We start from the raw sequence: 72,089 nt of genomic DNA on the forward strand, positions 1-72,089 counted from the left end.
ACAACTCATAGACTGAGTCTCGTTTGCAGATCTTCACCTCCTTTTTGACCCCAAACAACCAGAGACTTTTTGCTCAGCCAGATGGAACACTGAACAAAAGACAATAACAGTGTTTCTCTGCAAGATTCACAAACAGCGCTTGGAAACTTTCCTCACATCCAACACCGCCCACTATTCTGCATGTCAATGTAGGAGTTCCACTGATTGAATCAATGGTGAAACTCCACTGGAATTGCCACAGGGAGAACTAACTTGCATATACTGCAGAAGCTGAAGACTGGATACTCCATAGCAACTCAGTCCCAGAAAACAATGATTGCTTTGTTTATCTTCTTATCCAAGATGGCATGGTACACATTCCCTGCAGCTATCACAAGGTCTATACTCCTTGCTCGCAGCCAGAGACAGAAGCGCTCTTCAAAGAGTATTAGAAGAGCAGTGATCTGGACATAGAAAAGCACCAACAGAGTCACTGAACTTTTCCTGCCTGACAATGGGAAGAGTTAGTGGTGGGTCTTGACCCCACTCATTCCAGTCCGAAAGCCGGAGCACTGTCAACGGAAAGTAACAGCTAGTGCTGTCACCTCACACTTTCTCTGTAACTCGAAGATCAAAATGGACAAGCTGACTAGAGAGAAGGTTCAGAAAGAGCTCTGTCACAGGGCGCATCACTCTCCGTTGGGCTGGCGCCTTCTCTTGGTTACTTTGGGGATTAGCTCGAGGCCGGTGCCCCGTCTGTGGCTTTCACACTGTCACTGCATCTGCTGGCAGCCCCTCTTGCAGCCTCAGGAACTGCAGCATCCTCTTAGTGAGTCCATAGGGCTGAGTCACCATCTGCATTCCCTCCTTCCCCTTCCGGGAGTTAGTATCACAATCTAATAGTCCAGCCACTTCCCTGTGGTGAGTGACGGGGCGGGGGGTCCCTAGCCCATCCACTACTCCAGGTCCCAGCTCAGGGACCCTGTAGATGGCAGCCACGTGCTGCGTCCCCTCCAACTGCTCAGTACATTTCCCTGGGCCACTTCCCCATGGTCCCACCACCTTCTTCACTTTTACTTCAGGACCTCAGCTTGCCAGCCCTAGCTGCCAGCCAGCAGTTCCCTCTTGCTCCCTTCACCCCTGCTGGCAACTGCTCTGTCCATGGTGCCACAGGACTCAGCCTGCTAGAGACACAGTCCTGACTCCTTGAGCTCCCAGCAGCCACTGACCACCTCTGGCCCAGATGAACCCGCTGGGCCCCTGATTGGTTGTTTCCTGCAGCTCTTCCCTGATTGGCTGAGGTCAACAGAGCCTCTCTAGGCTGCTTGGAGGACTCACCTCCACTGCTCACACCTGGGATTAACCCTTTTTACACCTGTGTGGGATAGACACCCCATCACAAACTTGTTCTGAACAGCCAACAGAGCCATGCCACTTCATCACTATCATCTCCATGTGGTGTAGAAGATACACAAAAGGCCCTTATGGCCACTAGAAGCAGAAACATTGCTGGCAAGGATGACATTTATCCTGAATTCCTCAAATATATGGGCCAAAGAGATAGGTATGGTTGGCAGATCTCTTCACTGCTGTATATTCAATGGGGAACATCCCCAAAAGCTGGCATGAAGCAATAGTCACTGCCCTCCTCAAACATTGGAAACCACCAAATGATGCCCCCAGTATTTACCCAATATCACTGCTTCCACAATTCACAAGTTGTGGGAGAGGATCTTACTTGCCCATTTCACCCATATTGTTGAAGCCATCCTGCCAAAGGACCAGGCTGGTTTTAGACCAGGATGAAGCTGTTGCAACCAGGTTCTCACCATTTCTAGTCACCCTGAGGCTGGCTTCCAGTGGAACCTAAAAATTAGAAGAGCACTGATAGATTCATCTGCTGCCTGTAACACAGTATGGAGATATGGGCTATTGCTCAAGGCATCAAAGGTCATCAAATGCCATAGCACTGTGCAACTCCTGGCCACAGTGTTGAGCAACCAGAGATGCCATGTACATATGAATGGGAAGATCAGGAAAGCATGTGCCCTCAATGATGGTTTGCCACAAGGTTCTGTGTTGGCTCCTTCACTATTCATCATCCACTAGGTGACCTATGCAGTCCCTTCTAACCCTATAATTCTATGATTAGTAGCTCACCTGACACAATTTTGCATGTTTGTCTATGCTGATGACATTGCTGTTGTGGTACAAGGCAAAAATGCCCCCACCGTTGACGACACCCTCTGTACTAATAATGGTGCAATGGAAAATAATGGAAGCTCTGCCCCAACACCTCCGAAACCTTGTAATTAGCTTTTAACCTAAACAACAAAGCTGCCAAGGAACCACTCAATGTCACCTTTGGAAGTTGACAGGTGTGAAACAAGCCCTATCTGAAGGACTTGAGTGAAACCATGAACTGAAGCTTGACTTTTAAAGCTCATATGGAAAAGTCAGGCAAAAAGGCAAAAGCCAGGACTAGCCTCCTTCCAAAACTTGCGGGCCCAGCATGGGGGTGCCAATGCGCACACACACTTCGAACAGCAACTCTAATTGGTATGTTCGACATTGAATATTGCACACCAGTCTGGGCAGACAGCTCCCATGCCAAATTTCTGGACACACATCTTAGTGCTGTGATGAGAATCATAATTGGAACATTAAAATCAAGATTTGTTCAATGGTTGCCTGCTCTGGCACATGTACCTCCACTCACAATCCAGAGAGAGAGACACACACACAGCTCATGAGTACAATTGAACCATGGTCAGCTTGAACTTACCAGTTCTTGAGGACCTCTAGAGCCTTCTGAAGACATACATTAAATCTCACAGGCTTTTTGGGATCGGACTAAAGGTCTTAAGGCACCCTCATTCAGTCCTGAAGCACATTGGAAAAAATTCTGGGATAATGCTAATGTCCCAAACAAACACCTAATTGTTGACCCCACAAAAGAACTCACAGGTTTTAACCTACCCCAGAAACAATGATCCGCACTGAACCATTTCAGAACAGCATGGCCGACACTGTCATCTTTTACACCTTGGGAAGAGGAGAGACTTCACAATGTGCCTGTGGACACCAGCTGCAAACTATGGACCACATTCTAAATCGGTGCCTGCTTTAATCATTTGGCAGTGGCATCTCAGACTGACACCAAGCCACTTCTGAAGCTAATCACTGGCTCATTAATCTGGACTTGGTTATCTGAATGTTGCTAAGCACCTCTCTTGCCATACAAAAGAAGAAGAAGACTGTAAGGCAGGTTTTCTAATCCTGTCATGATTTTTGTGGCTCTTCTCTGAACCGTCTCCAATTTATCAACATCCTTCTTGAATTGTGGACATCAGAACTGGACACAGGATTCCAGCAGTGGTTGCACAAGCGCCAAATCCAGTAGTAACATAACCTCTTTACTCCTACTTGAGATTCCCGTTTGTACGCATCCCAGGATCACATTAGTCTTTTTGGCCACAGCTTCACACTGGAAGCTCATGTTCAGCTGATTATTCATCCTGATCCCTAAATCTTTTTCAGAGTCACTGCTTCCTAGGACAGAGTCCCCCATCCTGTAAGTACGGCCTGTATTCTTTGACCCTAGATGTATACATATACATTTAGCTATATTAAAATGCACCCAGTTTACCAAGTGACCAGTCCTCTTCATTATTTACCACTCCTCCAATTTTTGTGTCACCTACAAACTTTATCAGTGATGATTTTGTTTTCTTCCAGGTCACTGATAAAAATATGAAATAGCATAGGTCCAAGAACCGATGCCTGTGGATCCCATTAGAAACCCAGCTGCTCAATGATGATTCCCCATTTACAATATTTGAGACCTGTCAGTTAGCCAGTTTTTAATCTATTTAATGTGTGCAGTATTAATTATATATCTTTCTAATTTTTTAATCAAAATGTCCAGTGGGTATCAAGTCAGATGTGATGATCTTGTTGTTAATACCTTGCTGTAAGAACTTGCTCCTTGTAGGATCTAGATCGTCTCCTTCATCTGCCCTTGAGAACATTCCAGCTTCCTGATAGGTTCTTCTATGGTGATCATCACTATGATGTCTGGGCACCTCACGGATCTGAATTCATTTGCCTTCACAAGACTCCTGTGAGGTAGGAACCCAGTATTGTGCCTGTAATACAGAGGGGGAACTGAGGCACAGAGAGGCTTCGATCTGGGAAAGTGCTTAAGCATGTGCTTTCTTGAAGCAGGGCCAGGGAGATTAAGTGACTTGTCCATGGACATATAGGAATTGCTACCCTGGATCAGATCCAAAGTCCATCTAATCCAGGATCCTGTGTCCAACAGTGTCTAATACCAGATGCTTCAGAGGATGATGCAAACCCCTACAACCCTAAAACTTTGTAGTGGACAAGTATGGAACCAGCTGCCAACAAAGGAAGCTTCTTTCTAACTCCTGTTGATTAGTGTTTAGCAAATGCCCAAAGCATGTCCCTTTTTCATTTTAAAATACCTTCTGTCTCATTTATCTGTGGATTTTCTCATAACTCATATGGATGTGTAATCCTTTTCTGAATCATATTAATCTCTTGGCCTCAATGAGATCTAGTGGAAATGAGTTCCACAGGATAATGATGTGTTTTGTAAAGAAAATATTCCCTTACATATACGACAGCCAAGAACTGAAACCAGATCTCCTGGGTCTCCATCCAGTGACTCAACACAAGACCCTCCTTCCTTCCATTTAGTTTGCTTCATAAGCACCTGTTAGACACAGATAATAATTACAGACAGTTGTGACAAGTTCTAGAGCTGAGGGCAGAATTTGGCTCTTTAACTGCATTCCTCAGAGAATTACCTGTCAGGTCATCTATGAAGCAAGGAAAATTTTAAATAATGGGACAATGATTTAATATTCCAGAAAATCCTGTAGATTAAGCAAAAAAAATCAGCCAGTTTTCCTAGAGTTTTCTGCAAATGTCTCCCAGCCATTGGGTTACTATGTTGACATTGCTGGTTTCCTGGGGGGGCTCTCAGGGGCTGGGAGCAGTGATGCCAATTAGGGAAACCTTTGTGTGTGTGTGTATGTGTGTGTGTTTGTGTGTGTGTGTGTGTGTGACAAACATCCTCTTCCCCTAAGGTTTTTGCGTTTGCTCAAAGTTCGACAGGCCATGGAGTCATGGGGAGGGGAGGCAACAATGGCCCAGCCGCTTTTAAGCCGTAGTTTGGTACTAAACTGGTACGGCTGCTGCTGGACTGGTCTGGAGCATTGCTCTGGCTGTGTGGTCACAGTGCCACTCACATTTGAACCAGCCACTCCTCTATACAGCTGGAGGGCAGCTGGTCCAAATGGTGTTGGAACCTAGTGCCTGGGGAGTCTGCTGAGAACTTAACTCCTGGCTGCACCAGCTCATGCATTGTATAGGTAAGAGGGAGAGGTGACTCCCTGGCTGACAGAGACCTGGGTGCCCTGAGGGCAGAGTGGGTGGGGGGCGCATGAGTAGGGAATGGAATGGGGTCCTTGCCAGTGGTGGGCAGGAATTGGAATTTGTCCCCCCTAAGAAATAGCTGAATTGGTGCCAGTGGCTGGGAAGGGGGACCTGAAGCAGAGCTCCATGTGGCTCTAAAGCTTGTCTCTCTCACCAACAGAAGTTGGTCCAGTAAAAGATATGACCTCACCCTCACCGCTCTGATATCCTGGGACCAATATGGCTATACCACCACCGCAAACATTGATCTCTGTACTCAGTTAGGGGTAGGTAAGGGCCTTCTTTTTTTATAGGACTCCACTCCAGGTAACCTCAGGTTTCTCCTGCACAGTGCTGGAGCTACTTCCAGCCCAGCCCCAATTACACTAGGAAATTATGGGGATATACCTTAAAAGGAAACCCTAAACTATGTACAGTACTGAAGGACATTTATTCGGGACTGCTGGACTCAACCTTCCAGCGTGGCTGATGACTTACCAGTGACCAAACCTCTCTGGGCAAAATTCTTCACTGTTGTACATTGAGAGCAGAGCTGGGTGAATAAATGATTTGTTTTGGTTCACTGGCAGTTACAATAAATAAATAAAAATTCTGTTTGACCCAAACCAAATTTGAAAATTGCAAAAAATGGCAGCAAATTGAAAAAAAAATCCATTTCGGGTCCAACAAAACAGGTTGTATGACCTGAACCAAAACATTTCAGGCGTTTAAAAATTGCTAGATCCGCAAAAGAACCAAAATGAGTTGCCATTATGAATAACAATATGGACCATGCATTAAAAGAGTGAGAGCGGCTGTATACACTGCTGGTTAGAGGGCTCAGCTAGGAGATGGGAGACTCACGATCCATTCCCTGATCCAATGAGTATTTTTTAGAAAAAGTGGAGCAGCTTTAATAGGAGAGATTGAGAGAGCTCTCCTCCACATCCCCAATATTGCATAGCCTAGTGCCTAGGCCACTTTCCTGCAATGTGGAAGACCCAATTGCCTCCCTTCTCCTCATCAAGTAAAGGGGGAATGTAACCACATTGCAGGTCAGTGTCCCAACCACAGGACGAGGAGTTATAAGGAGTCCTCCTCCAGTGACTTTGTGAATGGCACTTCAGTACTGAAAAAAAAAGTGGCTGGAACTATTTGGCTAATTAGAGTCAAATTTTCAAATAGTTTTGGGTCGACCGAAACTGCACTTATTGGCAAACTAATTGGATTAGACCTGGCTGAAAAATTTCACACAGAGTAACTCCACTGAATTCACGGCAGTTCTTCCGGACTTATGCTATGTCACTGAGAGCAGAATTTGGCCCACAGTGTTGGGTGAAGATGAACTTTTGGCATGAGGGCCAGATTCCAATCTCAGTTATTCTGGGGAAAGTCCAAGGTAGTGTCACTGAAATAAGTGCAGTTACTGCTGATATACACTGGTGTAACTCTGATCAGAATCTGGCCCTCAGCCTAAAAACTGAATGCTGGTGACACATGAACAGCTCAACCTATGCCCTTCTGTACATTAGACTTCCAACTTTTTGTAGCTGCAGAGAAAGTATCCCGAGTCGTTTCCCACCCGAATAATAATAGAAGAGTTGACTTAATAGCAATTATGGGCCCCTGCTCAGTTCAGCAGGAGGATCCAGTGTGTTTGATCTATATCTGGTCTCCTGCTGGAAAGACCAAAATAATCTAAGCAAAACAGCATTAACAGGAAGCCTGCTTTTTTCAGCAAGAATAACTGAAAGAACATAGAATCTTAAATACAGTGGGCTCTAAATGCATTGGTTTTGCCATGAATTATGTCCATTGTTACATCAGCAGTGCACTGCATAATTCTGGGATTGCCCGTAGCTCCATAGTTCCACACACATATGAGTTTAGCCAACACAAATGGCACTCTCATACTTTTACTGGTGTAAATGAAATATTCAAGTATGAAACAAGGTAACTTCAAATAACCGGATCAACTTGATAGCAAAGGGGACAAGGCTTTGGACAGGAATTCCGCTAGACTTACTCACTTACTATCAATACGAAGGCCTAGGAAAGGCACTGTTGGGGAATACTACCTTAAAATGACTCCCATAGAGCTAGCTGACAATTTTTTAAATTATAAGACGTATGTATTTATTGTAAAAAAAAAAAAAGAGGGTTCATAAAAAAAAATTCATCTCCTCTAATAAGTCTTTCATTACATTTTTGTTTTTCTTTAAAGAGTTTTGTTGAAAGTGTTACTTTCTTTCTGAAAATAACACTTTCAACATTTTGTTTACTGTTTTCCAACTGACATTTTTTTGCAAGACAGTCAAAAAATGGGGAAAATAGGTTTTTTCTGCACTTCCTTAACTTTTCAGATTTTCCCAGAGGAAAATCATTATTTCTTGACAGGAAAGTTTGGAATGGGGAGTTTCCCTGCAAAAATTCCCCAGGGAGAACTCCCATTTTCTAGTCTCCCAGAGCTAGAAATGCACCCAATTTGGATCCCCAGATCCAACCTTTCCCCAAACTTTGCAGCTGTTTGGATTCGGATCTGACTCCAGATCTGAATTTGGACCTTGCACCAATCTTTTCTTGAAGCTTTTCCATGAGGCTAACTCTAGTGAGGTCAATAGCTGTTTTGAGCACAAAAGCACTAAGAAATCAGTCATTTGTATAATCTTCCATATTAATAGTTATCTATCTAGTCAATTTGTCCAAAAGATCATAATGAAGCTTAAATCAAGAAATAAAAAGTGGATCTTTCTTTTTAGCAAAGTGGAGAAACAGAAGAAGTGAAGCATTTTGCATTAAAATGAAAGGAAGCTAGATACTAATATTTTATGTATAGCTAATAATGAATAATATGCAGCTGATTTGTCTAACATATTACTGAGCTGATATATTAATTACAGCTTGTCACAAAACGGGTTTTTTCCTCAGAAAATTTTGACTTTTGATCAAAAAATAAACCTGAAAAACTAAAAGTTTTTGGTCTTCACAAACAAACAAACAAACAAACAAACCAACCATTTGAAAACATCCAAAACCCAAAAATATTCTTTGGCCAAAAACTGATGAAAACCAAAAAAATGTACAGTTGTCACCAAAAAATTTCAGGTTTTGGATTATTGGTTGTTGTTGGGTTTTTTGGTAAAAAAAAAATGAGGAAAGCAAACACTGCCCATGAAAATTTTCATTTAGTCAAAAGCCTAATTTTCCAATGAAAAAAAGTGTTAACAGAACATTTTCTACCAGTTCTAATGCCAATGTTGCGCTGCATTTATTTACAAACCCTTCTAGATGGAAATGGCAAAAAAAGAGAGTATTTTACTGGACTGTAGTTACTATAAACTAGAGATGGGCCAGACCCAGAACTCCAGATCCAAACACACCATACTCCAAGATGCAGGCTTGGAATATCATGGATCTAAGGCCTGATTTTTTTTCCTGTTTCTGCTATAAATCCTGTTTCTGAGCTGCCAAACCATCTAGAACCTCATATATAGTCTCCAGATTAATTTCTGAGACATCTACATCTCAGTCCTGTTCCCTTTGAGATATAGGATTTTTAATCACGATTAACACACAAAAAATGTCTTTCTTCCCAGCGCCATTATTTTTGTCCACGAGGAACACATCTCTCATTCTAATGCAGCATGCCACCATCATTTGTCTGTCTGAGCTGGATAATAATGGTTTTGCCTGTCTCTCTGTGTGATTGTTTTGATTACTGGAATGAACTCTTCCACTGCATGCGCATTTGTATGCCTTGACTTTGAAACGACACCCAGGTACAAAGGACAGCACTCCATCTAAAGACGTTCAGTGGATTTATTACAGCAAATCAGTGCCAACTCAGACAATCAGGTCTTCATGGCAACAGAAGCAACTCACAACCTCCTACTCCAAACAGCTACTACAATATTTAATTGTTTTATAATTCTCTGTCTATTCCTTCTTCTTCCTGCTACTTCTAGGGTATGGCACCATTCATGGCCATGGGATGAACTGATGTCCAGAACAGCCAGAGTTTTGTGACTGTTCATTCTCCCTTTTCTCTCCGGATGTTCTTTAATTCCACAGATTCGGACGTATCATCCTAACTAGCCCCTGGTGAGGATGATAGCAGTCAGTGGAAGCAGCCACCGTCCTTGCTAGGGGCCCTGCACCATCAGTGATTAAACAAGAAAGAGACAGACATCCTGTTCTCTCAAAGCTGTCTGTAGCCACAATTGCATGTGATCCCAATTCAGAGTCCTCTCTAGGAGGTATGTGGAGTCCCAGGCTATGGCAGGTGGGTGCTGGCTGCATTCCCATAAATAATTATGCTTCATAGAGGTGGCTTTATTAATATTGTTCTTGTGCTTAATTATTTCCTGGCATGTCCGTCAGGTCTATGAGCGGGTAGATACAGGAAATGTCTGTGCATTAGCACCGCCTGCAAATGGGTCCCTCTGGTCATTTTGCATGTTGGATCTATAATCCATTGGGGCCATATTCCAGGGTGGAATCTACAGTGGTATAAACTAGACCCCCTTACGCATGTCCCTACATCTAGTAACTCCTGCAGTTCCAATGTGGGAGGGAGTCTAAGTGGTTGTATATACACCAGCTGGAAAATAAAATCACAAAATCAGTCTTAATTCACCACTTTAGTTATTTCTATGCAATGGGGACACTATTTGGGGTTAAAAGGGTCCTATTTTGATTTAGCTCAAATCTATAGCATTTCCTCCCCCATTACTTAAAAATGGAGAAAGTACATTTTTTCCCTCTCCTCGTGCTCTACAAGTGACTGAACTGTTTTTGCTCAAACTTTCAAAAAAAATATTTTGGGACAGAGACGAAGCCTGGAAAATTTCAGCCCCCAAAGCAAGCACTTTGGAAAAGGAAGTGATTTTAAACAAGGGGTTAACAAAGAAACCCTTATGGGCTTATCTATAAAAGTAGCTAGCATCTCCCCCTTTATAATGCAGGAGCAGATCCTTCATCTAGGCATCCCTGGTAAAGGACAAGATCCTTTTGAAGGGGAATACTTTGATACAGTATGCTTTGCTTTCTGTTTAACAAGTTAGTAATGAAACTGCAGGCCTGATGCATTCTTATAAAGGACTTTTTCAAAGCACGCTACAATCCATAACGAACTGACCCCCACAAAGTAAATCAGTATTATTATCTCATTTTACAGATAAGAAAACCTGGACACGGGGCCAAATTCAGAGATGATGTACAAGGTGGTTCACCTATATAGTCTTTACCCTTTACATACTTACTGCTCTCATCAATGCACAGGAAAGTCTAACTGGTGTAAGGTCCAACAGGGTGAAGATACATTAATCGAGATCTTCTTACACTGTTAGTTGCTTTTCTTGTTCTGTTCCTCTCTTCCAGCCATTTGGTGTGAACTACACCAGCTTGGACTCTCCTTCACCTCGGTAAGGGGGTATACGTGAATATCAGAGATTTTACTCATCACTTCGGGATTTGACCCAAATTCAGAGGTGATATGTCAGTGTGAAGTTATAAAAGGTATAAGTTACATCAACAGAGACTCCTGTCTGATTTTGGCCCAGAGGAGTCCAGTGACCTGCCTAGGGTTACAAGCCAAGTCTGTGGGAGAGGTAAGATTTGCACTCAGGAACCTCTGCTTTCCTGTCATCTATTTGGCCTCTTCAAAGTATCTCCTAGAGGATGAATATAGATTTCATTCCAAGCGCCAGAGCTTGGAATGTGCCTCCTGAATTACCTTTGTGTGCCTTGCCCTAAGAGAGTCCAAGGAGGTGGAAATGAATGCGGGGACCCTTTATTAGCATTCTTTACACAGCAGTTTCATATCGTGCTGAAAGATCCAGTGACATGCCGTAGACAGAAGGAAAGTGGCATTTAATAGTGTAAAAAGCTGTGCATTATTGGCTGGAAATGTTTTGGCTCCATTGGATTTTAAACTTGTCTGAGTGCTTGAAAAATGTTCAGATTTAATATAATTTGATTCAAAATTCCAAGCGAGGCTCTGTGTAAAATCCTCTTATGGGATAAGTGTCTTGGTTTACAGCAGATTAAGACTCTTTCTGAAACACCCTCAAGCTCAAAAACCAATTTAAGGTGCTGGTTTCTACGGAGATCAGATTGCTGCTGGAGTCAAAATTACAAATCAGTGTCAAGTCTAATGGATAAATATTATCCACAGATTTCTGCTGGGAATTATTTGTTTCAAACTTGCTTGAACAAGCCTTCATTTTAAGAAAGGAAGGACATTTTGTTTCATTCAGAGAAGTACGGCAGCTGCAAAACAGGAAATAAAAAGGGAAATGGAGGAACTGGGAACTGGGTCCTTCTATAAATGTTTTTTTGGATTATCTCTCATAGAGTCAGAGATTTTAACATCAGACAGGACCATCAGATTATCTAATCTGACCCTCCTGCATAACATAGGCCAGAGAATCTCACCCAGAAATTTGTGAAGTGCCCCAATAATGCCTGGTTGAATATGTTCCCGGTTGCATCTGTTTCTCCATTTCCTGTTAGGGCAAACTCTCCACTCAGAGCCCTGTGATGGATCTTGACTCTAATGTTCTGCTTTCCGGTGGCATGATTTTGCTCTCTTTGCCTCATCATCACATGAGCAGAGCTCCCATTGGGCCAGATTCTGCTCTTATTTACACCAGGGTAAATCAAGTCACCTCATTGGAACCAATAGTTATTCCAGGTTTAACTGAGATCAGAATTTGCCCTGATGAAACAGCTCGAGTTAGAAGATTAGACCCTCAATGGCCTTGTAGGTGTGATCACATCTCTCTCTCGTAGCTGGTCCCAGTGACTACAATTGTGTGAAAATGACATCTAAAGGGGCTCTCCTATAGTTCATATAGATGCCTGCATGTGTAGTGTGGGAGGTCCTGGGTGCTATCTCCCGCTCACAGCTGGAAAATCACAGGGCATTACATAGGCATGCTGTGAGTGCAGAGAATATCAGAGTCAAGATCCACCTCAGAATGGAATTTTTCATCAAGAATTGTTGAAGATGACATCAAGTGGCCCCTGGATTTCAGTTCAAGCAGGAGGCACCATACATGGAAAAGCACCCAGCCATAAAAATGTTATTTTTTCTTAAGAAACATTTAATATGTGTGTGTGTGTGTGTGTGTGTGTGTGTGTGTGGTGGGGGGGGGAGGGGACAGGAGGGGTTAATCATGTCATTGGTTACTAAAGAAAACATTTTCTTTTTTGGGCCATACAATGTATTTTTAATTGGCAACTCTTAGAGATGAGAGTGCAACACAGGGTGAAGCAAACAATCCTCAACAGTCCACCAGGGGAACAACAGCTCATTACCACGGGCAAAGCTAGAGTTCAGGCTTGCTTATTTTTGGCTTCAAGTCCCTCCATTGTGGGAAAAGAGCTTTTTTAACTTTTAATAAAATCTGCACATTGTTGTTCGCCTCACTCCGATGAGGGTCTGGATTGATGTTATTATATGATCTTTGCCAGATTTGTAACTTTCTCTTTTTTTCTTCTTCTTCCTACAAGGGTAAAAGATCTTATTCCGAAACCCCACAGACTTTGCCAGCATGTGGAGATGAATAAATACTGGAAATGTCCAGAACTGCTGCCAGGTTTTGAAATGAACCAAAAATGTTTGTGTGTGAGAAATATATGTAGAGAAAGAAGGAAAAATACGCTATGGATGCTCTTGGGGTCAGGAGAGATCTCTAATAAGAAACACATTTGGAGGCAGAAATAGGATTAGTTTTACTGTGCACATTTACAAGTCCGTGAGCAGTGAGTTTGCTGTGCAGCTATTTTTATGGCTAATCGTTCATAACACACAAACCCACAGACCTCGCTCTGGCAACACTCCCGTTGACTTCAGTGGGAATTTTGCATACTGCAGGACTGGGTGCAGGATAAAATATTGCCTCTGAAGAATTGCCTGGAATTCCTTCAATGGGCACTTGGCTTAGGTATCTCGAGGATGAGATTTGAGTCAAGGTGTAGGCTGCATAAGGTTTAGCCTCATGAGACTTTTTGCCTCTATCATCATCCTATGGAATTTCTTTGCTATGACTTGCAAATGGACTTTTCACATGACTGTCAATTAATCTATACTAATAATTAACAAATGGCTTGGCTCTCTTACATACCTTTTGTCACAAAGCACTTTGCAAACTGATATGCAGGAATTGCATCACCTCTGAGGACATGCAGATTTCACACCACTACTGGGGTACGTTACAGGAGCCATGTGGATCACGTCAGAATTGCCCCATTGACATGAAGCCTCCACTGGCATAGAGGTCAAAAGCCGCATAGCATGAATCACCTCTGAGGCAGCAGTGGGAAGGGGCTTTTTGGCTAAGCACACTACGGCAAACCCCCACTCTTCCAATAACTCCCACAGGACCTTTAATGTCAACCAGAGCAGATGGGACCTGAGTTTTAAAATCATTATTGGAAAAGCCCCCAGAGAGAATGCTCCACGGAACTCAGTTATGGCCCAGTTTTTATAACACTCCCCCCCTCCTGGTGTATTGATTCTTTATTGCCATCCGATGGCTGACCGTCCCATTCAGAGCTGCGGCTGGCTTGGGGACACCAGTTGGCCAATGGACAGTAGGAAGGAGTAGATCTCTCTTATGAGCTGTTTAACCCTTTACTCTGAGATCTTTGCTACTGCATGCAAAATAGGCCCCACCTTTGGCTCATAGGGGTTAAGTAGTTAATATTCTCTGGGGCTTGACCATTTTTAAATTCACTGCCCATGGAAGGAACAAGATTGTGTTACTGAAGGTTGGCACTGGTTGGGAGTGCACAGATTTTGGAAGGGCAGCACAAAGAGCTTGGACTGGAGTAACCAGTCATCAGAGGCATCCAGTCAACTGTGGCTCCAGTGAGAAGGGGCAGGCAGCAAGTGGGGGGAGGTTCAGGTGTTGCACCTGGAGTCAGATGAGGAAGCACCTGGCTCCATGCGGGAGGTGGAATTGGTGATGGTGAGAACCCGGTGTTCTTATCAGACAGGGGCAGTGCGGAGGTGTTGCAGAGAGCTGGGTCTGTGTACGTGGTAACAGAAGGCAGGCATTGCTGCTGGGGCACCTGGAATCCTAATGGGAGGGAAGCAGTGGTTAGGCATGGAGGGGACAGCTGGTTAAACTGATTCCCTGTGTAGCTGAACCAACGGCATTTCCCATGTGTATGGTCTGGAAAATCAGCTTCTTGGCAATATATCTGCACTGTCGGCATCCAGTGTGAGTGGGGTGGTTCTACAGTGGCCCTTCTGAGAAACCTGCCCATATGTACATCATTGCTTCCGGGAATAATGCCTGTGCAAACTTCCTCTGCTCAGTGAATCAGCTTATCTAAACCACTGCCACGGTGCAGCTCACCTTCCTAAACTAGGCATGCCATTTGCTGAACCAGATTGCTCTCCTATAGTAGCAGCTTTGCACAGGTATGAGAGATCCAAACATTTTTACTGTGCTGTAAACAGTACCGGGTGTCCAACTTTGTCAGGCTGCAGGGAGACAATGCACAGGACTCACACTGTAATGGGGTTTACACTCATTTGCAAATGATTTGTTCTTGCTTCCAAGGTAACAGAGAGCTTTTCAGTGGTCTTCGGTGTATCGTAACCTTCCTTCTCAGATCTCAACTACTGGTCTGTGGCCACGTGACACAGTGCACTGTGGATTGTATCCCAGACTGCAGAGTGGATGGCTATTTTGTATATACACTAGGGGAAACACTGGGTCATGAGAATTGAGGTTAGGACAGAAACATTGCATTAGTCCAATGTGGGAAGCCAAACACTGAGTCCTGAGGCCTTCTGCTTGGTAACTGTACCACTATTTGGTGGACAAGGCCTTCTTCATGGGAGGAGAGTCTTACTCGATGACAGTGTATTAGCTCCACTTTTATGGCATCTATCTCAGAAAGTCTAAGCACCATGCAATGACATGAAAACAGAGAACAGGAAGGGAAGATCAGCTCAGGAAACAGGGAGATGGAACATCAAGGCAAACTGCTCTCCAAACAAAAAAGGGGGGTGAGGGGGCAATTCCGAGCTGGTGCCCAAAGATGGGGGAAAGGGGAAGTGGGAGCACAAAGCAGCCAACGTTGGCCCTGCTGAGCCAAACTGGACACACAGCCTTTCCAAAAAGCAGCCAGCAAGAGACACCCTCCCCACAACCATTCAGCCAAGAGCCGTCAGACTGACCTGCTTCTAGACTGAGAGGAGATCTACTCCAGCTGACCATAACTGCAGGGAAGAACCAATGCCCAGCCACTCAAAGGTATTTAGGCACCTAACTTCTATTGATTTCAATGGGAATTAGTTGCCTAAGTACCCTTGAGGATCTGGCCCTAGGGATCAAGTGTTTAGGGCCTGTAGATTAGGAAGGGGTTTATATACTAACTCTGATCTTGCATGGCATCCTGTAATAACACAGAGTGTGAGCATGAGTAGTCAGTCTGCAGGGTTCATTCTCCCACTCCTGTTCCACCAGCTGCATCTCAAAAGTGGCATGCCCCTTTAATCCTTCAGAGACCTTGCAAAGGGGCCATTTTGTTACTCTGTGCTCCTCAGTGCTTAGATCTAAGACAGCTCCTCCCAGGCCCCTCCTGAGCTATGATGATCCCAGACCCTGCATGACTCCCACTCCAGTTCTGGGCCTGAATGTTGGCCTTCACTTTCCTAGCTGATTTGCATAAAAATGTTCAATTTTTGAAAGCCAAAACTACATAAAACATGTTCTGAAAACTGAAAAATTTTACAGATTTTATAATAACCCCCGCCCCGAACATTTCAAGAAAAATGGCAATTATCCATGAACTTTGTTTTGTAGGAAAGCGTTCACTGAAAAAAATATTTTAACAAAATTTCAAGCCAGCTCTTCTGATCAAGGAAGTTCCAGACTTATTTCAGCACCAGGAAAGAGAATCGAGAACAATGTTAAAGATAAATGTTGGGTGAATCGTAATTCAACATTTCCTGCAAACATTGGTTCCTATTTTTAAATGAATTTGCTGCAGCCAGGTTCTTTCCTGTGCATGTTCCATGGGCATTTGCTAGGTCAGGTTCCTGGCAGGACTTTGTGAAAAGCACCAGCATGCCTGAACCTGAAGTTTATACTTCCACAGGAGAGTAATGACATCGGAAATACGTATGCACTCAGTGATGGAGTATAAAAGAATGCCATGTGACTTCTCTGACCAATCACAACTAATCAACCCAGTTTGTTCTCATAGCGAATACTGAATACTTAGCAATCAATTGTTAGAATTGATGGATCCCAACATTCTTTGAGTAATGTTGAATGATGAATAAGTTCAGGGAAACCACAACTTGCTTGGTGACAGACTTGGAACAAGGCATTAATTTTTCTTTATTTTCTTTTCTGCTCACAAGTATGTGCTCAGCTTTGGTTATAAAGCACCCTGGTGAGTATGATGTGAAAAGAGAAAACAAGTCCAGCTTTTGTAAGTGCCAAATTATGTTCATCAGCCCGTTTTGTAGAAACTGCAACAGAGCACAGAAAGGGCTACTAATTACAGTCAAAATATGCAAGGCTGTGGAATGTGGCGCTCTGGTTGTCTTTAGGGAACAGTAATCTTAATTGGAAGGAAGGTTGCAGCTGGGGGAAGCAGGGGCTTTTCTAAACACAAACTCTGCCAGATCATAAAGAAATGGGAAGGAATCCTGATTAAAGGGGGACTCTAAAAGAGGGGGAGTTGTGACCCTTGTGTACATGCAGCAAGCAGCCTGCTGACCCCTCCAGTACATGGGTCTAGAGTGGGTGCTCTCTAGAAGGTCATTGCCTCAGGTGAAGCTGGAAGGAGCTTTCTTGAGGCTCCCCTGCAGCTGCTACGAGCTGAGTGAGCCCTGTAGAGGACTACTTCCCCTACTGGAGCTGCAGGGACTCCGGGGAAGCCCTGTGGATTCCTGATCCCCATCCTAAAAGAAATGCAGAAGACAAGGGAGCTATTGATGGGTGGTCTGTGCCCCTGGTGGAGCTGCCAGTGATCTAACAGAGTGCAGTGGGGGGGGATGCTACCCACACCTGAGCTGCCAGAGGTACCATGGAGCCTGTTGCAGACTTGCTGCTCATACTCAGGGAGTCCTCTGAGCTCTAGCTCTCCCAGCCTGCTGCAGGAGCTCTGGATGGAGACCACCGGAGGAGACCTCTTTCCGCACTGGATCTGCCTGTGGAGCTCTTTGGAGACACATTCCCTCTACAGGAGCTACCAAAGGATGAAGAAACATGCCGAACACCCACACCTCCTCACTGGAATTGGGAAGCCCACTGGAGGTTCTCTCTACCACTTCTGGAGGCTCTTTGTTCCTTCTGGAGGTGTCAGAGATCCAGGGGTAGCCAGCTATAGGTGCCCTCCCTCCACTCATGCCTGAGCTTCCCAAGGCCTGAGGGTGCCTTCTGGAAGCCGCCATTTATAGCAGCCTGGTGTGCAGTGGACACAGGTCATAGAAATGGCATCGTGGAACTCCAGGTAGGAAGTGCTGCTATAGTTATGCACAGTTACAATGGCTGAGCCTCGATCTGGCAGACATATTGGAGCCTCCCTCTCCAGTGAGCTCCACAGCTTCTACAGAGTCAAAATAACCGACACCCTCTGGAGAATGCAAGAAATGCATGCCAGCCCTGAATCCCACCCTGAGGCTGGCACAGCATCCAGAGCCATGTCCCTGAACCCTTGCAAGGAATTTATTCTTGATTGAAACATTGTCACAATAAATGTACCTAGTCATTGAATTTGTAGCAGATGTAGGTGTCTTAGTTAATTAACAGCAGAAAGCAAAGCAAAATATACAGAGGCAAAAAATTAATCCAACCTCATGGCAAAGAAACTCTCTGTATTGCAGTTCTGTATTTCGTCTAGAACACAAACTAAAGCGAATGTGGCAAGCCATTAAAATACTGATCTTGCACTTTCTGATTCTATTTACCAGAGACTTATTATTTCTAATGTATATATGTTTTGAAGAAAGAAAGAAAGAAAACGAACAAACTTTTTGGAATATTTTCAGATAGTTTTCTGTCCCAGTTCTGATGTTCTTTTGTATTTATATGATGGAAGGATCTACAGGCCTGATGAAGATTGGCACCCCCTAGTGCTAGGTGCTGTACCTACACAAAGTAAAAGACAGTCCTTGTCTCAAATTGCTTACTACCTACACAGAGAAGACATGAGGAAGCAATATTACCTGCCTTTTACAGATGGGCAGCTGTGGCACAGAGAGAATCAATGAGTTGCCCAAATTCATAGAGGATGGCTGTGGGACACCTGGGAACTGAATGCAGGTTTCCAGGACAGTGAGTGAACCACAAGAGCTCCTTTCCTCCATCACACCTCTGATTCTGAATACATTCCAGAGTGTGCTCTTGAACCTTCGCAGCAGCCTCTTTCCCTTCCTTTCCCAGGGAAAGCTGTGCAGACTCAATCTGCAGGAGTTTCTGTTGCAAATGTGTTCTTTGGTTTTGATCCACAGATCTTAGGCCTGAGAGTTAAGCTTACTCAAAATCAACTGCTTTGGAGTCAAAACAGAGGATCAGACAGGAAGCTACAGATCAGCCCAGATTTACCTAAAACTGGAGCCAGGGTCACTTGACAATATCCATGAACCATGGCAAATCTTCCAAGGAACCTAGTGTAAATCTAGCGTTTGCAAGGGAATCAGGTGAGATTCCATTGTGAATGTTTCCCATTGCTCTATCCCTAACCTAATCCACCCAACTCCAAGACTCAGCACCGAGGTGCTCTAATCTCAGTTTGTCCTGGTGTGAGGAAACCTCCCATTGGAGTGTAAGTTTGTCTTTCATAAACGCCTGATGGAAGCACAGAAGAAGACAGGTTTGGAAACAGTCGATCTCATCCCAACAACCTAACGCAACACACAAAGCATAGACACAATATTTCACCTTAAACATCTCCTCATGGTTCAAGGCATGGATTCATCAGAGCAGTTTCTCTCTGCAATTTGAGGATGTCTTTAAAGATTAAACTCCCAGATCTCACCGTGTCTTGGGTGCCACACACCAAACCCAAATTGTACTCTCATCTTTATTAATGTGCATCTATGCCCACTGTCTGCGTTTTGGGTGTGTGTTTGGGTCTCATTGACTTCAGGTGTATGTGCACCCTAGGGCATTATTTGTCCTTTTTGAGAAAACAAATAGTCCAGTGGCTAGGGTGATATCCTAGGACTCTCAAAATCTGGGTTTGAATCCATGCTCTGCACCTGTGTGACACTGGGTAAGTTACTTAATCTTGCTGAGCCTTAGTTTCCCATCTGTGTGATACAGATAATAGCACTGCTCTACCTCACAGGGGTGTTATGAGGATAAATACATTAAATATAATGACATGATCAGATGCTACAGTAACTGGGGACCATATAATTTCCTCAGTGGGGCAACCTCTCAGAATAGGCCTCTTCTTGGTTGACCAGATTTTCTTTCCCAGCCCAAACCCCCCTATGCCAAATTTTGGGGAAGGCAGCATTGAGTCACAAGTGAACCTGGGCTTGTTCATCCACTTCAGACATCTGTATTACAGTATCTGCAGGGACTCAAACCCAGGTTATCTAAACTTCAGGCTAGCATTCTAACCACCAGCCCATCCTTCCCCTGAGAGCTGCATGGTTTCAAGTAGAAATCACACACAGCACAGTGATTTCTGTGACACTTGGGGTATGTCTACACCACAAAAAAACACCCATGACAGCAAGTCTCACTCAGGGCTCACACTACTGCGCTAAAAATAGCATCACTTGGGGTGGTGCTCAGGCTTTGAAACCCACCCCCCTCTCTGGGCCTCAGAGCCCAAGCGGGAACATCTAAACAGCTGTTTTGAGGCCCCTCACATGAGCCTGAGCCCAGAGACCTAGGAACTGAGACTTGCTGGTGCAGGTGTTTTTTGCTCTGTAGATGTACCCTTGGAGGCATTGGCTTTGTTTCACTTGGAGCATTCGCTTTCATTCAAACACAAAATTCTAACCAAAAACTACTTCCAGGCAAGCTCCCATGATCCAACGGTGCTCGGTTTCACACAGCTCCGACGGCCAGGCCTCATCACCGACACTGGAGCCTGAAGCCATTGCAAAACCCATCGAAGGCATTCAAAAAGTACTGCCTGAGGGGGAAGGCCCACGCTACAGATGACCCCATAAGGGCTGAGGCAAATACTGTAACTGTCTGTACAGACATTCTGGATGTTCTGCCATTTGATGGGAAAAAGCAGCAGACGACAAGGCTGGAGACACCAAGAAAATATGTTGCAATAGCTTTGTATATACACACCAGGGCCTGGTAAGCAATTACATATCTTTGAAGAGAGACTTCAGCTGAGCCCAGCTCAGTCAGAGGGAAGAGACCTTTCAGGATTACTTAGTAAAGCTGCTGTCTATGGAGCACAGGGTTCCCAGGTCAAGTCTCATCTGGCTGTGGTAACATGCAGGGTGCCAGCTGCCAGATGTTGGGGACTTGGTTAATTGGTTCCGTCTGCACTGGTATCCAGCCCCCAACCAGCAGATATAACAATATCCCAGGAGGTGAAATTTAAGCACAACCTTAAAGAATTTACCTTCCTGTGGCACAAAATTCCAGGTCCTACAGTGTAACGACTTTGTAAATATTGCTAAGGCAAGGCCAGCGAGGATGGAACTTGTGCAACCCTATCTGCTTATAATTTTGCTAACATCAAACAAGTGGGGCTCTGACCCAACAGTAATTTCAGGGTTGCCTGGTAACCCCTCACTGAAAAAGCTGGAGAGACTTCGTATACGAATTGGGTGAAATGGAAATGGAGGGCTGAGTATCACCAGTACGTTGACAATACCTAAGCCCAGCTGTCTCCCTTCTTTGTACATGCATTACTCCATAGGCGCGATGAGATGGAAGCCTCAGGTTTTTCAGGGAAGATGTGCAGTTGCCCATTGCTACCTTGGGTGCTCCTTGAGAGGAAGGAGTAACCCTTCTGTAGGGCCATCAAGGGATGCTGCAAGTCAGTTGATAATACATCACAGCCAGTAATATAGATCTAATGAAATCAACATGGGTTCCATATCATAGTCCATCACAGGGTGACATGATCAAACATGGACATCACTGTGGCCTTGCTTCCACAGCTAGGCCTGATAACAGTGTGATTGATGGATCCAGCTATAGGATCCAAGTGTAGCTGCAGCTGCCCCATCTCTCAATAACCTTCCTTGGAAAAGTGGAGGGGTCTGGGCATGAGGTGGAGATGAGTTGGTACCTGAGAAGGTTGCTAACAGCCAAAGAGGATTTCCTGAGCAAGTTTGAGGGCAGCTGCCATTTTTCCCTCAGGGAATCTGTTTATAACAGTTGCTGGGTGCCCAAACTCTCACCCCTGGCCCTCGCCAGCTGTGGTGGACATGGGCTGATTTCACAGGTCTCAGTGCCTCAGTAAGTGAAACTGAGTGAAAACTAACCCAGGGAGATGATGCATGGCTCACTTCCTGCCCAGACACACACTATCACTGTCAAGTTGGACTGGCTCATTCAGTCTTAGCGTTGAAATAAGCTAACAGCACATTGCACTAAGAAACATTCAGCAGTCTTGGTCAGGCTGGGTCAGGCTGTCTGGGTTAATTAGATGGGTGTGTTGGTCAGGATGTCATGGGTTCAATGGACTACGATGCTGCTGCAAATATTTTCTTAACCTTGGACCATGTCATTCTGCTTTTTGCATCCCTCCTGGCTCCCCTGCTTTTTGCATCCCTCCTGGCTCCCCTTTCTCTATCACATCAGTACTGTCCCCCCAGGCCCTTCTCTGTATATTGTTAAACTTAGGTTCTGATTCCACAGTCAGATCCCCTAGCACAGAACCCTGTACTTCTACAGAGCCCCATTCAAGTCAAGTCAACCTGCTAGCAGATTTATAGCAAGATCAGGGCCCTAGAGAACAAACTATGCCATGCAGCAGAGCCCCATATGAACCATGGTGTTATAGAAATAAACACTAGCTACAGAGTTGTGATGGAAATGAGCTGGGATAATAATATGGTTGTCATGGAGACTACATATCCCCATGTTAGCATGTGGTGCTAGAGGCATCATCTACAAGGCCAATGAAGTCTCCTGGAACCTCAGTTACTCTGGTCCCAGGCCTGAAATGTTGAATCAAGCCCCCAACTGGCATGAACTGAGCCAAGCAAAGCCATCCAGCGAGGTGTCAGTAACATAAACACAACTGGTTCCTCTCATCGGTGATCAGATCATGAATGTGATAGCCCTGGCTGTGCATTATCAAGCAAGCAATATGCTCATTTTTCAGAGTAGGCATTAGAGGGAAAGGACTGGGAGGTAAAGAAACCTAGGTTGCAGCCCTCTCTATGTCACAGAGAGCTTTGGAACATGTCAGGAACAACCTTATGCCTCTATCAATGCAGTTAAACTAAGTAAAAGCAGGGCCTCACCAAAAACAGATGCTTGAGGTATTTTGGGTAATAATCTAGATAGAGAAAAAATAGAACATATGGACCTGAAGTATTTTAAAAAGGTATATATATTCACATGCCACAGATATATATTTTAATTTAATTTATTTATATTACAGTAGTTTCTCGAGGCAACAAATGAGATCAGGGCACCCGCTGTACTATATATACTTCATGTAGTTTTTTACTTTAGTCCACTAGCTAAAGGGTTAATAATCTCAGTGTGTGTGGACAGGGGCGAGGATGGATTCCTACTAGAAAACAGTTTCTGAGAACAGTAAAACAGGATCTGTTTTAATTAATTGTGCTGTTTAGATTGGATGCTCTCTGGGGTGATGACAGCAGCCTACGTTTCCAAAAGTGGCTGGTGATTCTGAATGTAGCAGGGTTTGGGTTCTGCACCAGAGACACCTTAAAGGGGTCTGTGATGGGGCCTACTCCCTTTATCTGTTGGACAAGGGGGTTAAAACCCAACTAGTGCACCTGTAACAGATGCCTTGATTGCCTGGGGTGGCAGAGCTAGGTAAGGATCATCAGGCACCTGGCCCTTACATGGAAGCTGAGGGAATGCCCCAGGGGAGATTTCAGAGTGTGCAGGATTTCCCCATGGAGAGAAACTTCACAGAGAGCAGAGTGGGCTTCCGGAGAACCTGGAGATAGGGCTTAATGCTTAAACAGGCAAGAAGCCAGGTAGGAAGCTCCACAGGGATCAGGTTAGGTTCCTGTGGGGGAGGCCGAGTTAGGGTCAGGTGAGAGCACTTCAGTGGAACCTAAGGGGGCAGAAGATTGGTTAGCTCAGCAGAGAAAGGAGAAGCTGGAAGCACCTGGGGAGAAGCCAGAGGTCTGAGAACAGAAAGGGAGGCTGAGCTAAGCACAGGCTGCAGGGAAGCAGCACAAAGGGGCTGAGAGTTAGGATAGGGCCTAGGGAAATAGCAGCATGTCTGAAGGAGCAGACATAGTTGCTTTACACAGAGTCCTTGGGCTGGAACCCAGAGTAGAGGAATGGGCGTGGGTTCCCTTGCCAGCCCCTGAGGAAGGGGTATGCAAGCCCAATGGAGGGCACTGAACTTTGTGACTTAACTGGAGGGCTGAGCCATGGAAGACCTGGGGAGAGGCAGATGGCCAGCAGGAGATGCCAAAGATGAGAATCCCTTGTAGCACTGAACACAAGGGGGTGCTATGGGCAGTAAGTACACTACCTTACAGGTTCTGGTTTTTCAGAGGATGGGTGCTCAGTGCTTTCTGAAAATTGGGATGGTTTAAGGTGTTTGAAGTTGTGCCCCCAAACACTGAGGCACACAGAATGGCTAGTCACTGTTGCAAGCACAGGCTGGCATGCTGTCTGCAGTGTCATGGGAAGGGTGTTGTCAGCACTTCAAAAATAATCAATAACAATAAACAAACAGCCTGCAGTGACTTCTGTTCAATTAGCCTGGCTTTGTCTTGACAAACAGTGGTGCTGAAGACATGAGAACTAGAACTTGATGAGAAATTATTTATTGTCTAGCCCTTTTTCTGGTGAAAATGTCTTTTCTTTTAGTTATTCCCTCCCGCCCCACACACACTTTTCAGCAAAAGCAACACTTTCAAGTTTCTGACCCCCAAAAAAGAGTTTTTTCTCAGAAATATCCACTTTTGTCAAAAAATCCCCAAATGATTTCAATGGAAAATTTATGACTAGCTCTAATGAGAATGACTTAGGAAACAGAGAGCGAATGAATTCTTTTGACCTCTAAACTCCATGGGTTTTTCTTTTGCCTGTGCAAAAGGAGAAAATGGGCTTGTGTCCTATTTAGTTCTTTGGCCTCGTCTACACTGAGGGAAGGGATCGATCTATGGGTATGTCTACACTATGAAATTAGGTCGAATTTATAGAAGTCATTTTTTTAGCAATCGTTTTTATACAGTCAATTGTGTGTGTCCCCACACAAAATTCTCTAAGTGCATCAAGTAGGAGGACTGCGTCCATAGTACCGAGGCTAGCGTCGACTTCTGGAGCGTTGCACTGTGGGTAGCTATCCCACAGTTCCCGCAGTCTCCGCCACCCATTGGAATTCTGGGTTGAGATCCCAATGCCTGATGGGGCAAAAACAGTGTCGCGGGTGGTTTTGGGTACATGTCGTCAGGCTCCCCTCTCCCTCCCTCCATGAAAGCAATGGCAGACAATTTGTTCACACCTTTTTTCCTGGGTTACCTGAGCAGACGCCATACCACGGCAAGCATGGAGCTCACTCAGCTCACCATCACTGTACGTCTCCTGGGTGCTGGCAGACGTGGGACTGCATTGCTACACAGCAGCAGCTTATTGCCTTTTGGCAGCAGACAGTGCATTACGATTGGTAGCCATCGTCGTCTATTCCTGGGTACTCTTTTAGCCGACCTCAGTGAGGTTGGTCAGGGGCTCCTGGGCAGACATGGGAGTGACTCAGCCAGGTCATTCCCATCTTCTGCCGAGCACCCAGGAGATGATGATGGCTGCACCATCTGCTGCCAGCCTAAGATGTAAAAGATAGATGGAGTGGATCAAAACAAGAAATTAACCTGATTTGTTTTGTGAAATCAATGGCCTGCTAAACCCAGGGTTTTGAGTTCAATCCTTGAGGGGGCCTGTAGATGTGCAGACTCACCCCTGCGGCGCCTCCTGCTGGTCTGTTCTGGGAATTAGCTCATTCCAGCTCCGGAGCGCCCTCTGCAGGCCAGTGATCCACCTGTCCTCTGGCCCCCTGTGTCCCTCCCAGGACCCGGTGCCCCTTTATCTGGGGTGCTACTCCCCTTGGTAGTAATCCCTTTCTCTCAGGGTCTCCCCTTCTCCAGGGAACCCCCACCCACTATCCCCACCTTGCCTCAGTATATGGCCACTGCCAGTCATTGTCTAGCCCCACGCCCTGGGGCAGACTGCAGTATCAGCCTACTCATCACTGGCAAGGTTGGGTTTGGACCTGCTGCCTTGGCCTACCCCTGGGCTGCCCTCTGCAACCCCTAGTATCCCTTGGTCTTCTGCTAGGCCGCAGCCTGGGGCTTTCCAAGCTAGAGCTCCCCAGCTTCTCAGCCTGTCCCCAGCCCTGCTTTACTCAGGTACTCTGCTCAGGTCCCTACAGCCAAGCCCATCTCCCTCTACAAACAGAGAGAGACTTCTGTCTGCACCTGGCTTCTCTGCCTTTATAGGGCCAGCTGAGTCTGTTTGGGGCGTGGCCCCAACTGCAGCCACTTCCTCCAATCAGCCCAGCCTAAAAGCTGCTTTCTCCAGCCACAACCCGCTCTCAGGGCTGTTTTTACCCCTTCAGGGCAGGAGTGGGGGTCCACCCCGCTACAGGGCCATTCTGTGTGACAGTTGTTTGTGTTTCTCCTTGATGCAAAGCCACTCCTTTTGTTGATTTTATTTCCCTGTTAGCCATGTCGTCAGTCGCCCCTCCCTCCATCAGAGCAATGGCAGACAATTATTTTGCGCCTTTTTTCAGCACAAATGCCATAGCACTGGGATCATGGAGCCCGCTCAGATCACCACGGCAATTATGAGCACTGTAAACACCACACACATTATCCTGGAGTATATGCAAAACCAGAAGCTGCAAAAGCAAAACCAGGTGAGGAGGCGACTGCAGCGCGGTGACAAGAGTGATGAGGACATAGACATGGACATAGACTTCTCACAAAGTACGGTCTGGGCAATGTGCCCCGGCAATGTGCACATCATGCTGATGAGCTCTGCATGAGCTCTGCATGGTCACCTGTGCTGATCAGCTCGCCACGCTGGCCAAACAGGAAATGAAATTCAAAAGTTTGTGGGCCTTTTCCTGTCTACCTGGCCAGTGCATCTGAGTTGAGAGCTCTGTCCAGAGCGGTCACAATGGAGCACTCTGGGATAGCTCCCGGAGGCCAATACTGTCGAATTGCATCCACAGTACCCCAAATTCGACCTGGCAAGGCTGATTCAGTGCTAATCCCCTCGTCGGAGGTGGAGTAAAGAAATTGATTTAAAGAGCCCTTTAAGTCGAAAAAAAGGGCTTTGTCGTGTGGACGGGTCCAGGGTTAAATCAAGGTAACGCTGCTAAATTCGACCTAAAATCATAGTGTAGCCCAGGCCTAAGTTACGCAACAAGTCGACATACTTAGACCTACTCACCGCAGTGTCTTCACTGCACCTCTCATGGCAGTGGAGTACAGGAGTCGACGGGAGAGCGCTCTGGGATCGATTTAGCGCATCTAGACTAGACGCACTAAATCAATCCCCACTGGATCGATGGCTGCCTGCCGATCTGGTGGGTAGTGTAGACATACCTTTTATGATGACAGAAGAAGACCTTATAGGGTTTAGTAATATCAGATCTCACTTTCTTAATGACTGAAGAACTGGGATGGGAACCTCACTTGAAGGTGTAGTCATCTCTTGCAAAGAGCTTTTCTTCTAAGTGTTCGTATGGCATTTGCATTGAATCAGTGTAATCAGATACTCATTTTTTAAAAAAAGAATTGTACAGAGTTTGAATACAATTCCTTTCCCTCGCAGTTGCTCAGGTCTTCTCTCCTGTAACGCTGCCAGAAGGACTTATATATAAATTGAACAACATGGGAAGCAGGATCAGTCCTTGAGGGACATTGTAGTTTAAATTCCTTGATGATGATGCACAATTACTTCTCAGCAGTGACCAGGGCCGCCCAGAGGATTCCGGGGGCCCGGGGTCTTCGGCGGCTGGGGGCCCTTCCGTTCCGGGACCCGCCGCCAAAGTGCCCCGAAGACCCGCGGCGGGAGCCCCCCGCCGCCGAATTACCGCCGAAGCGGGACCCGCCACCCGGTCTTCGGCGGTAATTCGGTGGCGGGGGGGGGGGGTCCCCACCACGGGCCTTCGGGGCACTTCGGCGGCGGGTCCCGGAACAGAAGGGGCCCCCCGCCGCCGAAGACCGGGCTGCGCTTCGACGGCAGCAGGTCCCGCTTCTCCGCCCCCCGCCCGGTCCCGGCCGCCGCTTCTCCCCCCCCCCCCCGCCTGGCCCCGGCCGCCGCTTCTCCCCCCCCTCCCGCCTGGCCCCGGCCCCCGCTTCTCCCCGGCCCCGGCCTCGGCCTCTTACCGAGCACGTCGCCGGCAGGGCCTGAGCTCCGTCCCGCTCAGAGCCCCGTGGTGAGGGGGCGGGGCTGTGAGCTCCACGCCGAGCGGAGGCAGCTGCCCCGCCCCCTCCCCACGGCGCTCTGAGCGGGGCGGGGCTCAGGCCCCGTTGGAGCTCCCAGCCCCGCCCCCTCACCACGCGGCTCGGATCGGGGCGGGGCTCAGGGGCTTGGCCGGAGTCTCGGCGCTTGATGCGCTGAGGCTCCAGGAGAGGGGCGGAGGCGGGAGCCTCCGCTCTTCTCTTGGGGGCCCCTGCGGAGCCCGGGTCCCGGGGCAAATTGCCCCCTTTGCCCCCCCCTCTGGGCGGCCCTGCCAGTGACTGCCTCCTATGTTCAGGGTTTGATTGGAACCACTGGAGGCCTGTTCCAAACATACTCAGTAACAATACTAAAGCAACAATTAGTTTCTCATTGGAAAGGAACAACCATTTTAATTCAAGCTTATAGAGTGTATTTCAGACAGGCCAGAATCAACACCACTGGACTCTTGGCAAGATAAAATCCAACTCTCAACCAGATATGCAAACCCAGGTTCTGAACATTCCTAGTCTTTGGGAAGGTTGGATGATGGATTCAGACTTTGTAGCCTGGGTTCATCCCTGCCTCCAAAACTGGATGCTTGTCTGAAATCTCAGCACCACTTGAGACTGCTGGACATATGCCAAGAGCAGCCTTTCTTGTTGTATTTCAACCCTTCTGCTTCTGATCCCAAGGACAGCTCAGGGGCGGGGGTAAGGTGGGTGGCGGGGGAAGAATGGAACACTTTCAAACCTCAAAGAAAACTCAGTTTGGGTTTTTGGTGACGATTCTGAGAGGGATATGTACATGTGAAGCACTAGCTGGAAAAAGAGTATCTTACTATAGTATTTCCATACTTTGCACAACACTTATTTCAAACACAGTTCGGGGAATGGAAGTGAAAAATATCTCCAAGCACAAAGTAAGCCTGTAAATCAGCAGTGTTGGCCCAACCTTTCACTGGCACGTCCCCACAAGCTCTGTGCCAGCAAAGAGACTTCTGCTACACTGACATTTACAAAAGTTCAAATACAACTAGCTTGACGTACAGAAAAAACAATGCATGATAGGGCAGTAAAATGAAATTTGGAAGTACAGCACCATTACCCAGTGATTGATTAGCAACTGAGCCCTTTGTTAAGATAATTAACTGGGCCCATGGTAGGTACAAAGTACTAAATCTAGTCAAAAGTCTACAGTACTTTGTTCCTGCTGGTCAGTTTTATATGCTCTCGAGATAACGTGGAGCCTCTTCTCAAGGATCCCGACTGTTAATGTTGTCCATGCAAAAAGCAACATGTACTGCTAAAAAGAATACAGGGGGTTAACTTCTAAATTGGAAGTGGAGACTGAGACAGAAAGTAGGGGAATAGAAGTGATAAATGAAAAACTACTGTAACTTGATAAGAAGACGAGCAAGGCATTTGTTATGACAGGGCTTCCAAGGACTCAAATGCAGAGCCAGAATTGGTAACCATTTAGTGGGCTGTTTCACTGAGGTGGTGGATTTAGCAGGGAGTCTATTAGAGTAGTCAGGCTGTGGGATTCACTGCCAAGGGAGGTCATTGAGTTAAATGCTTTGGCTGCATTTTAAAAAAGCCTGACTGGCTGATTTATGGCTGACAATAACTTTCTAAGTTATGACGCTGAGATAAGGGTAACCAGATCTCAGGCTTCGTAGCATAAATGGATCACCTGACCTTTAAAACTAGGCTGTCCTCAAAGAATTTGAAGTGTACTGGAGGGGGATCTTTTCCATCTGGGAACAGTTGCAATGCTTTGCTGACTAGAGGTCTTGTCAGTGGCAGGGGAGCCAATGACAAGCTGTGGAATCTCCACATTTAATTTAACTTTTGGTTACAAATTTTTTCTCAGAGAAGCTGTGGCCCAAACCAGAATCTCCACTGGGCAGTTCAGACCAGGTTTATATTTTCTTAATTAAATGCAGGGCATGAAGTGGCCAATTCAAGTTTTCCACAGCTGTCTCATGTGAGCAATTATTTCAGGGGGATGCATTGTTTGTGCAGGCAGCTAAGTGTGAAAGGGAAAGGGCTGTTTGTTCTGGCATCTGACATTTCTGATTGTGCCCAAGCAGCAGCACAGGCTGGAAGTAGCCTCTGCAGCTCCCCACCAGTACCCTCATTTCTTGCAATAATCTCACATACTTCCTATGTTTTCATGCCAGAGGTGAAAGTAACTTAAAGGACTTGCCGGTACTCCGGAATCCTGAGGAGGGGCGTGGCATCCACCGGAAAAGGCGGAGCCTTTAAATCCCCAGGCCCTTTAAATCAGGATTTAAAGGGCCCGGGGCTAGGGCTGTGGTAGCAGCAGCTGGGAGCCCTAAGCCCTTTAAATCACCCCCTGAGCTCCCAGCTGCAGAGGTGGCTGGGAGCCCTGGGGTTCGGGGGCAATTTAAATGGGACGATTTAAAGGGCCTGGGGCTCTAGCTGTTGCTACCGCAGCAGAGCCCCGGGCCCTTTAAATTGCCGACGGAGCCCCAGGGCTCCAGCAGCAGGGCCCGGGGCTCCTGCTGCCACTACCCTCCAGGGCCCTTTAAATCGTCTCTGGAGCCCTGCTGCTGGAGCCCTGGGGTAGCGGCGGCAGGGCTCCGGTGGCTATTTAAAGGGCCCAGGGTGGTAGAGGCAGTGGAAGCCCCGAACCCTTTCAATAGCCACCAGACCCCTGCCGCTGCTACCCCAGGGCTCCCAGCAGGCTCCGGGGGCTATTTAAAGGGCCCAGGCCCTTTAAATTGTCCTCGGAGCCCTGGGGTAGCAGCAGTGGGGCTCCAGCGGCGATTTAAAGGTCCTGGGGCGGTAGCGGCGGCAGGAGCCCTGGGCCCTTTAAATTGCCACCCGAGCCCCGCAGCTGCTACCCCAGGGCTCTGGCAGCAGGGCTCTGGCAGCAATTTAAAGGGCCCTGGGCTCCAGCCCTTTAAATTGCTGCGACAGGAAGCCAGTCCACCCCACTATGGCACACCAGCTCTTGCCGGCAGGGGTGGCAGGTTTGTAGAAATTTTGGTGGTGCCCAGAACCTGCCCCTGCCCAAACTCTGCCCCCGCCAAGCTCCACCCCCCCACCTGCCCAAGACTCTGGGAGGGAGTTTGGGTGTGGGAGGAGGTCTGGAGTGCAGGCCCTGGGCTGGGGCAGGGGACTGGGGTGCAGGGTGCAAGCTCTGGGACGGAGTGTGGAGGGAGGGGGTGCAAGTTCTGGGAGGGAGTTTGGGGATAAGAGGGGGTGTGGAGGGAGGGGAAGCAGGGGTGAGGGCTGTGGGGTGAGGCTGGGGTGGATTTGGGATGTGGCTGGGGATGAGGGGTTTGGGGTGTGGGAAAGGACTCAGGGCTGAGGCAGAGGGTTAGGGTGCAGGGGGATGAGGGCTCTGGCTGGGGCTGGAGATGGGGGTTTTGGGGTGTTGGAGAGGCTCAGGGCTAAGACAGAGGGTTGGAGTGCGGGTGGATGAGGGCTCTGGCTGAGGGTGTGGCCTCTGGGGTGGGTCAGGGCTGGGGATGAGTTTGGGGTGCAGGCAGGCTGCCCTGGGACTGGAGCCAGAGAGAAGGACTCCCCCCAGCCCTCTCCCTGCTGGCAACAGTGAGCTCTGGGGTAGGGACCCCCTTCTCCCCCCCGGAAGCACACTCACCCCCGCCCAACTGTCACTGCACATGCTCATAGGGCCCCTCTCAGGTCCAGGAATCCCTCTCGCCTCTCCTGTGGTGGGTGCAATGCGGGGGGGTCGGGGGTGGTGGCCATCACATGTGCGCCTCCTCCCCGCTGCTGCCCCTCACTGTAGCCTCACTGGGGCTGCCCCTTGCCCAGCGTGGGGCAAGAGCAGTGACTGCGGGCAGGGGGGTGGCTGTACTGGTGGAGGGTCCCACTGGAAAATGAAAGGGTACACGGGGGAAGGGCAGCCTGCCCTGGCAGTAGTGGAGGAGGGCACTAGGCAGTTAATGCAGGCAGGCATTATACAGGCACAGCATTAATGCAGTTAATGCAGGCAGGCAGGCAGGCAGCATGGAGCTGCACGGGACGGGGAGAGACAAATGGTCTGCTCCGGGACCCAGGGAGGTGTTTGGGGGCAGCAAAGGGGGGCTGGGGCACACTCAGGGGAGGTGTGGGGGGAAGCAGCAGGTGGGGCCAGGGGGGAGACCCGGCCCCAAACATTCGTGGAGCTGGGCTCCCGGACCCTCAATTTTGCTGGAGCCAGGAGACAGAGTCAGAGAGGGACAGAATGCTCCATTTTCTTGCCGGTAGCTACTGCACCTTTTCTTACCGGTCCTCCGTACTGGCCCATACTGGCTTACTTTCACCTCTGTTTCATGCTACCAAAGCAGCACCTTTAGCCAGACTGAAACCCTGGAACCTGACTTTCATGCAAGGCATCTTAATATAGCATAACTGACCCCAGGGCAGGGTGTCACTGCGCATGCTGTGACACACCCGTCCCTTTGTGATAGCTGGTGGCATGCTGTCTGTATTGCAAGCTCGGAGACAGGCGCTCTAAGTGGGCCAAGCAATGGGCTCTGGACAGACAAGACTTGTGGCTGGTAATAGTGTGGGAGCAGGGGGCAGAGTGAGGGCAGCTGGCTTCAGCAGTGTTACTGAGCTTGCTCAGTACAAATCAAGGAGCAAAAAGGAGGGGGGGACATGACCCCCCACCACCACGCATTGCCTCTGGCTCTGGAGGAAGTACAGGAGGGCTGGCAGGGAAAGAGCATAAATGCCTTAAGCACAATGGGGAAAGGGGTCCCTGTGGTTAGCAGAGAGATGTGTATGTTTCATGGTGAAGGGACTAGTACTGCCACCCCCAGCTGTTCAAAGATCATAAATGAGTCACCCAAAATCATGAGATTGGCTCAAAACTTTTTTTTCAATTAATACATTTGGGGCTCTGAGCTTTTAGGGTGCACTTGAGTCACATTTTCATGCTTTGCCCTGCAACTACGAGAGCTAGAAAACATTCTTTGTTTTTAAATGAAAGCTGAGGTTTTTTATATATTCACGATTCCAGGATCTGAGGCTTTAAGAAAAAGAACACAATTATCACAAGACTTGCGATACAAAGGGGGCAAGTTGATGAGGTATGGTTGTGTCAAGGGGAGGGGGGCGTTATTTGGGTTGTGTGACTGATTGTATGTTAGTGAGTGGATGTGTGTGCAATGTCTTTTCTGGGGGGTGCTATGTGCACATGGGTGCGTTTGCTCGAGGTGTGGCAGCATGTGTGCGGTAAGTGTGTGGTGTATTTGCGGGAGGTGTGTTAGTTGCACGCGTGCTGTGTTTACTGGGGGTGGTGTATTATGTGTGTACAGAAGTTTGATGGTTAGCAGCTAGTACAGCCCATAGGCACTTTGTTGCAGGAATGCTAACCTCCGTGGGAGTGGACCTCATTCTTCTTTATGGCTTGGATTCAGGCTTAATATGCAGTTTGAAAGTGTCTGTCTGGGGCTTTCTTTTTTAATTTGAAACTCTTTTATGCTAAATGATCACTCTTCTTGCTGAGACCCCCTTATGGGGCATACCATCCCCCATCCCCCAGCCCCAGCATCACCATAGCACAGTCCTGTTAGATGTTTCATCTTTGGCAATGAACCCTGCCACAGTCAAGTTGGTGACTAGGGCCACTATGATTGGGACCAGTGTGGGTATGCTGCACAAGGACAGGGCAGGATGCTATGGTATGTGTCAGGTATTCTGCGCCTCCTGCAGGCCATAGGACTGCTCTCTATAGGGACCCAACTATGTTAGAGGGAACGGATGTCTTGTGGGGTGGATGTGTAGCTACAAATGTTACATCAGAATGTCAGGGAATTGCCTAGTGCTTCAGAACTCAGAGAGACCCATGTAGGTCTCCATGGCAACTCCAGAATGTGAATTGCATGCTTCTTTTGGGCTAGAAGCTAATGGTCTTCAAGAGAACTAGGGAGTGGGCTCTGGCCAGAGAGGAAGAGTGAGTGTGAGTGTGAGTGTGTGTGTGTGAGAGAGAGAGAGAGAGAGAGAGAGGTCCTGCTACATCCGTTATTAGGGCCATTGGAGAGTGGGTTAGCTGCGCCTTCAACTAGCTGGACCTAGAGCCATTTTGGGAGCTGCAGAGAAGAGCAGAGAGAGGCTTTCAGGGAGCCACCAACCATTACCCCAATCCCTGGCAGTTGTAGGAGCACTTCCTGAGCTGGGAATCTAGTAGCTTCCCCAGGTTCCTGCTCCTGTGTTCTCTAGCTAGTGTTCCATGTAGCTTGTCCGCCATCCCTTTCTGTTTCTGCTCCCACTCCTGCAGGCCAATCGGAGATAGTAGCTCTTGGAGACTCACTCTGGCCTCTCTTCTCTCAGCAGCCTCCGCAGGTTCCCCCAGACCTGCAGGTCCTATTGGAGGGGGGAGTTAAACCTATGTGGAGAGGCACCAAACTCAGTGGCAGCCAATCAGGATGAACCTATTTGCATATGCCATCTGATTGGCTAACATTGCGCTAAGAAAGGACTCAGGAATCTCCTTGATCTAAAAGAGGTAAACAATAGAAACTTACTGACTGTGGAGGGCAGGACTGCCAGCTGAGCAGAGATGTGCTTAACCTAGGGTGACCAGATGTCCCGATTTTATAGGGACAGTCCCAGTTTTTTGGTCTTTTCTTATATAGGCTCCTATTACCCCGTTGTCCCGATTTTTCACACTTGCTGTCTGGCCACCCTAACCTGCTTTGCTCAGAACAACCATCTGCATGGCTTCCTTTTTGTTCATGCTCTTGGATGGCTGGTTTTACTGCAGCCTGTTGGATGGGCCAATATGCCACAAGGCAAATCCCTTTGAACTCCTGTGCTTTGGAGCCCTAAGCTCATCTGATTTATATTTCTTGAGACTGCTTGACAACATGTGTGTCTGTAACCTCCAGCTACACTTGCAGTAACCAGAGAGGTAGGTGCTGACAGTAATGGCTTTGTGACACATGCCCCAGCTGCTAGGTAAGGATGGAGTAAGTGGAACCTTGATGCAAAGGAAGGGGACGCATCACCTGTTATTTTTTGTAAATCAAAAGAGTGGCATTATTCTCTCTAAAGAAAACCAGATGCTTTCCAAGATGCCCTGGAGAGAACAGGGCCTCCTGTACAATGTTAGGGGCACATTTTGCAATCCTGCCTCAGGGTAGATTCTGCTGGAAGTTAGCTGGGAGTTATGGACCTGAACCAGAGCATGGGATCAATCTTTGGGTAAAGACTGATCCGAATCCAGATCTGAATTTCACGGCTCAGGTCCACCTCAAAACCAATCTGAAAGAAGAACAAAATTCCTGAGAATTCTTTGATATAAGTAGGCAATGCACATATTCCATAAGGAAAGAACTCCCATGTGAGATTTAAAAGAGAGATGCAAGAGAGTCGGATCTCCCCCTGACTGGTTCTTTACTGACTTCAGTGAAGTTACTCCTGATTTACATGGGATGATGAGTGAGAGGAGAATCAGGCCATTAGTATCAGAGACTCAGAGACTCATAGACTTTAAGGTCAGAAGGGACCATTATGATAATCTAGTCTGACCTCCTGCACAATGCAGGCCACAGAATCTTACCCATCCACTTCTATAACAAACCCCTAACCTATGACTGAGTTATTGAAGTCTTCAAATTGTGGTTTGAAGACCTCAAGCTGCAGAGAATCCTCCAGCAAGTGACCCATGCCCCATGCTGCAGAGGAAGGCGAAAAACCTCCAGGGTCTCTGCCAATCTGCCCTGGAGGAAAACTCTGGGATTCACAGAAGGATCCAGTCTGCCTGGCACTGTCTCTCTTCTTGTTCCCTCTCTCCCCTCTCCATGCAGGGACTGGCCACAATTGCAGTCTTGCCCTCTCCTGACCACAGGGGCTATTCCCTCCTAGCACACAAGCATACGCAAAGGGGGGACGGAGGAGGCAGGACAAAGGCTTTATGCCAGAGCTGGGTACGACACAACTTTCCCATTTCGCAAAAAAATTTTAAACATTGAAACAATTTTCCATCCCAAATCGTGACAAAAAGTCGAAACCTCAACTTTTCACACACTGAAAATCTGAAAAATAATTCACTTTGGGTCAACTGAAAATTTCATTAAATTTTGACCACTTTTTATTTTAAATTTGTTTTCAAACTATAATTAACTTTAATTTCAAACCGAAGACATTTTGAAAAGGAAAACTGGATTTTTTTCATTTAGAAAACTTCAAAACAAAACACTTTGATGATTTTTAGAACTTTTTTTAAAAAAAAAATTTTTAGTTGAAAAATTTGTCAAAAATGACCCTTTTCCCACAAAATTTTTTGGTTTTGATGAACTGGCATTTTCCAGTGAAAACAAGTGTCGTCAAAAAATTCCCAACCAGCTGTTCTCTACCCTTCCTAAGGAAGAGGGCAGAGAGCATGGTTCCCTTATGTGCTGGGCAGCTCCAGTGTATAATATCTTCCAGAATTCCCCTGAGTGCACCAAAATTCTGTGCTTGACTGGCACAGTCTCCCGAAGAGATATTCTTCTCCTGGGGAAGGCTTGGCTTTTTCCTGAAATGCTGAGCAGAACCATATGTGGGCTTGGTTGTATTATACAGTGAGGGGAGCATGGGTTAGTATATATTCCTGAATTTGCTGAGGCTCCCCTCTTAGGCCAAGCCTCAAGAGGCAGGTTCCAATTACATTCGCTTCCCCTTGTGATTGACATTGGGTGCTTAAAATTTACTTTTTCTGCTGCAGGGATGCTTATGCTCCCTAATATTTCTGGATCAACACAAGCCTGAAGATGCCAATTCTTGCTTTACAAGCAACTACTAGATCCTAAGGCTGAATTTACTATATTATTTCCTTGTAAATGTCAGCTATAATTTTGCGGAAAAGCTTAGATCTATCTGATACTGATCAACTTGCAATTTTCATTAGGGGGAGCCAAATCAGATGCAGCTGGGATCCTAACCCACCTCCTTGAGGATTATGGTGACCAAGGTTTGGAGGTGAGCCTTGGAGATAATAGACATGAAAAACTGTAAACCGTATATTTAAGATTTATAGGCTTCATTATATAGTGACCTTTCAATAAGGTATTTTATATTGTGGTAAAATCTACTGTGATAAAGTGGATATGTGAGTTATTAAGAATGTGGGATTTTTCTTCAGCTAACTTCTGAATTTTCCCTTGTCACTAGAATTTCAGCTGTACCACGGGGTATATGGAGAAAAGCTTGGGAGCTGTTTGTATTATAAATTGACTGCTGAAATCCCATTTTTCATTGTTAATTTCAATAAGAATTAGTGCTTTTCCCTTGCTTTGCATACATAACTCCTTACTGGGAGTTTACAGCAGGAAAGCATTAGAGTCTCTAGAGGAAAGATATTGGGTCAAATCTGCTTTCAGTTATGCAGAATAACTTAACTGAGTTCAGGGAACACAGAATTAGAAATGGTTCACATTTTTAAATACAGCCTTTCCTGTTGGTAGTGAACCCACACCATGTGAGTGTGGAAGCAGAATTTTTCTGTAATATGGATTGGAGATGCATTCAGTCATCACTGAATTTAGGGATACAAGGTATACAATGGGAATATCAGGAGCAGTCACCTAAGGGCTGTATTCTGCACAGTTACACTGAACTGCCCTGCATTTCCCCACCTTGGAGTGAACCAGATATTCTCCTTGCCCCTCCTCTTTCATTTTAGAAGCCAAGATCAGACCTGCCTCCCCTGTTTTTAAAACACTCAGCAGGCTGACACCAGTCAACCTCAAGAACCACGTCCTGCTCCCTACTCTTATTTACGGTGACCAGATGTCCCGATTTTGGGGTCTTTTTCTTATATAGGCTCCTATTACCCCCCACCCCGTCCCGATTTTTCACATTTGCTATCTGGTCACTCTACTCTTATTGAGCATTGACGTCCCTTCTCTCCCATCAGCTGATTTGAGCGCTATGATGCGAAAACCACCTTTCTTTGCAGCTCTTGATCTTTGGAACAGCCTTCCTGCACCTCTCCAACTTATTGGCTCTCCATACAGCTTTGAATTTTCAGCTGAAAGCAGCTCTTTATTCTCATGCCCAGGCCTTTTAATTTCTCTCTCCCATGTTCTTTAGCTCTATCTTTGAACCTGTAAAGCATGCGGGGACACAGGGATTGCATGGCAGCTGCGATACACAATGGAACGGTGCATAGGCTTTCCAAGGAAAAGAGCCCTCCGAAGCCAGATCCTCCTCAAAAGCAATTAACACACAGTTTGCTGTACTCCGGCTGTTCTCTTCATGCCAAGGGTCGCTTCAGGAAATTCTCCAGCTGAATTTTAAAAAAAATGTTTTTCCATTCATTGGTGCTGGTTGGGAGAAGCGATCCCAGAAAATCCTATGCCTGGCTACTAAGGATTAATGGGTCTGGACAGAAATATGCCCAAAACCATTCCCGTACTCTCTCTCACAGACACGCACTCCTTGGTTTTTTAACAGAAAACTCACCTCAGCATGTAATAAGTTACCAGATATGAAGGAGAAACTTTTGTATCTTTTTTTCCCCATTCTATGAAAGGAAAAGAAATCAAACAGGGGCAAAAAGTCCATGTTAAAATAAACTCAGGGGTGTGAATTCACCAGCACAATCAACAAAAGCCAGAGTTTAAATGGATAGATTCTGGGCCAGCTCCATCTGTCACCTAAGTGGCTGTGGTGCAAGTTACGAGTTAAAGGGAAGCTGTTCAGAAGATGGGTGAGAGTGATGAAGTACGATAACTTACAGTGGTCTGGTGCTCTGGGGACTGATATAAGCAGGGACAGCTCCAACTGGAACCAATTTCCTCAGGGATGGATTTGGCCATGGAAATGTTTGCAGATGACACTAAATGACTTATGAGGAGAGGCTGAGGGAACTGGGATTGTTTAGTCTGCAGAAGAGAAGAATGAGGGGGGATTTGATAGCTGCTTTCAACTACCTGAAAGGGGGTTCCAAAGAGGATGGATCTAGACTGTTCTCAGTGGTAGAAGATGACAGAACAAGGAGTAATGGTCTCAAGTTGCAGAGGGGGAGGTTTAGGTTGGATATTAGGAAAAACTTTTTCACTAGTAGGGTGGTGAAGAACTGGAATGGGTTACCTAGGGAGGTAGTGGAATCTCCTTCCTTAGAGGTTTTTAAGGTCAGGCTTGACAAAGCCCTGGCTGGGATGATTTAGTTGGGTTTGGTCCTGCTTTGAGCAGGGGGTTGGACTAGATGACCTCCTGAGGTCCCTTCCAACCCTGAGATTCTATGATTCTATGATTCTATGTTGGGAATGGTTCAGGTGTAGGTTAAACACAGGCTTGATTCACAGAGTTTGAGGCCAGTGGGGACCAATGTGACCATCTAGTCTGACTTCCTGCATAGTACAGTGATTCTTGCATCAGGCCCATAACTTGTGGTTGAGTCAGAGCATATTTATATAAAGCGACCTCTACATGAATCACCACCTTGTAGTGGTGGAGAGGCTTGCATTTCTCAATGACCCCAAGAGTGATGCTGCCTGGAGTCATGTACTCCCTTAGGGCTACCATGGCAGAATGGTCAAGGGCAAGATTCCAGACAAAGTGTGATCCAAGAAGTCCCTAATGGCAGAGCAGACAGAGGATAACTGCACAATGGAGGTGAAACTGTTGTGTAATGTTACAATGGCTGTGAAGGTGGATGAAGGCTACAGCTGACAAAGGATCTCCAGTCATCATGGTGTCCAAGCCACTGGTTTCAAGTCCTCTATCTGTCAAGGAGAGTGTGGTGACTGGTGTGCACCAGTCTCCCCACTTGAAGTCCTCACAAGCATCTTCCAGTTTTTGGGAAAATAACATTTGCACCAGTCAAAAGTCTGGTGGCGATCGGCGAGTGGCGACGGGAACAGGACAGTGAAATCTGGAAGTTTCTAGTTACAGACCGACACACAGGTGGTGGGTGTGTGATACAGTTGTCTTGCTCGAGGGTTGAGGCAGGTTGAGCATCTTGGCAGCTGCACCCACAACTGAGCAGTCCTTTTTAGGATCCACTCTGCTCACCCCACATGAGGAGGGAGTTAGAAAAGTTACCCTAAAAATAGTCTTGCCTCTGTTTTTCCTGGCTGGATAACCTCATCCAGCAGGATCACCACCTCAGCGGTCGAAAATTTAAGAAACTTTTCAACTTTGGAACTTGGAACGTATGTACCCTGATGAATAATTCAAACAGCGACTGACCAAAGTGATGTACAGCCAGTATTACTTGTGAATTGAGTCTGTTTAACATCAATATTGCTGCTTTGTCCAAAACTAGAAGAGCTGATGAAGGACAGGTGAGGGAGGAGAAAGGAGGATACACCTACTTCTGGAAGAGAAAAATCTATAGATGAACCTCGATTGCATGGAGTGGGCTTTGCTATAAAGAACAATCTCGTAAGGTGCATCTCTGAGGTACTAGTTGGCATCAATGAGCAGTTTATGACACTCTGACTGAGGCTCACCAAAAATCAACAGGGAATTATTGTGAGCACCTATGCACCAACACTGGATGCCAATGAGAATGTAAAGGAAGATTTTTATTCTCAGTTGGAAACCATTTTATCGGAGACTCCTACAGAAGACAAGATCATCCTTCTGGGGGATTTCAATGCATGTGTTGGACAAGACTCAGATCTGTGGAAAGGAACAATCGGGAAAGAATGAGTTGGCAAAAGCAACTCAAATGGAATTCTGCTCCTGACCAAGTGTGCTGAACATGAACTTATTGTTACGAAAACTCTTTTCTAACAAAAGGAAAAGTTGAAAACATCTTGGAGACACCCACGGTCAGAGCACCTCGACTGCATCATAGTTCATGCCCAAGATTGTAGTGACGTACTTCTCACAAGAGCAATGACAATTGTTGATGACTGTTGAACTGATCATCGCCTTATTTGATCCACAATGAAAATTAAGATAGCCCCCAAATGGAGGATGCAAAAGAAGCAGGCCAGGTGCAAGTTGAAGATTCAAGATTTGAAGGACCCTATTAAGCGTGACCACTTCCAAGCAGTTGTAGAAGAAAAGCTCCCATCAGAGTTTCCGGAAGAAACTGAGGAACATTGGAGCCAGTTGAAAGCAGTAATCATCAATGCCTGTGAGGAAATCATATGCTACCAAACCAGAAAACATCAGGACTAGTTTGATGAGAATGATGCTGAAATTGAGCAACTCATCAATGAGAAGAGAATGGCATTTTGTGCTTGGCAGAATGACATAAATTGTAATATAAAAAGAGAAGCCCATGCCAAGGTGAGGGTGGAAGGTCAACGTAAAACCAGAGAACTCAAGAACAAATGGTGGACTAAGAAAGCACAAGAACTCCAACATCTTGCGGATATCCACAATACATGTGGTTTCTTTAGTGCCATCAGGGCTATTTATGGCCCAATTTGCCATGGTATAAATCCTCTTCACTCTAAGGACGGAACCACACTTTTGAAGGACAACAAAGCCATCAATTCTCACTGGAAAGAACATTTTGAAGATCTCCTTAACTGTAATTCTATGGTTGCAGATGAAGTCCTTGAGCAAATCGCTCAATGACCATTTAGGGATGAGCTCGGAGACCCTCCCAATTTGTATGAGGTACACAATGCCACCAAACAGATAAAGAACAATAAGGCAGCAGGTCTAGGTGGGATCTCTGCTGAAATCTTTAAAGATGGTGGACCAGAGTTAATTTGACAGCTTTACCTGCTTATCCTTAAAATCTGGATAAAGAAGGAGATACCCAGTGAAATGAGAGATGTCACCCTCTTCAAGAAAGGGGATAAAGTGGATTGTGGAAATTATTGTGGTATCTTCCTCCTAGCCATTGCAAGAAAAAGTGCTGGCGCAGATCCTTGCAACCCGCCTCCTGCCCCTGCCAGAAGAAATTTTACCGGAGTCACAGAGTGGTTTCTGACCATGTTGTGGAACTGTGGATATGATCGTCACAGCATGGCAGCTGCAAGAAAAGTGTCAGGAGCAAAACTGACCACTTTACATGGCTTTTATTGATCTAACTAAGGCCTTTGATTCAGTGAATCACTGTGCCTTCTGGACTGTATTTTCTAAGATTGATGTATTTATCAGGACATCCAATGTCCTAAAATTGCTTCATGATAACATGAAAGCAACTGTTTTAAGCAGCACTGGTTCTCAGAGTGAACCTTTCAAAGTACAAACAGGAGTCAAACAGGGCTGTATCATCGCTCCAACCATGTTTGCAGTTTTTATTGCCATCATTCTTTACCAAATTGCTGGGAAGTTTACAGCTGGCATTGAAATCATTGACAGAATGGATGGAAAACTGTTCAGGCTTAGCAGGCTGAAAGCCAAGAGTAAGATTTCCACAACATCTATTGTGGAACTTCAGTATGCTGATGACAACGCAATCTTTGCCCACTCTGAGAAAGATCTTCAAACTATCTTGTGTTCGCTGATGCTTACGCATATCTTGGTTTCACTCTTAATATCAAGAAGACTAAAGTGCTCTATATGCCCTCTCCAAATGAGGTATTATATTCCCCATCTATCAAAATCAATTGAGTGGCATTGGAGAATGTCGATCATTTCCTCTACCTTGGAAGTCATCTTTCATCCAAGGCAGATATTGATGCAGAAATTCAACATTGCCTGAGCTGTGCCAGTGTAGCTTTTTCTCATTTGCGGCACAGGGTTTTTGAAAGAAGAGCAACATAGGTGGAAACCGGAAGCGTTATAAAGACTTGCTGAAGGACAACCTAAAAAAGTGTAATATTGACATTGACACTTGGGAGACACTTGTCCAGGAACACTTAAAATGGAGTGAAGTCCTTCATGATGGTCCCCTGCATTTTGAACTTGCTCTCCAACAAGCTAAAGAGGACAAGAGGTGCAGGAGGAAGGAGACACTGGTTTCCAGTCATGGTCAACAGCCTCCTGCTGAGCCTGAAAACATCTGCCCTCATTGTAATAGAACTTGTAGTTCCAGGATTGGCCTTATTAACCACCTGAGAACCCCTAACTCCCATGACAGATGAACATACTTGGTAACAAGTGATCGCCCATCATCATCATCATCATCATCATATAAAGCGAGACGTACCATCTAGATTTAAAGACTGCAAATAATGAGACTCCACCATGTGTCTTAGTAAGTCTTTCCCATGGTGAGTTACCTGGAGCTGTTATTTCACATCTTCCTGTCAATTGCTATCCCTGCTTCTCCTCCGCTTTCTGTGCTGTTGGTGCGTAAATTATCCTCTGCACACCTTCTGAATGCCAAGGTCCCAATTCTCCACCACCTCAGAGGTTGTGTCCTCGTTTTTCACCCTTGCAAACTGTATGTAACACGCCACCCAGTCAGAGGGGTAGCATTTTACATCTTTACATATTCAGTTCTCATAGGCGTAAATGGTAACACAAGTTGCAGGGCAATGGAGAATCAAGCCCACCATCTTAATACATCCGCACATAGCAGGTTGAGGGGAGAATTCAGCTTGCCTATGCAACCAACTTTTACATTTTCTGTCTCTTGAATGTTTAACTTTGCAGACTTAATGTGCATCAGCATAGTTATTTGAATTTCATTTCTTTCCTGTTTAAGTGCAATATGGTGAAAATCTACTACAAAAAAAGTTTAGCTGCAAAAAGGCTTTCTGTTGGGCCAAATCCTGAGGTCATTTGGTCCTTTACTCATTCTTTACTCAGACCAATGCCTACTGAAGTCAGTAAGAGCTCTGTCTGAGAAAGGACTGAGTAAAAACTGAATAAGGATTTCTTACATTTTCAAATTCTTTGAGGGCAGCCTAGTTTTAAAGGTTAGGTGACCTTTTTATGCTACGAAGCCTAAGATCTGGTTACCCTGGATTTCAAGATTTAGTTCTCTGATATTACAAGAGGAGGTCTCTACTGCATGTAGAATAGCAGTAACTTTGGAGCTCAGACAAAGTTGCTAAAAGCATGTAACACATTCCTGTTTGCACAAAATTACTACCATATGGTCTGCAAACCCAGAAAGGGTAATAAAAAGTGTGGATAACATCTCTCTGCAGCACACCAAAAGACTGCAGGAAGAGTTAATTGGTCACACCCCAATCAGTCTTAATGTTGGATATGGATTCTATGATATGCAGAGCTTGTCATAGAACTGGCCGAGCCATCTGTGACAGAAGCTCATTGGTGGCAACTGGCAAAAGGATCACTGTTCTTTACAAGCGACTCCTGTCTCAGAGCTGACAAACTCACTACACCTAATACACCGCTTTCATGGTATTTTGCCATAAAGGTTAAAGTGTACGGTCTTTACTGAAAGCTTGCAAATTATTGATGCTCATAATCATTGTGAGATGTGTGTATGAGTGATACATAAGGAATAATAGAACTATATTGGAAATCATGGCTTTATGCTCTTGGAGAAAAAGTGAGTCACCAGATAATACGTCTTGGTGATGGCCCATTCAAGCAGGAGGGAGTTGTTACCTCTCCTTTGCTAGTCAATGAAGTACTGTATTGCTCAATCGTTCACCTTTGCACCAACCCAGGAATGTCCGTGGAAAACCAACAAAGACAAACTATGAAAATCAAAACCACATGGAAGTGAAAAGGAACAATATTAAAGAGAAGGGGTCACCCTGTCCGTGAATGAAGACAAAAGACTGACTCAGTATATCACAGGGTGGAGAAAGACAGCCAGGAGCTACCTTGAAAGACTGGGTCCTAGCTCCTTGGGGCTAACAGGTGCTGCAGAAGACTGAACTTTGGGGTGAGAATCTACTTTATTAGCTAGGAAAGGTAACTATTAGTAAGTGTAGTACTGGTTTGCATGTTATGATTTTGTTTTGTATTTAACCTTTTGTTTCCATCACTCACACTTGCTTCTATTTGAATGTCTAATTTTCTTAAATAAATTTCCTTTTGTATTACTCTAATTGAACTCAAGTGCTGTGTGTGACATAGGAGTGGTGGCCTAATGTTAAACTGGTGAACATTGTTCCTTTGGGATCGGAAGATCTGGGATTTCTGTGGGTATCCAGTGATCAGGGACTGGATAATAGAATCATAGAATATCAGGGTTGGAGGGGACCTCAGGAGGTCATCTAGTCCAATCCCCAACTAAATCATCCCAGCCAGGGCTTTGTCAAGCCTGATCTTAAAAACCTCTAAGGAAGGAGATTCCACCACCTCCCTAAGTAACCCATTCCAGTGCTTCACCACCCTCCTAGAGAAAAAGTTTTTCTAATATCCAACCTAAACCTTCCCCCCTGCAACTTGAGACCATTATTCCTTGTTCTGTCATCTGGTACCACTGAAAACAGCCTAGCTCCATCCTCTTTGGAACCCCCCCTTCAGGTAGTTGAAGGCTGCTATCAAATCCCCCCTCATTCTTCTCTTCTTCAGACTAAACAATCTCAGTTCCCTCAGCCTCTCCTCATAAGTCATGTGCTCCAGACCGCTAATCATTTTTGTTGCCCTCCGCTGGACTCATTCTAATTTTTCCACATCCTTTTTGTAGTGAGGGGCCCAAAACTGGACACAGTACTACAGATGAGGCCTCACCAATGCCGAATAGAGGGGAATGATCACATCCATCTATCTGCTGGCACTGCTCCTACTAATACAGCCCAAATTGCCGTTAGCCTTCTTGGCAACAAGGGCACACTGTAGACTCATATTCACCTTCTCGTCCACTGTAACCCCTAGATCCTTTTCTGCAGAACTGCTGCCTAGCCGCTCAGTCCCCAGTTTGCACCAGTGCCTGGGATTCTTCTGTCCTAAGTGCAGGACTCTGCACTTGTCCTTGTTGAACCTCATCAGATTTCTTTTGGCCCAATCCTCTAATTTGTCCCAATTTAGTGTCATCTGCAAACTTGTTGAGGGTGCAATCCACGCCATCCTCCTGATCATTAATGAAGATATTGAACAAAACCGGCCCCAGGACCAAACCTTAGGACACTCTGCTTGATACCAGCTGCCAACTAGACATCGAGCCATTGATCACTATCCGTTGAGCCCGATGATCTAGCCAGCTTTCTGTCCACTTTATAGTCCATTCATCCAGCCCAAAGTTCAACTTGCTGGCAAGAATACTGGATACCGCAAAGGGACATGTTGAAGGAACTCAAGGGCAGGGGTGTGTTTATTGTCAGCTGCTATAGCCCAGAGGAGAACGAGTGGCTGACAGGCTGATTTACGGAGCTAACACCTAGTGGGCCCAAGCAAGACTCACTCACACTGGAGGCATGTGGAAACAAGGTGATTCAGAGCCCTGGGTGCCCTGAGAAGCATCACATAACCCAATGCTTGCAGACTTCTTCTTGGGCCTGCAAGATGATGTGTGTAGTAGTAAGGACAATTAAATATTGCTTGGTCTGCTGCTGCTCTCAGCATGAATGGAGATCACCAGGAGTTAGCTGGCACCGCTCCGATTCATCAGTGTGAATGGAATGGTTCCAGCAGGCACAGCAAATTGCTGACATGAGGAAATTGTTCTAGCTAAACTTAAAAAAACAACTCCCAACTTTTCAGACCCTTGGTGACTTGTTATAAAGAATGGAACGTTTGAGACTTGTTCTCAGGTTTTCACAAAAATGTTGTTCCATTTTAATACCTCTATGTGGAGTGAGATGACTACTCACATTCCCCTGTATTCTAGTGTGTTTTTAAGCAAAGTTTGCATCTTTAAATCAGATGGATTGCCAATCTGCAATGAATAATTTGTCAAATTTAGCCTCCCTTTCTGTACAGAGATGATCCAAGAACAGGGCTTTGCTCTTTACAAATGTGTTGGCTCTTCCCAATTGTTTGCCAAACACATTGTGCAAACAATTTTTAGTGAGAACTGTGTTCATGGGGATATGTGCTAAACTGTGTGGTTGGTCACCTAAGTCACATGACATTGTTTTTGCCCACTGAGTGGCAGAAACTTTGATACCCAGATGGAGGGAAGGTGCAGAATTTTCAAGACGGCTGCATGAGCACTGCTGGTGACATGATGCATTCCAGACACTCTGATTTTTTGTAAAACTGGCTAAAAAGGGGTGGCATTTTCAATCCTATGTGATTTAGGAGCACTGAGTTTCAAGGGAACTCATGTTCCTAAATTACTTGGAACTTTGTTAATACATGAATTTTAAAAAGGGACTTTTAATTCGCAGCTCTAATACTTGTTCTGAGAGAGAAGCTATTTTTTCCTCCCCAGTACAGATAAATCCCAATTATCAGTCCCTGATTATGGAAACTCCAGACTATCTGAATTTCTTTTCTACTCCCAAATCCATTATTTGTATCTCAGTTGAATTCCCTTTATCCACAAGTCTGATTCTAGGAAAGCTTTGACTGCTCCATGAGGCATCAGATAATGCTGGCCCTCATATGGACCAATGGGCCATCCCATCGTTTGTTCTTTCTCTGCACTGGAAGGAACAGCCATTCTCTATCACCCAACTAGTTTTTGATCCAAAACAAAGCTTTGCCCTCTCCCCTCTGGCTATTTATATTCCTTAATAGTCTTTTATGAAGGGCTTTATCTAAAGCTTTCCGATAATCTATGTAAATTGCACCCCTGGGTCACCTTTATCTACTAGTTTATTAACTTTTCCAAAGAAAAAAGTTTAGAAGGGTAAGACTGATCTCTTGTGTTGTTGTTGAGAGAAGAAGGGGAAAGGAGAGAGGACAGGGAAGAGGAACAAGGCAGGAGAGGAAGAAGAGAAATAAGAAAAGCAATATCCTGCATTTCTCCCCATGTTCCAGACTCTAGGGCAAGACAGAACAGGAGTACTTGTGGCACCCTAGAGACTAACAAATTTATTTAAGCATAAGCTTTCCTGGGCTACAGCTCACTTCATTGTGTGGCGTGAGCTACATAGAAATGAAGGCTGGTCCAGTGATCAGGGCACTAGCCTGGGTTCAAGTCCCTGCTCTGCCACAGACTTCCTGTATAACCTTGGCCATGTCACTTAGCCTCTTTGTGCCTCAGTTCCCCATCTGTACAATGGGGATAATAGCCCTGACCTGCCTCACCTCACAGGGGTGGGTGAGGATAAATGCAGATACTATGGTAACGGTGGCCAGGTAGGGCCCTAAGATAGTCCACCATTGTCAAGATGTGGTTAATGTTTGTATGCTTTAGATGTGGTGCATTTACGTGAGCGTTAAAGTAAGTGGTGAGCTGAGACGGTTCTTATTTTATCTCCTAGAGAATCAGAGAGCTGCTTGTATCATAGCTGCATGTTTCTCGGTACTTTGAACATCTGTCATAGCTGGCTGTTGTTATACATGGTGCAAGACAGCCCGCCCAGAATATCACCACATTGCAACAAATGGAGGCTGAGGTGAGACTTTAAAAATACATCTAGCCAGACAGCATTTGCCTGAAGACAGGAGATGGCTCAGAATCAGAACCGACTTCATTTCAGCCACGTAAATTACTTCTGAAGAAGTGGAAAAATCTGTTTTGGAATATCCTGCAGACACAAGTTTTCCCTTGTTTGTCAGCAGCTTCGTTTGGCCAGTGGAGTAAAACTGCCAGGTAGAGATAATTGAAAAAATGTTATTTCCATCCCATGGCAGCTCCAGCACAAGGAGTGACCATGGTGCATCATGGGAGATGTAGTCTGGCTAGGGAGCCAGTCTCATACAGAAAAATGGGGGCATGATGGGACCTGCAACTACAACTCCTATGAGGGGCCATTAGCTAGGAAAGGTAGCTATTAGTAAGTGTAGGTCCTGGTTTGCATGTTATGATTTTGTTTTTATTTAACCTTTTGTTTCCATCACTATCACTTGCTTCTATTTGAATGTCTAGTTTTCTTAAACAAATTTCCTTTTGTATTTACTCTAATTCAACTCAAGTAATGTGCGTGACATAGAAGTGGTGGTCATGAGGGGCCGTGGCAGTTTCAGTCAGATGTGGAATTAGGATTCCACAGAAAGAGATCTTTTTGTTTGCAAAATTTCAGTTTAAACCAAACCCCATTTTCTGAAGGGAAAATGTTTTCATTTGAAGTTTTCCAGCCAACTCTGTTGTTGGGAGGAGAGGCAGCCCTCAGGCAACTGATGGTGATATTACACATGGCCTTGAAAATCAGGACAATGACCTTGAACTGGACTCTGTGTTCAGTTGATGAGATTCCCACTGGGAACATTGAATCAGGTCCTCAGCGAACAGACAATCTGCTGCACTGAGAGCTGACTGTAGCTTCCTCAGGGTACTGGGCCTCATTGCTAGTTATAGGGAATTCCAGCAGTGCCAAGAGTAGAGACTCAACAGAGGATCTCCAGAGCTTAAAGCAAGAGTCTCTACAATGAGAACTAAAGAACCAGTCACCACACCAGTCACCGACACGTATCCTCTTTGGAGTGGGCAAAGAGGGGGGACATGTGATACCTGGCTGTTACAAAGAGGTGGACCACCCTTATGGATATTGGATATGGATGGATAACCACTAAATAGCCATCTGGTGATGGTTACATGTGTGAAAGCATCATCTGCACAGTGGCTTGGATGACTTAGGAAAGTGAGCTAGGCAACCCTTCACATTCAGGTCAAATCCAGCTCCATTTGGTAATAACCAGAGCTGGGTGGGAAATGACTCCCCTGCCCCCCCATGAAACAGCTTTCTTTTAGAGATTTTTGTCAGAAAACTGAAAATTCTCAGTGTGAGTGGACATTTTTCATAAAAAGGTCCATTTTATAGAAAAAATAATTTTCTGTCGGAAAAATACTTTGAGGGAAAATTTTCAGCTGACTCTAGTAAAGACCAGAAGTCATCACCCGCTGGTAGCTGCTCGGTGGCCTAGGAGAAATGAGTTGATTGTCTCAGGCAGGTTCCTCGTAAGTGGACAAGTGACGTATCCACTTCATAAAGCATCCTCACTGTAATTAGCACCTTTGCTGGCCAACACAGGAAGAGGCCATTGACTGAATGGGTATGACATCTGGATTTCCCTCTGCCTCACAGAGTTCAGATGTGAGGCACAGTGGTGAGGTGGCAGAAGAAGGCTTTTGTGATGCTGCACATGCTGTACCTATGCAGTCTATAAAGAGGGGACTTCAGTCTTCAGTATGCTCAGCGGGCAGCCTCTCAGAGCCACTAAAATTCTCATTAATATCCAAAACAGCTTAACAGAGTTAATCCATTGTTTTAAAAATCACTTAGGCTGTCAACTTGATGTTCTGTGCAGTTATTCAAGTTCTAAGCCTCCCGGAAAATAGAGCTCAGAGCAGAAATGGCAACTGACCCTTAACTTTGAATGTCATTGCATTTGTAGTGTAGTATGAATTATTTTCTGCTTTGCAAGCTTTTGTCATTCATTAAAGGATTCTGGCAACTCTCTGGTGCACAGCATGAACATCAGCAATGTATTTTACTTGTTCTGCAGAAACCAAGGGCCAGGCAACCCATAGTTCTCAACAGCTGTCTTCATTTTTCCAGACATCATAAGAATATACTCTCCTGGGTCACTGTGAATTACAAGTGCTTGTCCTGTAGAGTATGATCGATAGACTTTGGGAACACAAGCACTGGTGAACTGCTACAGAGGAATAAGTTTCACTTATAGACAATTTCTGAAGGAAACATTTTCATGAATGTTTTGGAAAAATGCTAATTGGTGTTTGAAGCATCCGTCCCTACTGCAGAGAGAGGCAATGGGAGGGGGAAAGGGTTTTATTGTCTTTCCTGGTGGTTCGTTCTGCAGTTTCCAGGCTCCATCTGTGTTGCAGAGCACAGCGCCATTCAGAAGGAACATCTGTGAATATTCCAGCTCATTACGCTTCCAAAGCCAATGGCACTATCCAAGGTTTGCTGGCATGAGCCTTTTATGTGAGTGTTTGGACAGATGGTTTGCTACTGTGCGGAGCATCTTTAGGGAATGTATTCCTATTCTCAACATCACGGTTACTGTAGGCTCAGGCCTGGCTCTTTCCTGCTGTGTCTCTCAATGGTGTTTGTTTTTGCTGTATGAAATTCTGTCTCAGGTTTTATTTAGGAATAATGCTGTGTTTTGCCAGGCTTTGAAAAGGGATCAAATCACTACTCCATTAGTGTCTCCATCCAAAACATATAATGAGCCAGATCCTGAAGTTCTTGCATACTAAATTGAGTAAGCACTGAGTGACAGCCATGAAAGGAGCTCAGGTTTAGGCTGCAGAATAGCAGTCTGCTGCAATACAGGTTGTAGTTTCTTTTAAAGAGTTAAACCCCTCTTGATGTGTAGTTTAAATGAGACCTCTCTGAGACCAGGACTGGTCATTCTGGCATAGCCCACAACCATGCAGCCAAATGCTACACAAAGTTTGGAAAAGGTGAATGTTAACTTTGCAACTCATGCCCATAACTAGCTTGTTTGCAACATACCCTGTTGGATTTGGCTGTCAAACTACATGTCTGGGAGTTTCACATTTTAAAATAGCCACCATGGAACTGCCTTATGACTGACGGTCATTTTTTTCTCCAAAACACTTTTCTGTAAGCACTAACTAGACTTGAAATTCACAATGGGGGAAAGGGAGGAGGGAAACTCACCCCTGTGAAGAGGGACAGCCCAAGACTCACGTGCCATTTAAGTCCTCTAAAAAGAGACTCCCCTCGACCACAGTGGACTTTGGATAGTGCCCTAAATAAAGAAACCAGGCACCTTTTCTGGTTCATTTCCAATATTCAGTATCTAATCATCACTCTGCTCGACATACTCAACACAGACAGTAGAAAAGGGGCCGGATTCTGATCTCAGCAGTAGGTTTTTAGTGGAGTTCTCAGCAGTGTGAAACTGGTCTGAGATCAGCCTCTGCTCCAGATGTTTATAACTGCCTGAAGCACTTTAGGATTGCTTTAAGAACTAATCACTCTTATTCATTATGTGGTTTTATGGAAGTTGTCCCCACCTCTGGGTTTCCAGGGCACCTGGTCTTATCTGTGTCAGTTTGTTAGGGCCAGATTCAGGAAACATCTCCCATGCTAAACTAGTGCCTTAAGTCATGTCTACACTGCATGCTAAGCCTGGGTCTGTGGGGCCTGTGCTTGCAGACTTGGTTTTTCCAAGCCTGTGCTTGAGCAGTCCACACTGCATGATAAACCCAGGAGTCCCAACCGTGTTCACACATCCATATAGCACTATACAGACTCAAGTCAGGTCTTCTGCTTGTATCCCAGGGTTCCTTGTGCCTTTGTCAGCTGTAGCTGCTCTAGGACTTGGATCACAGTGGATTGAGGGAGAATTTGTTTGTCCGTCCCATGGGAGTTGATCAGAAGTGGGCTTTAGCCTGCTAACACATCCATTTTTTGAGTCTGCATGCTCAAACTTGGATCCTGAGCTGGTGGAAGAACATCTCCTGCTTGTGTTGTCAGTCCTATTTCGGGAATTGGACAGAGCATCTGTGAGATGCTGATGGCTATTTTGGTGTTTGGTATTTGACCAGCTGATGGCAGCACTCTGAGGGGGAACTGCTATGCCACCCCTGACCCCCTCCTGTGTGGCTCATGCCTATTGCCTTAGCTGCACCTTCCCAACATGTAGACCGGCCATTCTGGAGTAGGACCACAAGCATCACGTTGTCCTATGGACCTGGGAAGACCAGCATTAGCTCCAGAACTTTTTCAGAAAGAAGCAATTTCTGGTGATTTGTGATCAGCCTGCCCTGATCCTTCAGCCTCAGGACACATGCCTGAGGGTGGCCATGCCTGTCTGGCTGTGGGTCACTAGACACCTGGAAGCTGGCTACCCCAGACTGCTACAGGTTAATTAGTCTGGAGTTGGCAGGTCCACTGTGTGGGCTGTTGTGGCAGAGGTGTGTGAGGTGATCAGGACTGTGATGTACCCAGAGCAGGTGAGCATTACAAATGTTCCTGAAATAATGGCTGGCTTTCAGCGAATGGGCTTCCCCAATTGAGCCAGTGCTTCTGATGGAACTCATGTGCCCATTGTTTGTCCCCCACAAGGAGCACATGAGTACACAAACCACAAAGGATACCTACCTTTTCTCCAGGAGTGAACTCAAGACAATGCACCTGCTCCATGTGCAAGAGGAAATCAGGGATGCTTTGTGTACCCACATAATGGGTTTACATGGTCCCATGCATGAGGGCGAGTGAAATCGTATCTGTAATTATGCTCTTTCTTGTGGGGGCAGCTCAGGTAGAATTTCTTTTTTAATGAATTTCTATTATATTATGAATTTTATAAAATTTAGATTATGGTGATGATATTTATTGCATGTTTAAAAAATGTAGTGAGACTGTCTATGTCCCTGCACCCATAGTTTGTGGAGAACTGCGATGATCCACTTCATTACATATCATAAAAATTGCTAATGAAGCCTTTTTGTGTGCACTTCATTGTAAGCATGTATTTAAACACAAAATACCAATGCACACAACAGACCAACTGCCATCCAAGTGTGTACAATGTAGTAACAAAATACAGTGCATAACCAGTGAACAGTGAAAGTTTCCACATGCGAGGGTGTCGGCAGCTATTTCTGGGTGTCCCCTGTCCGCTTGTCCTTTGTAGTGCATTTTGCATGTGCAGGCCGTAGGGTGACCAGATGTCCCGATTTTATAGGGACAGTCCCGATTTTGGGTCTTTTTCTCATATAGGCTCCTATTACCCCCCATCCCCCGTCCCGATTTTTCACACTTGCTGTCTGGTCGCCCTAGCAGGCTGCGACTGGACTGCAAGCTGCAACCTTATTAATTTTTTTTTTTTGAGACAAGCCTCAAGTGAGGGTCTCTTACATGATTTCCTCTGAACGCAGCTCTGATGAACAGCTGAGGAAGGCTCATTGGATGTCTCTGTTGGTCACTCGCAATGCCCCTTACATGTGACTGAGAGTTTTATGCCGCAGCCAGACACAAGAACTAATTTGCTTTGACGCTAAATCTTAGTCATTAAATGGCAGAGCAGAGCCCAGGGCGAAGGCACTGTCTGAAAGACAGAGCAGGACTTCATTCCATTTCCTGTCTAGGAAACAGGACAATGCTGACATGGGGATAAAGCATCCAAATGATTTCCAGAATTGAAACCCCTCACCCTCTCATGGGACTGCAAAGAGTTCAAACATACTCTAGCTAATTAATCAAATACTGATCACGATACCCCAAAATTCAGGTGGCTACAGAAGGGCCACTGGATCCCTAATTAACTCACTTCACTTTTTCACAGCAGTCTTATCTCAGTGCTTTTCAGCATTCCAATATCATTTGTGTTTGAAATATGGCGCAAGGGACAGCTGTACGTGACTATAGCTTATATAATTGCAATGAGCTCTGAAAACAATTCATCATCAGAGGAAACAAATACGGGGGAAGTGTGAGTTCTCTGTATCAGTAACTAGTGCAAGAAAGCTAATTAGGAGCAGATGCTTAAACTTCCCTAATGTTTACATGAGGAGAACAAATTGCATGTTGGCAGCAAAAGCCCCATCTGTAAAAATGGCTTTCCAGCCTCATTACACAACTCGTTTTCATTATATTCCTAATTTGCATCTCCAGAATAAACTGTGACCATATCTAGCCATTGCAAGGAAAGGCCATGCAGCTTGGGTTATGCAGTGCTTTGGGTCTGGATCATGTCACCTGCCAGCTCTGTAACCCCTTCACATTTTCTGCTGAGGATTAGATGTCCATGAACCACTTTTTTTTATCCTCACAAAGTAACGTTCATGGAGGATCTCACAGAATCAGCACGAGCAGGGCCGGCTCTAGACCCCAGTGCGCCAAGCGCGCGCTTGGGGCTGCATTTTGCTGGGAGGGCGGCAGGCGGCTCCGGTGGACGTCCTGCAGGCATGCCTGCGGATGCTCCACCGGAGCCGCGGGACCAGCGGACCCTCCGCAGGCACGTCTGCAAGAGGTCCCCCGGAGCCGCGGGACCGGCTACCGCCAGCGCGCCCCCCGTGGCGTGCCGCCCTGCTTGGGGCGGCCAAATTCCTAGAGCCGCCCCTGAGCACGAGCAAGAGCCATTTTTCTGCTCTGATTCCTAAGAGAAGGAACAAGTTTACTGGTAAATAAGTGAGTCTCTGTCTTTTCTTGTTTCCACTAGAGAAGAGGAAACAAATGAGTCATTAACGCATCAGGAGTAATGTTTTCAAGGCCTGAAAACACTTTCTCTTCCTCTTTCAGAATCCAGCCCCTTTAAAAAATAATGAACAGAAAAGCATTTAGGGGTCTCCTTGTATAAATCCTATGCATCACATACAGAAGAGAGATTTGTCTATCCCCATAGACAGCAGCTGGGATGCACAAGCTTATCTTGGCTGCTTTTGCAGAATCCTCCTGCAACTTGGTGTACTGCTCCTCTCTACCACCTATGCGCTATGCTGACTGATCCAGAAACCCAGGCCTTAGGCTGCAGAAGCAATGATTTATTTCTGAAAGTTAATCTACTGTGGCTTAAAACTGGGCTTAGTGATGGCTCTGAGGTGTATAAGATCAGGAACAGAGAGGCATTGTGGCTGTACTGGGGTGATTGTTCCTCACTGGAATTCCAGCGTTCCACCAAACACATGATGGGTATCATAACAGCACTTTGCTGCCCACCCTCACAGCCCAGCAGGAAAGCAAGGTGTCACCTTAATATTGTTTGTATTACCATATGTGGCAAAGTTCCTCCTCTCCTCTAGCAGGTCCTGCGCTTATTGGCGGATTTCCTCCCCTCAGTGGTCTTCCCCTTGGATGAAACCCACAGTCTGGATCAACTCCTCCTATGTCTGATTAGGAGTAGCGAGGCTTGGGGGGAACCCGGGCCCGCCCTCTACTCCGGGTTCCAGCCCAGGGCCCTGTGAATTGCAGCAGTCTCTATAGTGCTACTTGTAACCACTGCTTGACCGCTACAGCTCCCTGGGCTACTTCCCCATAGCCTCCTTCAAACACCTTCTTTATCCTCACCATAGGATCCTCCTGGTGTCTGATACTGCTTGATTGTATGGTGTTTCCTCAATCCTCCAGTAGTACACCCTCTCAGTTCTTAGTTCCTTGTGTCTCTGACTCCCGACTCCTCATACGCACTTCCTTCCTCTGGCTCCTCCTCCCTTGACTGGAGTGAGCTCCCCTTTTTATACCCTGATTAGCCTGCCCTGATTGGCTGCAGGTGCTCCAATCAATGTAGCTCTCTCTGGTGCCTTCTAGAAAGTTCTTAATTGGCCCCAGGTGCCTTGATTACCCTGGAGCAACTGCCAATTTGGTTCCCATGGTACTAGGGATTTGCTTAGCCTGGGGCTAACATACCTGTTCCTCAGTACTTTCCTGTAGCCATCCGGCCTTGCTCCATCACACATAGAACCTAGAAACTTCATCTGAGATTCACAGAGTCATAGACTATAAAGCTATTGATCATTGGTCTGAGATCCCGCATAGCTCAGGACATTAAATTTCACCTAGTTACCCCTGTACCGAGCCCAGGAATTTGGCTAAAGTGCATCTTTTAGAAAGGCATCCAGTCTTGATCTGAAGCCAACAAGAGAAGGAGAATCCAAACATCCTTCGGGAGTTTGTTCCAGAGGTTAATCAACCTCAGTGCTCAAAATTTGTGCCTGACTTCTAATTTGAAGTTGTCTGGCTTTCGCTTCCAGGCACTGGTTTGTTTGACGCCTTTCTCTGCTGGATTAAAGAGCCCTTTAGTACCCGGTGTTTTCTCCCTCTGAAGGTGCTTATACACTGTAATCCAATTTCTTTTCGATAAGATAAACAGACTGAGCTCTTTTCTCCTTCCTCTCCAGTTTTTCAACATCCTTTTTAAAATGTCAAAGCCAGAACTGGACGCAGTATCCTAGTATCAGTCTCACCAGTGTCGTATAGAGGCAAATAAATCACACCCCTAACTCCTAATCACTGGTCCCCTGTTTATACATCCAAAGATCTCATTAGCCCTTTTTGCCACAGCACTGCACCAGCAGCTTATATTGAGTGGCTTGTCCACTATGACCCCCCTAAATCCTTTTCAGAGTCACTGCTGTCCAAGATACAGCCCCCGCATTCTGTAGTGTGGCCTGCATTCCTTGTTTCTGGGTGTATAACTTTGCATTTAGTTGTATTAAAATGCCCTTGGTTTGAATGGGCCCAGCCTACCAGCTGATCCTGTTTGATCTGTATGACTGCCCTGTTGTTGTCATTATTTACCATTCTGCCAGTCTGTCATCTGCAAATTTTCTCAGCAGCAATTTTATATTTACTACCAGATCATTGCTGAAAATATTGAATAGAGTCAGGCCTATTACCAGTCCCTGAGAAACCCCACTAGAAACACCCTCATCCAGTGAAGATTCCCTGCTGACAGCTACTTATTGAGATTGGTCAGTTACTCAGCTCTTAATTGATTAAATGTGTGCTACACAGTAAGAGCCAGTCCCTGCCCCAAACAACTTGCAATATTCGCAGACAAGACTTCTTCTCTCATGCGCATTCCAAGCCAATATCTACATTGTTCACCCACCTACCTGCTGCATCATCAAGGGTAGCAAGGTGTTGTAGTTCATCCTCTGATCTACCTGTGCACTACACCCCATGCTTGATTGTGTGCGTCACTGCCCAGCAGTCACGCAGCCCCTCTGGACGTTCTAGTCAGCGGCCTGTTAAGACTAGTCCAGGATCTGTGTCCCAGATTACAAACAAGTGGATGTAAATTAGGGCTTCTGAAGTTTGTCAGCATGGCTCTCTCTCTCTCTCTGAGAGTTGCTTCCACTCTGTGAGGACATAGCTGTCTGCCTGATATGCCAGTGCTCATCTGAGATTGGCACTGGACCGGCAGCCCTGGACATGAGTGCATGAATAGCTGCCACAGAAAGGTGTTGCAAAGTCCGTTTTTTTTCTGGAGGTGGCAGATCTTCTTGTGGGCCGTGTGCATTGCTTATGTGCACTGATTGGAACCACTGTCAGCCTCACTTGTAGCCGGTTGTTTTCATCTGTCATAGGCCTCCATGAAGTTTTACAGGTGATGGCATCGTGGGTGCTCTGTACTGCCTTCTCGTGGCATCCCCTGGGAGTAGTGTAAGGTGAGAGGAGAGCAGATGAAATATAGGACACAGGAACTAGAGCCAGAAAGTGACTTGCCCGAGATCACTCAATTAGTCAGTGGCAGGGCCAGGATCGGCACCCAGGACTCCTGAGTCCCCCTCTCGTGCTCTATCCACTGCACCATGCAGTTTGGCTCGCCTTTGACCTTGAGTGTGTGTGCCAAGAAGCTCTGGGGTTAGCTAGCCAGCCTATGTAATACTGAGCATCCTGGCAATGATTTGAGACAAGTAAGAAAGAGAGCACTGCCAGGAATACTCCCTGGACTGGACTGAGACTGATGGGCATGTGGGGCGCTGTAGCCCTGACACCCTCCTCCCCTCCATAGGAACATCCAGGCCAGATTATGGCTGCCCCTATGTGGGTGTGTGGGGGAGAGGAGGGTGGGAGGAGCCCCTTTCATCCTCTGTGCATGCATGCAGGAGGCAGCTATAATGAGGCTTAGCTGGGCTTTCTGGGCCAAATCCTAGGCTCGTGTAAACCAATGCAGTTCTGTTGACTTTACACCAGTGGAGGATCTACTCCCTGGCCTGTAATCAAAAGCAATGTATTTTTTGGTCCAGGAAGGTTTGTACAAGAAAGGTTGTGGAACTGGCTAGAAAATACATTTTTATATTCTGTTGCCTTTATTGAGAATCATTTATTAGTTTTGTTTCTCCTTAGGCCCAGTCCTGCATTCTCCACACACTCAAAACTCCCTTTTCCCCTCTCTTACGTGGGTGTAAGTCAGGAGGAACACTGCTGAAGTCAATGGAGTCACAAGAGGGAATACTGATATAGTTTTTATAACAGATTTAACAGTGAGGTTAATTAACCATTGGCACAGCTAACCTCAGGATATGGTGGATTCTCTATCACTGGAAGTCTTTTAATTGAGACGGGATGTCTCTTTCTAAGAGATCTGCCCTAGTTCAACTACTAATTATTGGGCTCAATGCAGGAATCACTGGGTGAGGCTCTCTGGCCTGTGTTATGCAGGAGCTCAGACCTCATGACCATAATGGTCCCTTCTGGCTCTAACATCTATGGATTACTGGTGTTAGTGGAAGCAGAGTCAAAAAGAAGTGGAATTTTGAGTGTGAAAAAAAAAGTGGGGCACAGAAATTTTCCATTGCATTAATAAAAACAAAATATTTTATTAGCACCTAGAAACAAACTCTTCTGGCTGTTAACTACAGACCCTTACAGGATAAGGAGTCTGCTTTACATTTCACAGGCATTAAATTCAAATCCTCCTAAGGCCATATTTTTATCAAATCATTCTATAAACTATTAACTTTCTGCCATCTCAATGAAAGTCATTTTACTCTTACCACATTTTTTTGTGTTAAAAACAAAACAAAAAAAGGAACACACATGAGGGGAGCGGGGGACGCCAGGTAAGAAAGAGAAGAGTTTGGCTGTCTAAAATGTGAAGATATCTATGAATTCAGCTATGTGAGAGAAGGGTTAGCTACTGATATGGCTACATCAGGCTTAAATTCTAAAGTTAGTCCAATTTAAAGATCCCATCTGTGAGGTTTATGAAGCCCAGGAAGGGGCCTAGTTTTTTAACTTAGCCCTTTAATGGTCAACATGATGTTTTAAAATTTTGTACTAGCTTTTACAACATACAAATGAAAAGTTATAAACAAAATACAGGTTTCTGCTCTTAGTTGCCCGGTTGTAAAGCAAGAGGTACTGCACTGAAGTCAGAGGAGTGACTCCAGATTTACATCAGTATAACTTAAAGGAGAATCTGACCCCATGAGTACATTCAAGCTTGCAGTTACAGTGTGCAGTGTTCTCTTAACCATTTAATGTAAGCAATTTACAGGCTGCCATACATTAAGGAATCAGTCTATCCATTTATGTTTTGATTTAAATACTCCTTCGTGTTTGAATGTCATGAGAATGGAATATGTTCATTGACCACTCCTCTGGCTCACAACATGGTGATATCTAGGGACCTCATAAACACACCTCACAACACCGTGTCAAGTAGGAAAGTATCAATATCCCCAATTTACAGTTGGGGAAACTGAGGCATGGAGCTTATGTGACTTGCCCAAGGTCTCCCTATGGTCGGGCCAGGAATAGAATCCAGGAGGCGAAGCTTTAGCTGACCTCAACATGCCCAGGATTTCACCCTGATCTCTTGAGTCCAAATGAGCCTGGGTGGAGTCTGTCTTGTACTGGAGAATAACCTTAATGGCTGCGGTGTTCCAGATGTCATTTCACATTTTTCTGCTTTGGTTCATGTTTTCTCTAATGTTGGGTGATACATTTACACAAAGAATAAGTGAATATAAACTTCATGTCCTGCATGGCTTTGCAATTTTGTCTATACATCCCATTACAGTTCATGAAGAGTTATTCAGAACTTCCCATCATGATTGGCATAGCTGGAGTTGCATACACTTCTTGACTGATGTGCATACAATATCAAGTATTAGGGGGTAGCTGTGTTAGTCTGTATCCACAAAAACAACAAGGAGTCTGGTGGCACCTTAAAGACTAACAGATTTATTTGGGCATACGCTTTCGTGGGTAAAGTGGGTGAAGTGGGCTTTTTACCTTTTTACCTTGTGGCCAGCTCCATGGCCACTCAGACCACATTAGACAAGCTGATACGAAGACAGAAAGAATATGCGCTGTTAGCAGGTACAATATTTCTGGTTAGTAGCTTGTCTACTATCCAGGTGCCATGTATACATGGTGAAGAGACACTACACATTGTCTGAATGGACCAGACCCACCAACGTTTTTGCTGGCTTCAAAGGGTTTGATTTCTGCTTCTTGTTTCTGTAGCCACTGTTACTGGGGAAAGGCTTATACAAACAGATCGGTCTTGCCCTGCTACCCTCAGCATGGAGTTCAAAATTCAGGCTCTACTTGATCTCCAGTGTTAGTGGATTCCTCTCACCCTGGGTTTCACTCTGGGCTCCACCATGCTCTGGGAGGTTACAGATAGGTGACCAAGTATGAACTTTTCAGACCATTGAGGGCTTTGCAGATTAGCACCAGACTGGGATGGGGAGCTGGTAGAGAGCACAGAGCACTGGGTTCGTGGGCTCCAATTAGTCTGGTTTAGCTGGCAGGCCAGCTCCTGCTACCTGCTGATCCAGCTGAAGTTCCTGCATGGTCTACGTTGTACTGCAGTGCATAGAGTGGAGGCACATAATACTGATTGTATATAAGTGTTCTCAAAGCAATCTAGGCTAAATTAGTTGTGTGGCATCAAAGTCTGGACTTTCTTTTGCAGGAGTGTCAGGCGCCCGCTTCACAGACCAGATCCAGCATACTTGATATATTCAGATTCTACAGAATCTCAGCTTTCATTTAAAAAAAAAAAAAAGAATTCCTACCCCTTCTAGCTGCAGAGCAACCCTTCCAGATGTGAACCAACTGTAATCTATGCAGTGATGTCTACCCCCCTCATTCATTATTTCAGGCTGTCTGCAGACTCAAGCAAACTGCCCTGTCCCCTGTCAATCTGATTGGAGCATAGGCTTTAAAGTTCAATTATGACTCTTCAGCGTCAACATTATTTAATTGCTGATAATTTCGGTGGATGGAATGGGGAAGAAAGAAAGCCCATTAGGTTGGGAATAGCTGAAGGGAAGGAAATGCTGAAAAAAGAACAGAGGAGACAGTAGGGAAACGGTGACAGGAGAATGTGACAGGAAGGTAGCAGCTGTGTCGTTTCACAGTGATTGATGAATATGACAATAAGGCATCGAACAAGTAACAAGTAAACATTTAGTAACTACATAAAGGTTACTACATAAAGGGTTGCATAGAGATCTCTCCTTGATCTCTATGCAAACCTCACACTGACATCCATGGGTGTTGTACTATGTATTGTGGGGAGTATCCAGAATTTATACCCTGGTCCCTGGATTACAATTATTTATAGTGAGGAAAATCCTGGCCTCACGGTAGTCAGTGGGAGTTTTGACATTGGCTACTACGAAGCCAGGATTTTATCCAGAATTGGGTCCTCTCCTCTAAATACTCCAGCTCTATGGAAATGTAGGGGTTTGTTCTGTCTTAGGAAAGGGCCATCACGAAATTCCCACTCCAGAATTCCATGTGGCTATATTGCTGTGGAAAAACATCATGTTTCTTTTGTCAGGCTTAAAGTCTGCCATGTCCAAACCATGAAAGCTCCACGGAGGCTGGGCAGCCAAAGCCAAGGAAATCAAATCTGAATCTGAGTAAAGTCCTCAGTTAATAAGTTATTCCCAAGCCCAATAAACATAACTGGAAATAAATTGCATACATGCATTTCACAGTTTGATTTACATTAGAATGAAAATACAAGAAAGGCCTGCCATTCACAAGTTCAAACAATGCAAAATACTGCACAGTTTTTATTTATTTAACCATAATTTATAGCTGTAATATCCCATGGAGGTAAAATAAATCAACACTACTAGTCAACTAGTGATTTATGACTTCTTTAAAATAGATTTTTTTCTAGTCTTTCTGTTAGGGTGCTTATGGCATAAAAACAACTCCAAATGTGACATTTTCTTTTCAAGCAAAATGCCTCTGACAAGCTGGCTACATTCAAAATCCAGACAGGGCTCTACTGAGAACTTCATTTCTAGGTTTAAACCGTAAACTAGCCAAGTTTCTCATGTGTTCAGCATCTGAAATGAAATTGTCACTCAGCAGTGCAGCTGATCTGCTGGTGGACTCTCACCTTCTGTGTGTTTTTAAGAACATAAGAATGGTGGTACTGGGTCAAACCAAGGGTCCATCTAGCCCAGTGCCTTCCAACAGTAGCTGGTGCCAGCTGCTTCAAAGGGAAAGAACAGAACAGTGTAATTTATCAAGTGATCCATTCCGTTGTTCAGTCTCAGCTTTGGGCAGTTGGAGGTTTAGTGACACCCGGAGCATGGGATTGCGTCCCTCGCCATCTTGGGTAATAGCCATTGATGGACCCATCCTCCAAGAACTTATATAACTCTTTTTTGAATTCCGTTATACTTGTGGCCTTTACAGGATCCCCGGCAATGAGTTACACAGGTTGACAGTGCGTGGTGTGAAGAATTTATGTTAGTTTTAAACCTGTGGTTATTGGGTGACCACTGCCATATTTATCCCTTCACATAACATAACACTTCCCTACTCACTTTCTCCATACCATGCATGATTTTATAGATCTCTATCATATCCCATTAGTTGTCTCTTTTCTAAGCTGAACAGTCCCAGTTTTTTTAATCTCATCTCATAGAGAAGCTGTTCCATACCCCTAATCATTTTTGTTGCCCTTCTCTGCACTTTTTCCAATTCTAATATATCTTTTTTGAGGCAAGGTGACTAGAACTGCATGCAGTATTCAAGGTGTGGGCGTACCAGGAATTTATATAGTGGCATTATGATATTTTCTGTCTTATTAGCTATCCCTTTCCTAATGGTTCCTTGCATGCTGTTAGCTTTTTTGATTGCGACTGCACTTTGAGCAGATGTTATCAGAGAAATATCCACGATGACTCAAAAATCTCTTTCTTAAGTGGCAACTGGTAATTTAGACCTCATAATTTTGTATGTATAGGTGGGATAATATTTTCCAATGTGCATTACTTTGCATTTATAGACATAACATTTCATCTGCCATTTTCTTGTCCAGTCACCCAGTTTTGTGAGATCCCTTTGTAACTCTTTGCAGTCTCCTTTGGACTTACTATCTTGAGTAACTTTGTATCATCTGCAGATTTTGCCATCTCACTGTTTACCACTTTTCCAGAACATTTGTGAATATGTTGACCAGCACTGGTCCCAGTACAGATCGGGGGTGGGGTGTTGGGGCAGCGGCACTATTCACCTCTCTGCATGGCGAAAACTGACCATTTAGTCCTACCCCTTGTTTCCTGTCTTTTAATCAGTTACTGATCCATGAGAGCACCTTCCCTCTCATCCCATGACAGCTTACTTTACTTAAGAGCCTTTGATGAGGGACCTTGTCAAAGGTTTTTTGAAACTCCAAATACACTATATCCACTGGATCCCCCTTGTTCACATATTTGTTGACACCCTCAAAGAAGTCTAATAGGTTGGTGAGACATGATTTCCATTTATAAAAGTCGTATTGACGCTTCCCCAACATATTATGTTCAGCTATGTGTCTGACAATTTTGTTCTATACTACAATTTCAACCAATTTGCCTGGTACTGAAGTTAGGCTTACTGGCCTGTAATTGTCACAATCACCTCTGGAGCCTTTTAAAAAAAATGCTGTCACATTTGCTATCAACCAGTCATTAATGGTGTTTAGAAAATGTATAGCTGTATCCTGTCCTGAGGTGACGTGTTCCCAGTAAGTATGGTGATAGTTGAAATCCCCCGTTATTACTGGGTTTTCTGTTTTGAAGCCTTTCTGCTCTCCCAGAGCATTCTACAATCACCATCACCATCCTGGTCAGATGGTTGATCGTTATTATTCAGTTTCAATCTATAGAGATTCTGTGGTAATGTTTGCTTCATTTATGATTTTTACTATATTTGACTCTGTTTTCTTTCACATATAGTGCCACTCCCCCACCACCACAACCTACTCTGTCATTCCTACATATTTTGTACCCAGTATTACCGTGTCCCATTGATTATCACCATTCCATCAAGTTTATGTGATGCCTATTATATCAAGATTGTCTTTTATTACCAGACATTCAAATTCACCCATCTTAGTATTTAGACTTCTTGCATTTGTATATTTAGTTGTCTGACTTCATGTGATATAATTGAATGACTCTTTTTTTTCTTGTTAGTTCCTACCTGTACTTTACCAGCTTCTATTCTCTCCTCTTTACTAAAATATAGAGAATCCCCTTTAATAGATCCTCCCTTAACTGGGTGTTCCTCCACACCTGTTAGCTTTCCCCCAGCTCTTAGTTTAAAAACTCTGCTATGATCTTAATTTTACCTGCCAGCAATCTGGTTCCATTCTGGTTTAGGGGGAGCCCATCCTTCCTGTTTAGGCTCCCTCTTTCCCAAAAGGTTCCCCAGTTCCTAATAAACCTAAATCCCTCCTCCACACACCACTGTCTCATTCATGCATTGAGACCTTGCAGTTCTGCTTGTCTAACTGCCCCTGTTTGTGGAACTGGATTGGAAGCATTTCAGAGAATGCGACCATGGAGGCCCTGGACTTTAATCTCTTACTTAACAGTCTAAATTTGGCCTCCAGAATTTCTCTCGTACCTTTCCCTATGTCATTGACACCTTCATGTACAATGACCACTGGCTCCTCCCCAGCACTACACGTAAGTCTATCTAGATGTCTTGATAGATCCACAAGATCCTGGCAGGCAATTCACAAACCCAACTATCTATATTTCTAATAATCAAATCCCCTTTTACTATTACCTGTCACTTCCTCATAACAGGGATTTCCTTCCCCAGAGAGGTGTTCTCAGTGAGAGATGATGCCATGACATCACTTCCCTCCACGTCATCTTGATGTTCTCCTTCCCCAAGACTTTCATCTTCCTGAACAGCATGGAGGCTGTCAGTAGAGCAGTCACACTCCAGCCTGTGTCCCTGGAAGTCTCCGCTATGTACCTCTCTGTCTCCCTGAGCTCCTCCAGTTCAGCCACTCTGGTCTCCAGAGCCTGCACTCAGTCTCTGAGGGCCAGGAGAATGCACACATACACCACCTGCCCACACGGCAGGTAATCGTACGTGCTGCATTCAGTGCAATAAACTGGGTAGTCCCCACCCTGCTGCTGGACTCTGCCTGCATTCTTTTTACTCTTGAAGGGGTTTTGTTTGTTTTTGAGGGGGGGCATTTGTTGGCCTATGTTTAGAGAATGTTTGTTAGATGTACTTGGCTCTCTCGCAAAACTCCCCGGTCGCTAGCACCTCTGATCACTTAGGAGCTGGCTTTTTAAACCCCTGTTCTCCCTGAGTCAGCCCCGCCCCCTTGTCAAGGGATCCCAGAGGGATTAGGGATGGCAGGTTAGAGCCTCGTTAGGAAGCTCTCAGCCTTGCCTAAGCAGACTGCTAAAATCAGGACTCAGCCCTCCCAAACAGACCACACTATAAACGTCAGTCAAGGAGGTACACACCAAGCACACACTGACAAACAAACTAAAAGACAATAAATTCACTCCCAGAGTCATGTAGTGCTCCTCCTTCACCTGGAGAACTCCCTCACAATACTCCCCAGTTTGCTGCTCCTGTTCGCAGACAGATAGGACAGCCTGGGGCCCAGGCCCTTGACTTGTTTAAAACTGGCATAGCTCCACTGAAGTCAATTTATACCTGCTGAGGAGCTAGCTCCAAGTGTCACCTGAGCAGTGAAAGGAACAAGGTTCAGAGCTGACCGTGTTGGCGTTTTGTGAATATTGTTGGACACATCCAAGAAGAAATCCCTACATCTAACATATACTTAGTCATGTACTTCTGTGCTGAATATGGCCTGGCTACAGAACTCACTTATACACACCAGATGTGTTAACCATAAGATGCTTTAATGCTCTGTCAGGTACGGCTGAGGTTAGCTTAAAGTTTGTTACATATAGCATCACCTAGTGGCTGAATAGTATAATTCACTTTAATATTCCTTTACATCTGCCCCTTTAATTCTACATTCCTTCCATTTATCAAATTTACACTATCACAATGTCTTTAAAGTTCGGTATGGCTCAGTCTCTTAAGCATCTCAGAATCATACTGGTTTTCTAATTAGATAACCTGAGCATGTAACAACCTGGTCATCTGGCTGTCCATTAGTTGCAACAACTGGCTGTGGTTGATCTAGAATCCTTGAGTCATCTTTTTCTTCTTCATTTGCTATTTGTAGAGTTTGCTCTGTTGATTGTTCTGTCTGAGGAACAAACTGTAGATGTTGATGGTTTCTGTTTAGCTCTCCACTGTTGCTCTCAATCACATATGGTCTGGGTGTTGAATTCTTTTTCTTTACAACATCTGGAGCTGTAAATCCCTTTTCTCCATCCAATTTGACAAGAATATGGTCACCAGGTTCTAGACCCAGCAGTTCTACTGAGTGAAGTCTCTTTTAGCCGTTTTATCTGATTTGGCTACTCTCTTCATGTCTGGTCACTTTGGAAATAGATTCTTTTCCAAAATAGTAACAGTAGTTCTGAGTTGTCTTCCCATCAGGAGTTGTGCTGGACTATATCCAGTAGTCACTATTGGTGTTGATCTATAACTCAGAAGAGAAAGGAATGGATCATCCTGCTGTTGGATTTTCGTGTCTGTCTGTATAGGTCTCTCAGCCTCTCAATTCAGATGTGGGTAATATGGGCTGCTGGTAATATGATCAAAATCATGTTTCCTTCAGAATGGCTTAAAATTCTGCTTCAATGAATTTTGGTCTGTTGTCCATCACTAGTTGATCTGGAATACCAAAGTGAGCAAAAGTTCACTTCAGTTTCTTGATAATATTGTGACATGTTATGTCTTTCAAGGGGATTATTTCTATATACCTGGGAAAATAGTTCATGAGGACCAGATAATGATGTCCTCTGAATTTGCATTAATCTGCAGGTAGTCTCTTTCACGGTCTCTCTGGTAGAAATGTTTGTACAGTGTATGGTACAACATTGTCTCTTAAGTTGATTTGTACTCAATCTCCTTTCAAAAGCCCAATATCATCAAATCCTCCATTGAGTTCTTCCACCTTTTTACTAGTCCCATCATGGCTACCATGCTGAAGCTGAGAAGGTTGCTGGTCTTTGATTCTTTGATCACATGAGCTCCAAATGCAATATTTTTGTCTCTGTAAGTTGTTTCTGTGAACTGGCCCATGCAGTTCCGAATAGCTCCAGAGAAATTCAGAACTGCGTCAGGTAACTTTAACTATGGGAAAGACTGAGAGTGATTGTAAATCCTTTCTGAGATTATGGTGACTTTACCTCCTGAGTCAATTTTAAAGTCAATGGTCTTGCCATGACTATTTGATTTCCCTTTGCAAGCAGGCTCTATGCTCTATGTCATCACAAGTGATAGATCCCAGAAACAATGGCTCTTGATCATCTGTAATATGAGTCAACTCCCTGATGGCATTGGTACAGCAAACAGCTGCAAAATGTCCATATTTTATGCATTTATTCCATCCTGTGCCTCTGGCTGGACATGAATCATCTCTTGGGATGTGACTTTTTTCACCCCTTGTGCATGCAGGCTGGAATTTGTCCCTCTTAGCCTGTAGTGGGGCTGCACCTCTCCACACCAGCCAGATGGAGAAGCCGGGCTAGAGGTACGTGCAGTGAGGGGCAGAAGCAGAAGGAAGAGGCTTGAGGAAGCACTAAGACATCAGGACCTGGTTGTTGGATAAGAATGGCTGAGCACAGCAAGGGGCTGAAGAAACTGTAGAGTTGGGGAAAGGCTGGTTTTGATTTACGTTAACATTTGACGTGTGATGTTATTGTTTTAATAAACCAGACTGAAAGAAAGGGGGGAGGAGTTTGACTTTCAAAAATCTGGGTGCAGTCATTGTGAAGCCCAAGAAGGGGAAACTGAATCAGCAATCAAGTGTGATGTCAGATTGGCTGACATGCTGTACAGAGGGGAACTCTCCACCCCATGGAATAAAGAGCAAGAAACTTTGTGTGTTGAAACTCCTGCCTGCTGGGAAAAACCCACATGGGAAGAAGATGTCTCACTGACTTTAGCAAATTACAGCTAGAACCAGAGGACGTTTAAATCGGCATACTCGACAAGTCACAGAAAATTTGTTTGATTTTTTTCCTCATTGCCAGTATAATGACCCCATGTGAGTCATCAACAGGTTTTGTACGTGAGACCTTCTGCACTAAATGATGGTCATCTGCCATAGGAGCTAAAGTAGTAATTCCTCTGCTTTCTAGCTGTAGTAGACTCTTAACCTCTTATTTGGACCAGCCACTCGAGGGGGACAAAGTCCCACTCTCAATGTGAGTGGCACAAGCACTGCCAGCTGAGGCTGGTGTTTGAGAATCCGGCTGTGTTCTTTCTGCTTCACACACTGTCGTCAGCAATAACAACTCTTAAATTCATCTTTAGCTGGCATTTCTGCTGAGGGCACACGTGTGCAGATGGAATAGGACCTGGCCACCATCCCCTGCCTCTGGTAAACAATTCATTTGGAATAACAAATACATCTTTAAAATTGTAAGTTGCTCATGGATAATTTGTGAACAGAAAAAGAGGGTAAACTTGTCTAATAAGCCATCCACTACAAGTTATTTATCCAGCTGCATTTTACGGGCAGCTCTCTGGTCATAATTGCTCTTTAATTTAGACTGTAGTTAGTATAGGATTTTTGGTAAGCTCTGGAAATTGTTTCAGATGTTGCAATCATTCTTTGGACTGCGAGTCATAGCCTAGTGAAACAGCAGATACAGTTTGTGAGCCTAGTGTAAGCACATCATCAGTCAAATAAGTGATACTGACTTAATTGGTCCCCTTAAAGCAGTCCCTCCAGATTGCCAATCATTCTAGTTTTTCTTCTCTGAATTCCCTCTAGTTTGTTGAAGTCTTTCTGGGGTATTTAAAATCCCCTTCCTTTTGCACTGAGAACTAGCAGGGCTGGGTAAATGCTCAAGTCTGTTAAATCCAGAGCCTGGAGGGAAAGGGAGAAATCTGAATTTAGGATCATCCAGAGGGACTTTTCAACAGTTTAACCAAAATCTCTTTCCCTCCATAATTCTGACCCATCACATTAATATAGACCCCATTGGGGCATCATGGGGGTTTTAATACATTAATGTTTTTAAAGGCCTTTAGGGGTTTTTAGCCTCCCTCTGACGGTGCCATTAGTTCTTGGGCTGAACAGGATACTGGTCTGCGTGAATCATTGGTCTGTTCCGGGTGGCCATTCCCATGCTGATGCATGTGCATGTGGGAGAGAATTGCTTGCCATGCGAGGAGTGATGGCCCCGCTTCTTTCTAAACATTTAGTTGATTTAGTTGGGGATTGGTCCTGCTTTGAGCAGGGGGTTGGACTAGATGACCTCCTGAGGTCCCTTCCAACCCTGATATTCTATGAATTAAAAGCATAATTAATTAATTAATTACTAATCTGGCATCTTTTCAACAACACTTGTGGCTACAATTCAATGTGGTATTGGTTTAGTATCTGGTATTTGCTTTAACTCGGGCTGTTGGCCTGATCTTGCACTCACTGAAGTCACTGGGAGTTTAGCCATTAACATAATGGTTCCAGGAATAAATTCTATGGCACTGATTCAGCTAGGTAATTAAGCATGTGCCTAAGTTTAAGCATGTGTTTAGTTCCATTGACTTCAATGGGATGATGCACATGCTTAAAGTTAGGCATGCTCTTAAGTGCCTTGCTAAATTATGGCCAAAATACCGACCAGCCAGGCAGGCATGCTCAGTCAATTTACAGAACTTGTTCCTCTCTCATGTCTATGTCTGAGTTTACTTTACGGAAATCATGCTCTGTCTTTGCTTTTTCTCTTCTTGCCGTGCAATCTCTGTTAATTCCTGACTTTGCCTCACTGCATATCTTTAATCTAGAATATTCCCCCACCCCCAAATTTCAGTTTCCCTTCCATCTTCTAGCCTTTCTGACTATACATCTCTCTGCACCACATCACCTATGCAGAATCCTCAGAAATAAGTGTTGTTAACACCAACCTTGAAATGCAACCGATGAGAACTTGGCTGTGAACTGGACAGCTTGAACAAAATTTGCTTTCAGAATAATATCTGCAATGCCTGAGTCCAAAGTTTGTGTATTCAGCACCTGCTCTGCTTCAATACTTAATGAAATGATAAACAGTTACATTTAGGGCTGTTGACTCACGCAATTAATCACAGTTTATTCGCACTGTTAAACAATAGAATTCCAATTGAAATGTATGAAAAATTTTGGATGTTTTTCTACATTTTCAAATATATTGATTTCAATTACAACACAGAATACAAACTGCACAGTGGTCACTTTATGCTATTTTTTATTACAAATATTTGCATTGTGAAAATGATAATCAAAAGAAATAATATTTTTCAATTAATCTCATACAAGTACTTTAGTGCAATTTCTTTATTGTGAAAGTGCAATTTACAAATGTAGATTTTTTTTGTTACATAACTGAACTCAAAAACAAAACAATGTAAAACTTAACAATGTAAAACTTTAGAGCCTACAAGTCCATTCAGTCCTACTTCTTCTTCAGCCAGTCACTAAGGCAAACAAGTTTGTTTACATTTATGGGAGACAATGCTGCCCGCTTCTTATTTACAATGTCACTTGAAAGTGAAAACAGCCATTTGCATAGCACTTTTGTAGCTGGTGTTGCAAGGTATTTACGTGCCAGATATGCTAAACATTCATATGCCCCTTCATGCTTCAGCCACCATTCCAGATGACATGCTTCCACGCTCATTAAAAAAAATGTATTAATTAAACTTGTGACTGACTTCCTTGGGGGAGAATTGTATGTCTCCTGCTCTGTTTTACCTGCATTCTGCCGTATCTTTCATGTTATAACAGTCTTGGATGATGACCCAGCACGTTATTCATTTTAAGAACACTTTCACTGCAGATTTGACAAAACACAAAGAAGGTACCAATGTGAGATTTCTAAAGATAGCTACAGCACTTGACACAAGGTTTAAGAATCTGAAGCGCCTTCCAAAATCTGAGAGGGATGAGGTGTGGAGCATGCATTCAGAAGTCTTAAAAGAGCAACACTCTGATGAAGAAACTACAGAACCTGAACCACCAAAAAATAAAGTCAACCTTCTGCTGGTGGCATCTGACTCTGATGATGAAAATGAACATGAATCGGTCCACACTGCTTTGTATTGCTATCCAGCAGAACCCATCATCAGCATGGATGCATGTCCTCTGGAATGGCGATTGAAGCAGGAAGGGATATCTGAATCTTTAGCGCATCTGGCACGTAAATATCTTGCAATGCTGGCTATAGCAGTGCCATGTGAACTCCTGTTCTCACTTTCAGGTGATATTGTAAACAAGAAGCGGGCAGCATTATCTCCTGCAAATGTAAACGAACTTGTTTGTCTGAGCGATTGGCTGAACAAGAAGTAGGACTGAGTGGACTTGTAGGCGCTAAACTTTTACATTGTTTTATTTTTGAATGAAGATTTTTTTGTACATAATTCTACATTTGTAAGTTCAACTTTCATGATAAAGAAATTGCACTACAGTACTTCTATTAGGTGAATTGAAA

At 45.1% G+C, this 72,089-nt stretch overlaps 2 long non-coding RNA genes across 2 annotated transcripts; both read left to right on the forward strand.

Annotated features, from left to right (window-relative positions):
• Positions 1 to 7,295: 7,295 nt before the first annotated feature.
• Positions 7,296 to 13,058, forward strand: LOC123375005. The gene is made up of 4 exons (XR_006581288.1): positions 7,296 to 7,377; positions 9,021 to 9,706; positions 10,601 to 10,646; positions 12,940 to 13,058. It is a non-coding gene; the product is annotated as an uncharacterized LOC123375005 (long non-coding RNA).
• A 20,824-nt stretch (positions 13,059 to 33,882) lies between these two features.
• LOC123374918 lies at positions 33,883 to 48,280 on the forward strand. Its single transcript, XR_006581253.1, has 4 exons — positions 33,883 to 33,935; positions 34,313 to 34,487; positions 36,873 to 36,943; positions 48,124 to 48,280. It is a non-coding gene; the product is annotated as an uncharacterized LOC123374918 (long non-coding RNA).
• The last annotated feature ends 23,809 nt before the right edge of the window (positions 48,281 to 72,089 follow it).

The sequence above is a fragment of the Mauremys mutica genome, chromosome 7, assembly GCF_020497125.1.
Source record: "Mauremys mutica isolate MM-2020 ecotype Southern chromosome 7, ASM2049712v1, whole genome shotgun sequence".
NCBI classification, from domain to species: Eukaryota; Metazoa; Chordata; order Testudines; family Geoemydidae; genus Mauremys; species Mauremys mutica.